A 60,948-nucleotide genomic window follows, 5' to 3' on the forward strand; every position below is an offset into this window, starting at 1 on the left:
AAATCACCCTACCGCACCTCTTTAGCTTCACACAAAAATATGTTTGGCTTCAGTGTCTACAATTATATAGTATGTTTCACCTCAGGCCACTGCCTTTATTCTCTAGAAGTACCTCCCCTGTAGGTCACTGTACCCGCAAATTTTATGCATTACTGGCTTGTGTTACAGTTTGGAAATCGTACCAGTCATATCCTAGCCAGTAAAGTTAAAAAAATAAATAAAATCAAATTACAGTGCACATATACACTGAGTGTACAAAACATTAGGAACACCTTCCTAATATTGAGTTGCAACCCCTTTTGCTCTCAGAACAGCCTCAATTCGTTGGGGCATGGACTCTATAAGGTGTTGAAAACGTTCTACAGAGATGCTGGCCCATGTTTACTCCAATGCTTCCCACAGTTGTGTCAAGTTGGCTGGTAGTGGATCTCTACTCTGAATAGCTTGTTCCATCTCATCCCACAGATGCTCAATTGGATTGAGATCTGGTGACTGGGCAGGCCACTGCAGTAAGCACTGTCATGTTCGTGGAACCATTCCTGGACAATCCTAGCCTTGTGGCATGGGGCATTATCCTGCTGAAAAAATCCATTAGCAGATGGATCCATCGCTGGCAATTGGCAATGATGTTCAGATATCCGGTGGCATTCAAATTTTTCTCCACTTTTATCAAGGGGCCCAATGTGTGCCATGAAAACACATCCCACACCATCACCCCACCACCACCAGCCTGCAATGTTGACACGCGGATGGTGGATTCATGTACTCATGTGGTTTTCTCCATACCCTAGTCCTTCCATCAGCATGAAACAGCAGGAACAGGGATTCATCAGACCAGGCAATGTTTTTCCAATCCTCCAGTGTCCAGTGTTTTTGTTCCTTAGCCCACTGCAACCGTAGTTTCTTGTGTTTTGCTGAAAGAAGTGGAACTCTGTTAAGTTGTCTGCTGCCATACCCCATTCGTGTCAAGGCACGAAGAGTTGTGCATTCTTTTATGGGTCTTTCGGCACCAATGTTGTACTGGACTGTCAGTTGACTAACTGTAGCCCATCTGTTGCTCTGCACAATTCGTATCAGCCTCTTTTGGCCTCTTTCATCAATGAGCCGTTTTGACCACTGCCTGCCGTTGGCTGGATGTCCTTTGGGTGGTGGACCATCCTCTTGATACACACGGGAAACTTTTGAGCGTGAAAAACCCAGCAGTGTTGCAGTTCTTGACACACTCAAACCGGCGCACCTGGCACCTACTACCATACCCCGTTCAAAGGCACTTAAATCTTTTGTCTTGCCCATTTACCCTCTGAATGGCACACATACACAATCCATGTCTCAATTGTGTCAAGGCTTAAAACTCCTTCTTTAACCTGTCTCTCCTTCATCTACACTGATTGAAATGGTTTTAACAGGTTACATCAATAAGGGATCATAGCTTTCACCTGGATTCATCTCGTCAGTCTATTTCATGGAAAGAGCAGGTGTTCCTAAGTTCCTAATGTTTTGTGCGCTCAGTGTATATTTTATAAATTAAAACAAGAATAACTGAATGACATAAATAATCATTCACCTATCTTAAATAGACACAAATGTTCAGACCCTAAGAAAATACGTCATTAACCCTGTAACATACCTATAGTGGGGACGTTTATATGCCCGTCTATATTAGGGTGACCAGACGTCCCGGTTTAATTGGGATAGTCCCAGTTTTCCATCAAAGGTTCCGGTGTCCTGACATTTTGCTCAAAATCTTTCAAAAGTCCCGGTTTTCAGTGCTACACAATGTAAATACCTTTTGTCAAAACAAAGTAAACAGTTTAACCTGAAGTGAAAACAAATAAAATAAAAAAACAAGGTACTAGGGTAATCAAGAACATTATTTTTATGAAGTGATAACACAGGCGTATGTGCTTATTCCTTAGTGTGCCTTGCGTTTTCATTATATTCAATAGGAATCTACAATTGTGTGTAATAAGGTAATATTGTAGCTCTTTAGTTCTGGCTGGATTTAGCCCAGACAGAGCAGTGAGAGGTTACAAAAATCCAAATCCACCAGGTTAAACCACATCAACAACGTCAATAAATAGAGCCTGACGCAGTGAGTACAAAATAAAAGGGAAAAAAAATGTGCACAGAAAAGAAAAAGTTTCCTGAGACGGAGCCGAGAGTCCTTATGGCTGAGGTCACTCAGAATGAAATAGAGTTGTTTGTTTCTTAAATCAAACTTGATTTAGTTTATTTCTAGTTTTGTAATGTTCTGAAACTTTAGTATTATGGTGTACAGGACTTTGGAAGAAAGGAATTTGTAATCTTGAGAGCTGGTAGGTATGTCTGTTACATACGTATCAGCACCGCTTTATAATAACCCACTTCAGGTATCAGTATATGTTTAAATGAACTGAAAGAGTATGTACTGTATATTAACAAAGTTGCCTAAATCTTTGCTTAAAGTACATAGGCGTTTGAACAGGAAAGCCTTGCATTAATACTTTATCTGTAAATCATTCCTGCCCATAAGTTATGTACTGTAGTGGGGTTTTGGTAAACAACGATGGTATCACAATATGTATTAAACAGACATCAATGACTTATAATGTTAAATTTAATAAAATAATAAGAAACTGCTGCTTTAAGCACCAAGACACAGAGGGTAATAAGCCATACAGACTGGTTTGGTATGTAGTGTAATTATGGAGTTGTTATTGTTAATTCAGTGTAGGATCAACATGTGATTTTACATACATCAAGTGAGTTTGATACATATTTTGAGTGTGGATCACTAAACTTTAACCCATGAGTTATTTAATATTTCTTGATGGATTAAATTACATTTTGCATGTATGAAACTTTATTGTGAAAACAAGAATTTATTAACTCATGGGCTAAAGGTTTCTTAATAGGGACTAATATAAGATTGATCCTGGAAAAACACATACAAACTGGATTAACGCTTCAGTAAGCTGTTTTTTGTTACATTGATTGATTGTCAAACTACATATTTTTGATTGTATTGGAAATTGAGTTTTCCTTTATTGGGGACTTGAGGTAAAGTGTGCCCTATTGCATTACTATTGTAGTGGACTATGCTTTGTTGTGGATTGGCAAGGATAGGGTTAAAATCTGTACCCCTGTGTAAAAATTGTTTCTGGCTCATGTGAAAATGTGGTTGGAATAAAGGAAACTGAGGCCTGGATTTGTTAGCCAATCAATTAGTTAATTAATTAATTACCTAACTAATTATCTTGCTTAGTAGTTAGTTATGTTTAAACCCTTTCGGGTCAGAGCAGTTTTCACCTGTTTTTCTACTGTTATTAGATTTGTGCCTGTAATTCTTTAACTATAAAGGGTACAGGTACATATTATACATGAAATGAATGAGCACACACCAAGCTTTCATTAAAAAAAAGTGAAATAGTCTGAAACTCACCGTGTTCAGTACAGATAACAAAAAACACAGAAAAATAGATGCTTTTTAGAAAAAAGAACTCACACAGTGTCTGAGTAAGAAGAGTTAAAGGGCCAGGTCACCAGCAGGATAGTTAACATTGGGAGGATCCTAAAGGTGGCAGCTAAAGAGGGGGTGGGGGGTGGACTGCACTCATGTCAGGGCAAGAACCAGAACACAAAGATTCACTTTTTGGTTTATCTTCGTCTTATTAAAAAAGAAATGTATTATCACGTAACAATTCATGTAATGGCCATAATGAACAACATTTACAAAAAAGCTCTTTGTGAAAGAAAGTGCAACAGTAAGAAAATGCCTAACCATTGTTGACCAACTGATAATGTAGAGTAAATAGTAGTTTAATTGAGCCAGGATTTTTACAGCTGGAATGGAAGATGACGTCAAGCTTATAAAACCAGGTAAATAGACCAAGAATATCAGAAATAGCAACTAGGATCCTGGTTATAGTAGCATAATATTTATTTCTCTATTTATTTCTCCAGATAACACAGAACCCTGCATTGATGGAGCTGCCCTTCTCAAACCTGGAAATAGTTTTCATTCTGATTGCCTTTGTTGTGTTTTCCATGATCACATTAGCGTCTATCTACAGTGAGCCAGAAGATGCAACAAAAGGTAAATGTCAGATCAGTCACTTGAAATACATTCATACACAAACTACAATGCTATAAACCTGCTGTGTGTGTGTGTGTGTGTGTGTGTGTGTCTATATATATATATATATATATATATATATATATATATATATATATATATATATATATATATATATATATATATATATATATATACAGTATTGTACCTGTCCACATTTATTGCATTTAAAGTATACATAGATCTACAATAACGATTTTGTAAAAAGGAATGTAGGGTTTATGAAGACAGTAACAAACCATGCCATCCCCAGCTATGGATATCAATACCGTTACATTACTGGTTTCAGTTGAAATACGTAGCTCATAGTTACTTGGTTCCCAATCAGGCGTCACTTGCAGTGAAAGAGTAGATCAGGAATCTCACTGAAAAGCCAGCCACTACTGTATTATTGAGAATATAAGTGTGAGCATCTACTTAAAGTACTAAAGACACATTACACTGTGTAACTGTGTAAATACAGTATAATCGTAAATCTCGAAAAACTACTCACTTCTAAATCTTTTGTAGTCATTTTTGTATTACTTTGATATAAATACATGTTAATTTGGATTCATATGCTGTTTTTTTCTGATTTTATGTGAACAAAAAGACACACATTTGCCCGTTTTCCCATTGGAAATAGTGATATTTTGAAATATCACTGTCCTGGTCACAAAAGCAAAGTTTGTGGGGAATAATAGCCATTTTCTATACTTTTGAGGCATAGGAAATAACACTTACTACCCAGGAACAAAAATTGTGTTACATAGTGTTATTCACAAAAACAAATTCTGCTTGTTTTTGTTTGTAGATAGGTGTATGCATTTATATTCATGCATAAGTGTATTATTTTTTTGATCCATCTTCTGCTTTAATTCTCCAGCACATAAATGAATCTGGCCTTATTTGAACATAAATACACCCTTGAATCTTGGTGCATAACCTTATATTGGTGATAATACGATACATCTTGTTGAGAAATAATGCATACAATGCATGTGTACCACGCATGAAGACCATAGAGTTAATTACATACAGTACAGTAGCTGACCTGGGATGAAGGAAGACTTGGATTACAAGTAATATGAAACAATATGCTTTTATGAAAAAGTCTATAATAGGAGGTGCTTCCCCTGCAACTGAACAAAACCACAGTCTGATTATTGGAGGACCGACACACATAACTGCCATACTGGTGTCCAGCATACCAGTTGTTTCCTCACAAAAACTCTCAAAAATGAACCTCTCATCATCTGTACATATTGTACGTCCTCTGACAACCACTTTTTAACATGCACAGCTAAGAAGCCATGATTTTTCACTGTTAATTGCAGAGAAAAACCACTTTTAACTTTAGACTGTACACAAACAGTGGCCCACAGTGGAGCCTCAATGGCAACAGGCAATTTTTCAGGCAGTCTAACATGGATTTATTCACATTGTATTTATTTTTTATTATTAAGCCATTCATGTTAGTGACTGGCCAAAATGACCGGTCCTCATGGGTAAGGCTCACCAAGTTATAACCCAAGCCTGTGGGACCCCAGAGCAAACCAGCTTTGTGCCTAGATATGCCAGCAGGAGACACCTAACAAATAAATATTTCATTTAATTAAAACTTCACTGAGTTAACAATTTTGGTCACACAGGCAGCTGAACTGTGAAGGTTATTAATAGTGAAACTCAATAAGCCGCAAAGACTCATTAACACTTTTCTAGTGAAGTCAATTATAAAGCTATAAAAAATATGTTTCATGGGCTACAGAGCAGTAAAATGTACAACCCTTTAAAAACACTGCATGAATGTTAAGACGTATTTCATTTTCTCTGCAGAAAAAGAAGACATATACCAGGAATACAAGAAGCTCAAACGCAATTCAAAGAAGAGCAAGGAGCTTTTTATTTCAAATGTGATTCACGTGGTATAGGAAATAACGGCACTCTAGAGCCTTGCTTACAACTTCTTTATGGCCTCCTTGCTTGAACTAGAGGCACAGTCATTGGTCTGCTGGAATTCAGACGTGACTGTAATGCTTAATGAGGTGTGGGTGAAGAACACCCTTTGGCACCTCTTCAGACTGCTAGATTTTGCCAAAATGTGTGCTTTGAACTGCAGCAGTGGATGCTAAAATGAAGTATATCTGCTTGACTGTGACCTTACTAACCAAATACTGTAGTCTTGATTGCACCAAGAGAAACATTTTTGTTTCACTTATTATTTTAACAAATATTTATTCTCAGAGCTCTAGTTTCTAAAACTTAACTATAGTATTTATGAGCACACTGTTCTGACTACAGCTAAAATAATATACACTGTACCACATTAATTTGTATGTATTATGTAACCTGTTTACTGTTTTATTTAAGGTATTTTAAATTAGTTGAGTAATACATGTGTTTTTCTGTGTGTTGGTAATCTGGATCTTGCATTTGAATTAAATGCAATAAAAATCATATTCACTTATATCAACACAATACTAAGTTCACGTTTTTTCAAGATGTTTGTCACTTAGGCAGCCATCTGTGAATATTAGCCTGATTAATATTATAGTGCTCTTCTTTTTATAACACTGTACTTATGAGCCATAGCGTAGTTATAAGACCATGTTATATGGGTTGGAGTATGAATGTATCTCTCTAATGACATTATGGAGAAAATGGGAGGCAGGACAATGGTGCCTTATAACCAATTATAAGGGCTGCCGTATAGAGGGAGGGCTGAAATGCTATCACAATGCCATGGCCTCTGGTTCCTTCTATTAAAATAATTTACAAAGCAACTGCTTAATTATTGGTATGAAAATACGTTATACAGAGTAGCATTTGTCATGTGATACATTCAATGTAAACTTAATAAAATAGATCCGATTTACTTCATAAATCCAAACGCTCTTTGTCTGTGGTCAGTTCAACAGGAATCTCCTCAATAGGTGCTGGCCCACCAGTTGTGAAACAGGAAAACCCTGCAGTTTTCAAACTGTTCTCTGCTGCCCATCTGCTGTTATGGTGAATGGCTTCCAAAGGAGGAGCGCTCTTCCAAGACAGGCATCCTGATGAAAATGTATTGCTAAACAGATGGTGTTTGTTTCTCAAAGGTATTTTACTCTGTCTGAAAAGAGCTGTGAGGCCATTTTGAAAGGAATGTGCAGCCTGTGCTATGCAATTGCAAATTAAGAGCTCATGTTGTAAGTTTCCATTTCCCAATTATATATTTCACAGCATGCAGGAGTCATGTTGCAGTACATGTAGAGCTTGTTATGACAAAGCCAATTAACCTCTTCCCAAACTCTGCATACTGAATTTCAGTAGTTTCTTCAGCAAATCAGAGGTTAATGGACACCATTCAGAATACGGTAATGTTTCTGCATAAACCCTGACACACTTTCACCATAAAAAGAGAAAAAAAGGAGGGCGGTTTTTTACATTTCAGCTGTGGTGCGTGTCGCCCCAGGTACATTTATTAATGGACTCTGTCTTGTTCCTTCCTGTTCCTAAGCAGGCCACCGCCCCACTGCCCATTTACGCAATATTGACTCTGGCAAAAAAAAGTAGAGTCTTATCCAGTAATCCGATACACTGCGTCCACAACAAACATTTCGATTTCTGAGAGAAAGGATCTGGTGCTTTTCTTAGTTAAAGGTTTAGTGCTCCTTATGGGTTCGAAATTAAACAAGGATTTTAATGTCATGGCTTTGTCAGCTTAACAAAAATAGCTTCCCTGTTTTTCATTTCTCTAAATGTTTGATTTTATTCCCAAAAGAGCAACTTTGTGTGTGCTTCAGAGTTTTCAAAAAAAAATGTTGTTTAGGTTTACTTTGTATCAATCGCTTTCCTTCCTCACACCCTGGTGACTTTAAAGCACACCTGTAGCCTCTGAGAATCATGTCTAACCTCCAAGATTTCCCAGTGTAAGCATTATTTCAATATGCCTGCAACGCTGCCCTCCAGTGGATTTTAGAAATACCACATTTATTCTGCATGATTTTTATTACTGGAGTATTTCTAATTACATGCGGAAGGGAACAGCAGGGTGCCAGTGTTTGCACTTTGGTGTACCATATGTACCTGCAGGTTGGGGTGCTTTAAACTTTAGAGTTTTAAAGACACCAGGATGTGTGTCAACAAACAGAACATAATTCAAAGTGAATCTAAACACATGTTTGCATATGAATTGCTAAGCAACCAACATTCCATTTCAAAAGCTTGGTTGATCATAAGATACTGTTGCTATAACAATGGCATTGTTATACAGAAGGTATTTTTATGCAGCCCATTTAAATATAAGTAATGTTTAAAAAGCATACTTAAGAAGGTTTGTACCGCCAAGTCCATATTGAAAATATTCTTGTCTCTGATAAAGCTGTATGCACAGAAGGATATATGAATATAAATGATCATATAGTGTACAATTTAACATGATTGTGGAACACTGCAGCTTCATACTGAGCAGACCACGTATGATAGTTACCATCTAAACAAAAAAAATATGATTTATTTGCTTTGTTTATTCTAAAATAAAAAAAACAAACATAAAAAAAAAACAATGCTTTGTAAAATTTATGGCATGTGCAGGTAGATGGCGCCCCAGGTCAACTTTAATGTTGGTGTTTAGATATGCCATGTGCGCCACAAATGATTCACAGTTTATTTACAATGAGATGCTGCACCTTCACTAGCTAGACTGCAGTGGGCAAGATACATAACCAGACGACTTGTGAAAAACTGACTATACATGTCAGAAAAACTCGAGGCAAAGATTGTCACTCAATCAAAGAATTTTGGATTATATTATAACGACTCAACACTTTTAAGTGAGCTTCCTTCCAGTATACCCCTACGATGCATGCCTCCTGACTAATCAACACCTGAAGATGAACTCAATATCTGGACAAACAACAGCTGGTTTTAAACTAGGCCTACTGTCAATCACCACAGCAAAGGGGAATAAACCTATAACAAAAACACAAAATAACAAAACACAATAAATCCAACTTCCAGCCACAGAAGGGTGTAAGATATTAAGGGTTTTGAAGCGTGTAAGATATTAAATTCAGTTACTGTGTGAAATGTCTTCTTTTAAAAGTATGTGATTATATCACAAGCAACAGATATCACTGGAGTTGTCGAAAAGAGTAGGCTATGTAACATTTTTTTTTTTTAGAAACTCATCGTTGTTATAGCACATATTGAATACTGTAAATATTCTAGCATGCACGGAGGTAGGGGTCAGGGCTGGTAGGTGACGCAATCTAAAAGACATAAGCCCGACATATGCTCCTGCAAAGGAGACATGTCATTTTGTACAGTGGAATTGGCGCTACGCTTCAGAACAGGAAACCCCTGCTTGCAGGAACTGCGGTTCGCCACATTGGGATATGGAGCGAACGCCACATGAAATAAAACAGGAGCAGGCAGAGAGGCCGGTTGCTTTGCCGCTGTAGAGACACAGCCTGAAGGGGAGGCCGGATGAGATGGCCACCGAGCTGAGAGTCTGGAGTGAGTCAGAGAGGGACTTCGCGGATGGCAGTCCGATGGCAGACTGATTTAGCAAGTTGTTTTTTTTTTTTATTTCAGTTTGAGTTAATTGTATAATTACAAGGAGGAGGAAGGGGAGAGCAACTGGACCCCTGGACGGGCTTGCCGAGGGTGGGGTGTGGGGGGGCGGAAGACTAGGACGAAGAGGAGAGGGCCCACAGCCAAGGCCCCTGCACAACAGGCCAGCGTTCATCCAAACAGCTTGGGGGACATAGAACTGGTTCATATTAATGAGCGTTCAGATTAAAGCAGTTTACAAAAAACAGCGATACACGTACATATATTATAGCCTAAAGGTTTATTTAAAAAATTGCATTTTTCTCATAGCCCCCAAACACTGTGTTCCCTGAGTGTTACACTACATTAAGCTGCAAAGCACACCTGATAGCGGTACTGAAGTGTTCTATAAAAGTACTATAAATGTAAAACAGATTCAAACAATATTGGAATTGAAGGCGAAAGCCATTTGTCTTTGACAGAAATAATCAATAAAATAAAATCATAAAGTAATGGAAGGGAAACTGGTAGTCGAAAATGAAAATAAAAATGATTACTGGTATTTGTCTTTCCTTACTCTACCCTTTTTCACTCTTTCTCTCTATCTCTCCTAAACCCACCCTTTTCTCCCACTCTTGTCTCACAAAATCAGTGTTGCCAGATCTGAAGAATGAAAATATTGTATTGAAGCCTCAACATTATTGTGTTTCATGAAAAAATATCACACATCACAAAAATTAAAGAACACGTAAATGTAAACGTTTTTTTTGTCCTCAATATATGATCATATTGCTATAAATAGATGTTAACCTTGAGTTTATGCATGATAAACTAATAGCAAAGTAATGCATGTATTAATCACATTTGTATAAGGCCTAAATATAATTAGCTAAAATTATTGTGGAGTGGTCTAGAAGTATTTTGAGATCTATATGATCTAGGCTATACATAATTAGAAATAAAATTATGCTCAATGGGCGTCCACTTGCAGCAATAGTATACATTAGGGAGACAATACAAGAAAGATTTGAGCCAAAGAGAATTTTGCTGCCCCTCTTTCTTACTTCCAGACAGAAAATCTCTTTGTAAACTCTTTATTTATTTTGCATTCAGTCAATCTTCGTGTCAATATAATAATATTTCTATCGCCTAAATACAACCTGGATAATCCACCTCACTCTCAGAGCTCTCCTCACTGATCATGATTCCACCCGATAAACTTCCAAATATGTCTTCAAATAATAATAATAATGTCCTACCATCACACCCAGCTATTAGAAGCAGAGTCACGCTCACATTTAAGCATGCATGCCTCCACCCACAAGCGATAACACAAAGACAACCAACAACTGACAGCCAATTACTGAGACAATACAAATGGTAAATTATTGTTGTCTCCTGTCTCCTCCCAATGACAGAGGATGAAAACAATGATCAAATATGAATTAATTTTTTCAAATACGAGTACTCTATGGACCTTCTTGGATTATCATACATTTTGGCAACTTTAACAATTATATAGCATACATCGTACAATGGTCCAAATTATTATAAAAAAATACAATAATTATTCATACATCTGGCAGCACTGCCCCCAATCTCCCGGTCTTTTCCATGCACCCCCTTCCGCCCCCACTTCTTTCATGCCAAACCTGCAATCCAATTCACCTACGAACACATCCACACTCAACATACAGCCCCTGCACGCATACACACACAACGCAATCCACTGCATGCACACACATACACACACACAACATGCGACCCCTGCACGCATACACACACAACATGCTTCCCTTGCATGCATACACACACAATGAAACCCCTGCATGCTCCACACACACCATATATCCTGATTCTTCCTCTTCCCCAGGATTGCTACAATATGTTATATATACATGTATATGGCTAGTGTTTCAAACATATATTAACTAAAAGATTGTCAATAATGTATTTAACAAACAAGCACATTGTTAAAGTGCTAAAGTGTACATACTATAACAGTTACATCCCTGCTATTTTTTATTTAGTTATTGTTAATAAATACAGTATTGTACACTTATATGGAAATATGAAATATGGAAATTTAACTTACTCATCAGAGTTGTTTTTAGAGAAGTAGGACAGTATCCTACTACAGTTTTTATCAGACATTACAGATATGTAGGTACAAATCAAAAGAGAAACACTGTCTTTTCCAATGAGCACGCAGAGAGGTTGATGGTTGACGTGTCAGTGACCACGCTCAGGCAGCGTTAGTTTGCTGTCGCAACATCCAGAACAAAGCAACGCTGATATTCTTTGATGATGCTGATATGTCTTCTTTGTCTGTGGTCAAATTCAAACATGTTTGCTGGAAAAAAATGTATATTTATTTCAAAAAGTTTCCAAAAAGTGCTGGAACCCTGTTACCAAAAAAAGTGCTGAAACATTGTGTGCTATAAAGTGCCTTTTTTTCCATTGTGCACGTTTGTTTGTTTTTTTGTCAAAAAGTGAAGGGGCATGGCCTATCCACTTTTAATACGCATGACCTGGAAATAAAAATAAATGGAAAACTACTTCATTATCAGGAACATGACAAGTAACAATTCCTCAATGCTCACTTTCCTGTACTCAACTAAGCTTTGAGTAAGGAACTGGTGATAAAGCTACTCAAGTGTTTGTATAGTTATCTGAAAATGGTTCTTTAAATTGATTACATTCAGACAGCTTTTAATGGGCCTTCAGGAGACAAGACCCCCCCTATAACAATCAAAGGAAGCAAACAGATCTTCCTGTACTAACTCTATCTGGACCTCAATTTGAGTTATTATTTATCAGAAAGATTGGTGATTCTATACTTTTTACACAGCCTCAAGGGATTTGTTTTAAACTGCAACATTTCTTCAAATTTAAAGCACTCTGTTAGCTAATGTGTTCAACAAACTAGCACATTTTAGCCTTTGTAATGCATATTATGTATTAAACTAGCAAGTTTTAATCATTCAAAAATAGGTGACATTGGTTAATGCTAAACTAACCACACTCCTGTGAAAAATATACCACTAGAAATTATTGCTAAAAAAGTTCCAACCAACATGAGCAAAAATGAGCAAAAATATGTGCTTCAGATTGTAAGGTTGGGTGTTGAGCCAAAAGTGCTTTAGGTAGCATTTTACCTGGAAAGAAAAATATTGGCACGGGTCCCAAATTAGCCAGTTATGAAGCTCAATAAAAAACACATTGCTACGAGCCTCTTTGTTGCTGGCTAATTTTAAGAAGAATGAAGGACCAGCTTGAAACAGACTGGAGAGGTTGGCTCTGGCTTTAAGTTCAGAGCTAGGCCTTAGAGTAGTCATAAAGCTTAAGGCTCAGCATTGAGGATTTGTTTTTGGGTTTGATATTCTGTTAACATGAAAAGACATGGAAAAGTAAAGGTTATGTATATGTTCCATACTAATTCAAAACCAAATCACTGCCGAGAGGTTGTTTTCCTTTCTTTTTTTTATTTAACAATGCAGTTTAGAGACGTACCTTAATGGTTTTATACTTGTCTGTTTGTCTGTAAAGGTCGGTCCTACATTAATTCCTGTTATTATGTTTTAGTTTCATTGTCCTCTGTACAATGTTTGAATAATAGCACAGGTTATCACATTTTTACATCTACCAATTCCAGTTTAGCAATATGAGGGCCAAAAATGCCACCATGTTTAGTCTTGCCCTGAAGCAAATTCCAGAAATGTTAATTACATCTGAAGATTTAAATTTCATGTACCCCAGAAAAGGAAAATTGTATCCTGTAACCCTACAGCCATGCTCACTCGTAGCTATGGAGAGGGCAGTCATGTGAAACTGGGTTGCACTGCACCATGAATGCTTTATTTTATACAGCTGGATTATAGCTGGATTTGGGAGAGAAGTGCTTGACAATAATACCTCAAAACTGTCTAAATATTTAATTTATAAATTACCAATCCTATACCATGTCTTCTCTGTATATAACCAGTGTCACATTTAACAAACCCGAAACCTTCCATGACTCTTCTTGATCCATGTTAATTAATAATAAGATAAACTAAGAAGTATCAAGTCAGGATTATCATATGCCAAGAACGTGTATGAGTATTACTAGTATCAAAGCATTAACACTGATTGTGTAATCTGAAACGTTAGTCTTCTAGTTTTACCTCTGGGTGTTTGTACATATTCCAAATTTTGTAATATTCATTAGCTCCAACATCCAAAGACAGTAATAGATTGTATTCTAATTTTTACAGCCATATACAATCCCTATCAATATAACAACAAGGTCAGCATACAGTACTACCAAACAGCTTTCTTATTGTACAGTTGTGTTCGATGAATCAAAGGTAGATCTGGCTGGCTTCATCACAGGACTGTTAGTCATCAAAGAAACATTTAACTATTGAAGCAGCAAAGCCTTTCTCACCAACGGTGGCCTCTTTTGTTAAGGTACTTGCTGATCAAAGCCTTTTAAGAATTACATGAACCTCTATGTTAATGACACTAACTTTCATGTTGTGTAGGTACACTGAAATTCAAATAGACTTTGTTAGACCATTGTGGCAAAGTGGTGAGTGAATACAGGTGAGTGCAGTGCAGAGCAGATTAATCACGCAGACAATTGCTTTCAGGTGCAAGGGTGTTTTATTTAATGAATGATAATGTCCAGAGCCCAAAGGCAAACACCAGTAAATAATAAATGTTGGAGTGATACAGCTGTATGTATCACTCATAATTGTAATCCCCGGGTTTGACCCGCAAACAAAAGTCCAGATTTTACATACACCAAGACTAAACACAAAACACAAAACAGTGAAGTGATATTACATGCAATTTACAGTTCTCTGTGAAAGGCTGGGGCGAAAGTGATGACTGGGTTGATGCTGGCTTTATCTGCAGCTCCGGACCGTGTTACTGGGAGTCTATAGAGACAAACAACAGCTACAGCCGACACTAACAAAGACAAAACAAACACTGACGGTTTTCAGTATTACACAGTATTCTTTCAAGGTCAAATCCAACCATTTGCAAAGAAACAGATTACTTTGCTACGCCCCTATTTTATACCCTCGCTCATGACCCCGTGATTAACGAGCGCATCCGCTTCTCCAATCCACTTATGCCACACCGTTTCCATTGCAATGCGTTCAAAGGGAGTGGAAATAATCAGCAGTGGGACCAAAGTGGCGGGGAACCATTTACCTAACGCTACTCGTTGGCAGTCTGGGCATGTGGCTACTTATTTCAACACATCTTTATGAAGTCCTACCCAATAAAATCGAGTCATTATTCGTTCACTTGTCTTGTCAGCTCTGAGGTGTCCTGCAAAAGGGATTAATGCGCCAGCCTCATGACCTCAAGCCAACAAGACGGGGGAACCAATAATTGTGTTACAGGATGTCCTGTGCCCGTAGTAAGGTTTACCCTGTACAGTGATAATAAAATGTAGAAATACTAGCGCCCCTGCGCCTTCAACATCCTTACCTTCAATAGACCGGAACAGTCCCCAAGTGTGCAAGGGTGAGGGGTTGTTATATCCACATTATGTCCATGTTTGAGTGCTACATGTCTGGTATATTGAGAGGAGTGGGAGTAAGATCTGCCCTTGATGGCCCAGTAAACTTACCCTCTCGGTCACGCTGCATTCCGACCCTCTTTGACTGGCGTTTGTCACCATTATAGCAGGCTCCCACCAGCCCCCAGCCTTGTCTCATTAGTGCTTCCTCCCATTTCCGCATACTTCTCTATTTGTTTTTCTCGGGCGGAACAGAGGAGAAAGCATTTCAGTTTGAAAGGGAAAAACATTACCAATCATTTCCCTTTCATTTTTATCTGCCACGTTTACGTGTGCGGTTGGGACGGCCATTAATTTCACCAAATTTTTATAGTTTGGCCAGACTTGACCCAGAATTACCGGGTGTGCTTTCCATTGTCCAAGGTACTCTGCTCCCTTTATCTAGTACCCTAAAGGTCAGGAGGGAGATCTACCACCAAGCGTCATTCAATCTCTGTCACAACCATACAGTAGAAGGCAGAAACGGATTATTATTGTATATACAGGATAAATTGCCCTAACATTATCTTTGAATTTACAAAAAGATTAAGTTGAACAAATAAAAACAAAACCAGTACCAGATCGTCCAAAATTGATTGCCTAACTAATGGAGCAAGCGTTAATATGAAGTTGCTTTTGAAGCATGTTTATTTCCATATCATGTTCATTAATTGATATGTTCTTTCTTATTTATAATTCCATTGGGAAGTTAAAAAGATATGACAAAAGTTACAAAATGGTTTTGTATCAATTTGCATTTTGCAGATTTGTAAGTTTAACAAAAAAAAAAAAAAACTTGTATTGTCTAGATTGCAAAATGCTTGTCCCACAATTCACCTAGATACAGTAGATTAAGTTCCACAATGTGTTTCAGAGCAGACAAAATGTGCCCGAATTCCTTTAACCTTTAAGTTCTAACACAGGTAATACAATTGCTGTACTGTGTTGCTGTATTTTAAAAGTTACAGGTTTTTCGACAAACAGAAATAACTTTCTAGTAGTCCAACAAATCCCCATAATAGTATAATAGTAGTACTACATGTTTAGCACAGATTGGAAGAAGAAAATGTCAGTCTTTACTCCAACATTTTAACATTTACACAAGACCCTGGTGTTGTGCTTTATGTATATTTTATGCAATAAAATAAAGTAGTTGTATATCATATTTTAACACAAATTAACTTAGGTTTCGAGATTTTAGGCTTTAAAAGAATGTTACTATTGGGCTTCAGAGTTTAACCAATTGTTTTGTTCTCATTCCACTACCCTTAAGCCCTTGTTGGCTAATGAGAGATTAGTGCTGCATGAGCAGCTAACCAGTGGGGAATGAAAAGGTTACTTTTTCTGCTCCTGTCTTTTGTTTCTAAGGCCAACGCAATACAAATAGGGTCCCTGTGGCAGGCTGGCGAGTGGATAGAGGCCCAGAGACAGTCTGCTTCCTCAGCTCCCTCCTCCCAAATGAGAAGCAGAGGCCTTCTTTTATGTCAGGTGGCTGGGCGCTGATTGATTGTTAATTAAGTTAATCATTTAATCAACTAATCAACCCCAGCCACCTGAACATAATAAACCCAGGCAGGTAGGGGAAATTAACCCCATCCCTGCCAATTTAAAAAGGGCAGAGCTTTGCTCTGCCACAGTCCCCAGCAAAGAGTTTCTGTCTGAAGCCCAAACATGGTCAGTGATACTGACAACACGGTTCCAGTTGCTCGCAGGACAACCAGGTCAAAAGTAATGGTTTTATATGTGTGTTTATAGTTGATGGAGCTTCAAAGCATTGGATCAGAAAGACCTAAAAGTAAGCATTTGTAAGATTGAAGGCAAGGCTTAAATGGATATCACAATGTATTCTATTACAAAGTACAGGGCCGTTGCCTCAACCATCCCAACACCTACATATTTAAAGCCTGACTTCTATTATAATTAAACTATAATAAGATCCAAAGTGTAAAATTATGTATATGGTAACAGTATCCTAGGAGACAGTCAGCACTGTTTTAGATACCGGAGATCAGATCTAACTAACCTGCTTGATTTTTTGGAGGTTGCATCATCGACAATGGATAATTGCAAAGCATACAAGATGGCTTATTTAGATTTCCAAAAAGCTTTTGACAAAGTCCCGCATAAATGTTTATTTCTCAAACTGAACAGAGTAGGGATTTAAGGAAATACATGCACATAGATTAGGGAGTGGTTAACATGTAGAAAACAGAAAGTACTAATTAGAGGAGAAACTGGAGAAAAATGGAGCAAGGTAGCCAGTGGAGCACCACAGTATTAGGTCCTCTACTATTCCTAATCTACATTAATGACTTAGATTCTGGTATAGTAACCAAACTTGTTAAATTTTTAGACAACACAAAAATAGGAGGAGTGGCAAACACTGTTGCAGCAGCAAAGGCCATTCAAAATGAGATTTTTAATATAGAAAAGTTTAAGGTACTGCACTCAGACAATAAAAATGTGCATTATAAATACCATATGGGAGATACTGAATTGAAGAAGGAATTTATGAAAATGATCTATGAGTTTATGTTGACTCATCTAGGCAATGTGGGGAAGCTATAAAAAAAGACCAAGCAAATGCTTGTATATATGGTGAAAATGTTTAATTCAAATCAAGGGAAGTAATGTTAAAACTTTACAATGCATTAGTAAGACCTCATCTAGAATACTGTGTTCAGTTCTGGTTACCTCGCTTCAAAAAGGATATTGCTGCTCTAGAAAGAGTAAAAAAGAAGAGCAACCATAATTATTCCGGGTTTAAAAGGCATGTCATATGCAGATAGGCTAAAAGAATTGAATCTATTCAGTCTTGAACAAAGAAGACTGATTCAAGCTTTCAAAATTCTAAAGGGCATCAACAGTGTTGACCCAAGGGACTTTTTTGACCTGAAAATAGAAAGAAGGACCAGGAGTCACAAATTGAGATTAGATAAAGGGGCATTCAGAACAGAAAATAGGAGGCACTTTTTCATAGAGAATTGTGGGAGTATGGAACCAACTCCCCAGTAATGTTGTTGATGCTGACATCCTGGGATCCTTCAAGAAGCTGCTTGATGAGGTTCTGGGAACAATAAGCTACTAACGACCAAACGAGCAAGATGGGCCGAATGGCCTCCTCTCATTTGTAAACTTTCTTATGTTCTTATGTTCTTAAGTTATTAAAGACAATGTTGAATTCTCTGAACTATCTTTTGTTGCCAAGGCCAAGGCAAATACAGAGATGTTTTTAAAGTGTCCCACAGTCACTCACCATTCCCATTAGAATAGAGGATCATGTTTTCCCTTAAAATAGTTTATCATGGTTGATTGACGCTAACGGAAACTTCCAATGGTTTACGCTTTACAGTAATTATCTGTGCTTTATTATGTTTTTAGTGAATTTAATCCATATTTTCTGTACAATCTTATAATTTAGTTATTTAGATCTAAACATTTACTGTTGAGCACTTTTCTAATTTTATACTTAATTTTCATACTGGGGATTAAAGACATTTTCATAGATTTATTTTTGAAGTTTTGTGATTTTTTTCAGTTTGAAAAAGAATTCTTAAAAAGAATAAAATAATGAAAATGGGGATTGGTGTCTTGAAGTGTTTTTTTTTTTCATTAGTACACCAAAAGATACTGAAATATATGCAATTATTTCCAATGGTACATTTATTCAAATAAAATTGTAAATTGGACATTGCAGTTATTTTGCAAGTACTGCAATGTGTATTGCAATTTGATAAAATATACAATTGTTCTTCAGCAACAAAGCACTGCATGGAGAAAGAGAGTAGATATTTGGAGTGGAACCAGCTGAAGAGATCGTAATGGATGAACAGTTTGGGATGCATCAGCAAGGAAATGAGCCCAACTATTCTGTAAATAAGATAAAGTACAGTGCAGACCTAGTGTTTAGTGTTTGCTGTTCCATCAAGTTAAAACATACTCTTTTAGTATCAATTATAGTGTAACGTAAATATATTATATATATATATATATATCTATATAATATATATATATATATATATTATATATATCTATATATACTATATATATTATATAAGGTATATAGTAATCATTACACAAATATCTTTAAAATGTAAATTACGGTCATACTAATTTTATTCCAGTAAACAACTAACCGATTCTACACTTGAATGATAGTCGACCTAATAGGGGTCTTGGGCCGCTGGATTCCCAGAACCCCTATGGCCTGGCTGGTTGCCAACTGCCACGCAGCCAGTTGCTAAGGTACAAAGTAGCTCAGGGACCTCTTTCTTAGCGGACACGTACATCCGCTCTAACAAGGACAATGGGGGACGTGTTTTGGTCACAGGCACTCACTCTTTTGTGTTTCTTTCAGCACACTGACAGAAAGCAAATATCAGCACTTTGAAAAGAAAATCCATACGTTTAAAAATGAATAAATAATATTTAAGGATTGTGCAATTTTTATTGTTTTTTTATTGAACTAGTTGTAAAAAAGGAAATAGTATTGCACTAGTTGATGTTTAATAGTCTGAGGCACTTTAATCCTCTTGCTAACGTGCCTCAGTATAAGGGCTGCAAGCACCTCAGTGGTTAAAGTGCGGGCATGGGAAGCACGGAAGGTTGTGAGCCCTTAACCTTTTAAAAATTATTTCAAGCTTAAATTCAGATGCTCCCTAATTACATCTAGCTGTGATTGATTATCATGATGTGAGAAACTCTTTCTTCCATATCCCTGCACTTCGATAGTTCTACCATCCCATAATATGATGTCTTGTGGTTATAGTAGCCACTATGTGTTTCCAAACTATTTAGTGTGTTGCAGAAGACATAACCCTAGAGGTCAAAGCTCCTTATTCTATAGTCTGAAACAGGAAACTTGCAAGAATTTGCTCCGTGATAATACATGTTCTTCCTAATAGGGAAGCCAACTATGGTTTCCAAATAGTTTATGGTGGAAGCATAAAATGTCCAACCTAGAGGTTCCTGTATTCTATAGTCTGAAACAGGAAACTTGCAAGAATTTGATGATCCCTTAGGATTTATTATTTAATGTTTTTTTTTTTTTTTTGGATAGTATGGTGGAGCCATTCATAATGTTTTGGTTTTGCCCAACAAATACATCCAAGAACAACAAAGTATTTTTTGTAGTATCATAGCATTGCTCTCTGAGACATGGTTGGCAACAGATCCTGAATGAACCACAGGGAAGCACTCAGTAACAGTCCATCACACTTTGAAACTTTTTAATGGAAACAAATGCATTCTGTGTGAGTGCAGACACATTATAGAATCAAACGGGTATGAAAATAAAGAGGTACTGTCCACATAACCCCCTTCTTTAATAAGGCATTGGGAAACTATTTTATTTGAATTTTACAATCACTGAAGCCAATGAAAAGCCTGTCAGGCTTGTCCAACTAACAGTTAATAAAAAAAAAAGAAAAAAAAACATAATCTATCTTTCTGAAACAATATTTGATTATATTATCAGTATTCACCAACATTCATGTCTTTCAGAAGTTACCTACCATTTACAGAGTGGTTCTAAATTCACCTGACTTGACCATCTCACAATTATGCTGAGTAAAACCATGCTGGGTAAATGTGGTGGAGAGCAGTTATTTGGCAGATAGCAAAACTAGTTTGTGCTGTCATAGCATGTTTCAGCTCCCTATGGAGTACAGTGTCAGCCATATCAACATCTTCCCCATGTTCTACCATTGCTGCTAGCCAGGTTTCATTGCTGGAGCATATTTTTTTTTCCTGGAATTCATGGTTTTTAACCACTCTGTACATCTGAGACTATAGTTTTAAAAAAAATTATTTTTTAGTGTATGCATGTGCTCCTGTTTATCTTCTAGGATTATTTTTAAACAAGATGCAATCATTAGGTATTTCAGGGCTAAATAATGTTACCTGCATTTACAAGTAACTTAAATGTTTACAGGTATATGGAGATTGCACACATGTGTTTAAAACTGAGCACAATAGCTCATTAGTTTTATGCAATGTTCTTCACTTGAGTCTTTGTTCAAATCTGGTTTAGAGAATGCCTTAAAGGAGGTTGGTGGTCTCAAATTAGCTATAGTAAAACAACTTCTCAAAAAACAGCACATAATTTGGCACATATGGCAAAAGAACGGGTCCAGATTGGATATAGAAACTGTAGTCCCTTCCAATTAGGACTGTGCCTCCAGAAAAGGCTTTAGGCATGCCCCAATTTATGTAGAAATAAAGAGAGGCTGCCAATCCAGTATATGGTACATGTTCATTTTTTTTACTTGGCAAATGGAAAGCACTGGTAATGTCTATAACTTGAAGCTCATGTTTTCTCAATTCTTATGCAGATGGTGATAACGACAGGTGCTTGTGTCCCTACGTTTAACATATCAATTGCTTTACAGGCGAAAGATTTGAAAAAAAAAACTCTTGTTTATATGTGTGAACCAGTGAAAGGTCCTCAGCTTGATTCTTCTCTTCATAATAAAGCACTGTAAGAAAGTTTTACATTGAATAGCTAAGTGATTATAAAGCAAGCACGACCAGCTCCTACACAGATGATTGAGATGTGCCTCTATGCTCAGCAGAACACTCAAGAGGTGAACAATGCGCAAGTACGGAAACAAAATAGATAATAAAACTATGTGTGCTTATATGGCAAAGAAAGCTTCAAATATGATGTTTAGACTTTTTTGATTATCTTCAGGAAACTCCAGTTCTGAAAACTAAATATTTTTAACAGGTATTTCCTGAACAGCCAAAACATTCATTATCACCATTCTCTTTCATTTCAGCAAATACCTTTAATACATTGTTTCATGCCACAATACTTGGCACAATGGTGTAGCCCCCATCACATTTTGTTACTGTGTCCTTTGAAGATAGTAATGCACTTCTTACAGAGCTATCTGTTCACGATTGTGTGTGTGTGTGTGTGTGTGTGTGTGTGTGTGTGTGTGTGTGTGTGTGTGTGTGTGTGCTTGACATGAGTATTTTTCATGTACAAAGTTCAATCTTGCATACCATATATCTACCCACAAGTTTCACTTATCAGTTAGTTAATACACTTACATGCATACAAATTTACACTTAAGCAGAAATTTATTTTGCAACAACTACAATTAAATGTACAGTTTTAATATACAGCTCTGGAAAAAATGAAGAGACCACTGCAAAATTATCAGTTTCTCTGGTTTTACTATTTGTAGGGTAAAATGAACATTTTTGTTTTATTCTATAAACTACTGACAACATTTCTTCCAAATTCCAAATAAAAATATTGTCATTTAGAGCATTTATTTGCAGAAAATGACAACTGGTCAAAATAACAAAAAAGATGCAGTGTTGTCAGACCTCGAATAATGCAAAGAAAATAAGTTCATATTCATTTTTAAACAACACAATACTAATGTTTTAACTTAGGAAGAGTTCAGAAATCAATATTTGGTGAAATAACCCTGATTTTCAAGGACAGCTTTCATGCGTCTTTGCATGCTCTCCACCAGTCTATCACATTGATGTTGGGTGACTTTATGCCACTCCTGGCGCAAAAATTCAAGCAGCTCAGCTTTGTTTGATGGCTTGTGACCATCCATCTTCCTCTTGATCACATTCCAGAGGTTTTCAATGGAGTTCAGGTCTGGAGATTGGGCTGACCATGACAGGGTCTTGATCTGGTGGTCCTCCATCCACACTTTGATTGACCTGGCTGTGTGGCATGGAGCATTGTCCTGCTGGAAAAAACAATCCTCAGAGTTGGGGAACATTGTTAGAGCAGAAGGAAGCAAGTTCTCTTCCAGGACAACCTTGTACTTGACTTGATTCACGCGCCCTTCACAAAGACAAATCTGCCCGATTCCAGCCTTGCTGAAGCACCCCCAGGTGAGTCCAATTTTCAGCTTTGCCCAACACCTGGTCGTCTAATGGTTAGACGGAGACCTGGAGAGGCCTACAAGCCACAGTGTCTCGCACCCACAGTGAAATGTGGTGGAGGATCGGTGATGATCTGGGGGTGCTTCAGCAAGGCTGGAATCTGGCAGCTTTGGCATGAATCAAGCCAAGTACAAGGTTGTCCTGGAAGAAAACTTGCTTCCTTCTGCTCTTAAGAGATATATATTAAAACTGTACATTTATATTGTGCTTTCCATACACATACACAACTAAAAACACTTTATAAAGTAAGTAGAGAATAGAGCACAATGCAGTGAATTACAAAAGCAAATGTGACAGTGAGAAATAGTCCTGCATATAGCTTTATGTTTCATTTCCGGCCTAGATTTGGTTTAGTGATCTGGCCCATTGCCTCCTCAGAGGCAAACTGAGACTACCAGAAATATTTACTTTATTCGCTGGCTAGATTCAAACCAGGCAAAGGCTAAAAAAGCCCTTTAACCATCCTCTCCTCAAATATAAAGATTAATACACTAACCATGCTCTCCTCAAATATAAAGACTACCACACTAACCATGCTCTCCTCAAATATAAAGACTACCACACTAACCATCCTCTCCTCAAATATACACCATCTGTAGCTAGAAATCCAAATTAAATACTGCCGCACTAAACAGTTTTTTTTTTTTTTTTCTGGTAAAATAAACAAATAAACATTTTAATTGATTGCTTGTTTTATTTACAGCAGCAATCTTGTTATATTTATGTTTTAAATTTCTAAATACAACATGAACCTTGTTTCCGGTCAAACCATTCAAAGTAAGATAAAGACCCATCAGTATTGCATAATTAACTAATGACTGGCTGATACCAAAATTTGATAGCAACATTTGCTTATGTTACTTCTCTCCTTGAGGAATTTTACCATTTGAAGCTACCAACTGGCATTGCATTTTCCTTAGGCTGCATGTGATCGCAGACTTGATGAGCTTCTTGGCATCAAACAATCTTGTTTCATTTCAGTTTCAGTACAGTCATTCATGTTATAAAATATTAAATTAAGCATTGACTACATGTAGGCCACTTTATCACTAAATAAAACAACACTTTTGGCAATATAGTGGTTGCAGCTAGTAATTGGGAAGCCACTGCCTTATTTGAAATATGAGTCAATGGCTATAGTAAATCAGAAACAGATATTTAATAAAACCACCTGTAACTGAATCCAAATTGATTAAAATGTGAATGTTTGCATTTGGATTAGGAAACCATGGATCAAAATCTGATCCTTCGCCAGGATCCAGGAGGATGACTGTCCAGAAACTACTTAGATGTTATTTAGATTTTCCCCAATGGGGACTACAGTTAGCTGCCTTCTGCATAGTTCCCACTTTTGGATGGATGAGCACTCCTGACCAGCAATAGAAACCCACTGCTCTGCTGTCTATACCTAACAGATTGTTAATCTTGAGAAAAATATTGCATTGATTCTGGGTCGTCTCAGACCAGTCAAGCCTTTTTTTTTTTCCATACAGGAATTATCACCTCAGTAAAGATCAATTAAAGAATTAAATCAAAAATAAGATTTGAAAAACTAAAACATTTTTGTCAACATTTGACAATGGTCATAGTCTGAAAAAAAGAACAATTTACCAGTTCCATTGTAAAAGTTATTTTATTTCCGTAGGTCAAGTGCAGAAGAAACAACACATCTGGAACAAATCCCATCTTATTACATGTACAATAACCTAAAAGATATCTGGTTTTAAACTGCCAGATGTACAAATCACTTAACACATTACAATACACCACACCTGTTCAGCAGGGTTAATTCTGTTACCAAATACCCTTCATGATAATCTGCATGCAATCTTGGGGTATTAAGTGCATTTATAGAACATAATTTTTTCACTCTAACTATAAAAACATTTACATTCCTTTTTCTTTTTTTATTGATTTTTATTACGTCATAAGTGATGATTGATAACTGAACTTTGAATTAATCACACACATTCCCCAGGGGTTTCTAAAGTAATGTGAAATACATGTAGGCTTTTCCCTTTTACAGAAATATTTGCAGCTGCAGAATTCTGCACAGCCAAGGCAAAAGGATCCAACATTTAATTAACATCCTTAAACATTCTAACAGCTTTCCAAGAAGACAGCCTGAACGAGTCAGCTTGGGAAAACTAGTGTGAATTTAATTTTATACACTATAAATATGATCGTATTAGTGGGAAAATTAATGCTGGTAAAAAAATACACTGTACTGCACAATATTACTACAGTATTTTGAAAGGTAGTTTTAAAGCATGATTAGTGTAAGTCAATGTTCTTCCAGACACCTTTTGTTGTCAACAAATATTTTAGTTAGACACTTCCCTGCCAAGATTGTAAATACAAAATTAGAGCTATCAGTAAATAAATAGAAGGAAAGGTTCCTCTATACATATCACCAACAAGGGATAATAATCTTTTTCAATTTCAGCAGCTACTGAATACAGCATCTCAAGAACTAAAGTGAGGCCAAGACTACTGTTGTTGTCTAAAATTTGATTATATTTGTATATGTTACAAGGCACCAACATGTGTGTTTAAACCTAGAAACGTTCTTAGTATTACAAATAGAAGACTTATTTGTGATTCTTAATGAGATTTTTGAGGACTACATCACACCTTATTTGAAATGTTTTAGTTTCCTTTAATAAATACAATATTTCTTAAAATTTCATTGAAGACAGATGTACTAATGTATTAATCTTCAGCCTCTGTAAAAAGTTTACAGTTTATTTTAAGCTTTGTTTAGTTTATTAACGGTTAAAATATAGTTTACAAATAAGTTAAAACATGCATAACTCCACACCCGATCAGATAACCTGGCCTACAAGTACGAAGGTTAATTCGTATAGTGATCGACAATCCCTGAAAAAAAAAACAAGCACACAGGGGACCTTCTCCTAACGTGAAGATATTGGATAATATTTCTAAAAAAAAATGTTGCTCATTCTAAATAAGGATTTTTAGTTCTACAAAACTTGTGAATAACCTGGCTCCTGGTTTACCATGACATTTTTTTCAAATTGAAATAGTTTACAAGTACACCCACTGTTGTAATGTGCATTTATTAACAGATCTAAATTCTGCAATTTAATTAAAAGAAACCTAAATGGTCAACTAAACAGCAGAGCTATATAGATCTGATAATATTTAGATGGCATTGATATCAGTATGTCCTAAGTGGAGTGCAGAGCAAGGATGTAACTGTTTAGCACTGTTGTTACAGGTCATATAATGAGTTGCATACAAAACAGTAGCTGGACCCTTAATATACCAAGCGGAAAATGAAACAATGAACATTGCTTTTTAATGAATGTGTTCACATACGTTATTTTAAAAACAATTATTTCAAATGTCAGATAACTCGGGATCAATGTAAAGGGGGTTTGTGGAGTTTTTACAGATAACCAAAGCAACGACAACTTTAGCACATTCTGCTTCTTTAAAAGTGTAAGCATTACCACAAGAAACGCTTGACCCAGTGTCGGCATTTCTGCAAACATAATAAAGTAATAAATTAACTTTGTAAGAAAACAGCTAATTGCCCAGATGAAAAACTAGTTTTGCCAATGGTAAAAAGCAGACAACAAGATGACCCAAGCCAGCAATTTCCCCCTACCCTCAAATAAGAAACAAACAAACAAAAAAATAATAAATTAGCTTCATGGTGAGTTGTAATCCTAATTGACCGAGACATTTCATCATAATGTGTTCATTCATTTGTTTTGGCCCTGGACTGTTTGGACATAAAAGGCCCAGTGTAATGATTAAACGGTTACCAATTATTTCAGCAACATAAAAATGATACTATGATATATCTATATATATAGTATATATATATATATATATATATATATATATATATCATATATATATATATATATATATATATATACGTGACAAATATTGCATAACGTATATATATGTATATATATAATATATATATATATATTATATATATATATATATATATATATATATATATATATATATATATATATATATATATATATATATATATATATATATATATATGGATAGGAATTGAAGAAATTTGTCCCGGGCGGGTGCTGTTACCAAAACATATCAATTAGCAAACATGCCTCATATATTTTTGTGACCTGCTAAATCACATGCATCCTGTATTGTATTGAAGTTCAATTTAAAAATCTAATTTATGGGTTTTTTTATTTTTTTATTTTTTTTATTTTTATTGCAAGGCATGAGAAAAATAATACACAAGCAATTGCATTTTATATTTTGTTTTCTAAAAATGAAATTCTCATCTATTAATAATCTACACATTTTTTCAATATAAACATATATTGGTAACACAACTACATTTTGTAATTAATTCCCTTTTAAACCAAAATATGTTAAAAGACTCAAAGATCTCAGATCATGTTTCCTTACTGAAAACTGTAAACAGACCCATATATTTAATAAACCATATTATATGTATTTGACCTATTACAAGTACCTGTGTTAAGCAAATTGTCTTTTTTATACCCAAACTCCTAATGTGTTAGTAGATAGTTTCCAAACCCAGGATGTTCTTAGCACCCAGGAAAATATCATGGCACAAAAGCAACTCATTAAGCTTAACAGCTTACAGATGCAGTTTGAATGGGTGCCACTTTGCAGTTAGTTTACGTACTATTCAGCCAAATAGTTGCAAGCAGAAGACCAGTGTTACCGGGGCCCTAAAGTATGTGCAAAAAGTGTGTTGGGAGGGGGGTCTTCCTGTCAGTTCCCTTACTTTCTACATGTGGGGGCAATATGTGCAATGCAAAGTGTATCAGTTTTTATATATTCCTCCCTCCCTCCCATGTATGAGGGGGGTAGCTACAGCTTTGTTCAGATTGTCTTCTTGCTCATCCAGATGGACAATCACTGTTTACATGGCTATTTTCTTCTAGGAGTTGTTTGTCTGTAGAAAGAAAAGGGGTGTGAGTTTACAGCTTTTAAGAGAGAGAGAGAGAGAGAGAGAGAGAGAGAGAGAGAGAGAGAGAGAGAGAGAGAGAGAGAGAGAGAGTCACAACAGCCAGTAACCAATAGCCTTGCCTATTGTGATCATTAGCCTTGTTAGCAAATGCAGCAAGCTAGCAATTCACTCTGAGACTCGCCAATGCGATTACAATTGGGACACTAGACTGCAGCTAACTTGGAAGGATTTTTCTTTTTGCTCCAACTGAAGAGTAACCAAGGAATCTGTTCTACATCAGCCTGACCAAAATGAAAATGAGACTACAGAACCTCTTCTACATCTTTTTTTTCATAGTGATGAGTCTTTTACTTGTAAATGGACAGAGGCCAGGTATGTGACAATTCAATAGAATAATGACTAAACTGCACACACTGATGGTAGACTGATACCTGTTTATTTTATATATTAGTATTTTTCTATTTTAATGTATTAATTTTATAGATATATAATAATTTTTATATCAGATTAAGGGTAAACTATAATGCTGAATCACTTTTTTGCATTAAATGAAAATGACACATGGTTTTATGCTGAATCAATTAAAAAGTTTTGTATACCAATTAAAATATTGGTAAATCTTCTGTTCCTAAGCCATTAAATTGCAGTTCAGGGGCGGACAAAAAATCAATGTGGCTAATTTAAAGTGACCCTTAAGAACACTGAAGTGGCTCATAGACCTGCTCAACAGCTAAGCCAAACTTTTCCAGCCCGGCAGCATACTGAGGACACCTGCTAATGGCACTATTATAAAATGGAGCTAGGATGCAGGGAACATATAACCCAAAAGCAAATAAATTTTAGTTTTAGAAACATTATGTATGTGTTTCTGTTGGTTGTGATGGTTTGATTCTTAGCTCACTTTGGCAGTTGGGAATGTGAACAGCATTTCAAGATCATAAATTGTGATTAATCATGGAATCCTCGATTTTTTTTTTTTTTTTTTTTGTCTAGACAAAACAAAAAAATTTATATCAGAAATTTAAAATGAAAATGTAAAATCTACAATTTCTTACTTAATTATCCACATAAGTTTATTTGTTGTCATTGTATTAATATAAAGTATATATTTCTGGAGGGAGAAGGACAGAACCAAAAAAGTTTAATTCTCCTGAACTAAGGATTCAGGTTTGTGCAAATGTGTTTTACAGTCTGCATATGTGGAATTATACATTTAAATAATGTTAACTGGCATTTACTGTAGTATTTATATAGAATAAAGAATGGCATGTTTTTATGATTAGCCAACTGTTTTCTATTTACTTCATATAATGTACTTTAGTTGCGGATAGGATAATTCACCACAGCGCTGCCAGTCTAGCTTTTGCATCTCATACATAAAAGAGGGTTTTTGAAGTGGTTTCACAGAGTGCCCGATGTTGGCTGCATTCCTGACTCCATGCCTTATTGTTGTCATGATGCTTTATCAATGACTAAGGACTGCCTAAGATGTTGACCACTGATTTCCAGTCTACCATGAAGGTGCAATTAACAGAGGATAACTTAAACAATTGAGTAAGAAGGATTGCCAAACCTACTTCTGAGCTTTAGCTGAAAATCCACATTTCAAAGAGTTATTTTGCTAGACAGAAATAATAAGAAGACAACATTTTAAAAATAAATAAATAAATGAATATTATTTATCTGTATTGCACTTCCCTTTCATTAATTAAGAGTTAGTGTTGTTAATATTTCCTTAGGCAAAAGTTTATTCAGCTTTATCTGCTGAAGACTTTAGTTTTATGCTGGTCACTCTTCAGTTTTGGGTCAATTTATTTATTTCATTTATATAGCACCTTACGTCATAGACTCCAAGGTGCTTTGTAGAAAACACAATACACACAGCATAATAAAACATAAAAATAGCATAGAAACATTATAATAAAAAGACTATTTTAAATAACAATAAATATATTTCTAATCATGAGAAAAAATTAAAAAAAACAGTAATAATAAACAGACTATAATAAAAAGGCCTGTGTACATAAATAAGTCTTCAATCTTGACTTAAAAACAGCAAGACTCCTAACTTCTCTGACAAAAAAGTGACATTCTGACACAGTGTTCCATAATGTAGGAGCCTTATTAGAAAAGGCCCTTCCTCCCATATTATTAGTATTTACTCTTGGAATAACCAAGAACCCTGCATCCTGAGATCTAAGATTCTGCTTAGGAATGTATGGGATCAACAGCTCTTGTAAATAACTGGATGCTAATCCATTAAGGGCTTCATAAGTTAAAAATAAAATCTTAAAATCAATTCAAAACTACACAGGAAGCCAGTGTAAGGAGGCCAAGACAGGAGTAATATGTTCACCTTTACTGGTTTTAGTTAGAATTCTTGCAGCAGCATTCTGAATAAGCTGCAAGCGAGACACCAAATACTTTGGAATCCCAGAAAAAAGTTAGTCGATTCTCAATTAAACAAAGGCATGCATAACCTCTCAGTATCAGATACAGAAATAACAGATCGAAGTTTAGATATATTTCTTAGAAATAATAGATCTAAGTTTAGCTATATTTCTCAAATGATGAAAAGATGCTTTAGTAATGTTCCTAATACAGGACTCAAATGATAGAACAGGATAAAAAATGACCCCCAAATTTCTTGCTTCAAGTTTTATCTCTGAGGAAAGGCTGCTAAGATCTATTTTATATAAATCAACATTTTTAATTGGTGCTGTGAACCCACAAGCATGACCTTTGTTTTATCAGAATTCAACATCAGAAAATTCTGTGACATCCAACACTTTTTGTCCACAAAGCAAGCAGCTAATAACGGCCCAGTAGAGGGATTGTCTGGCTTGAAAGATAAGTACAGCTGAGTATCATCTGCGTAACAATGGAAATTCACTCCATGCCTGCAGATAATATCACCTATCAGTTTAATTCCATCATTACAAATTATTACAGAAAATTTTCTATAACACGATATTTTGTGTCAAATGGGTTGCATTTATTTAGGACTGATTAAATACTCATGTTTCCCTGTCTTTTATTTTCAGGAAACTTCACCCAAAGAAGAAAAATCCATAGGCATCTCTGCCCACACAGAAGATGCCTGCCTCTTCATTCACGAGTCCCCTTCCCCTAAGGTATGTAGAGGCTGTAATCCACTTTCTTAAACATTTGCAGCAATGCAATGTCTCCACTTCAGTTTCTGATAATTAACAAAAAGTCACCAGAGATAATTAACATATTTCCTCCATGCATTTTTGGTGTATAGCAGCTATATTTGGCAACACTTAAATAATGTTGCATTCTTTCTCAACAAAGTATAAATTCAATTGTTTTAGGGGCCATGATTATCGTCAACATAATTGATAGTGTTTTGTATTTTTTCATCTTATTACCTTGAAAAAAAAATCATATATTTGACCTGACAACCAACATCAATGTCTTAATTATAGACTGCTATTGCTACCTAGCATTGTCGAAGGTTGTCCCTTCTATTGAAAAGTGATTCTGATACACTCAATACGATATAAGTTCTACTTGAGAACACAATTACATTTTGAACCTAACTTAACAGTAGCAGTTTGAATAATGTACAGGGATGAACCCCACCAGAAAAATATATATATACTGTTTTTAATAGATATAGGATCTTTAAAAAAAAATGTTTTAGGGTTTACCATGACCCTTCACTGGTCCTTCATATTTGACCTCCCAAAGTGATTTAGGCTTTTTATCTTATTTTAATTTTAAGCTGCTGACATATGTTTTTCCATTAAAGATGATCTTTGAAGAAACTGTGAGATAGCCTGATGATGTACAGTTCTTCCTTTTGAACAGGCATGAAAGAAATACTTCTTTTTCCATGTTTTTCTTTGTCAAAAGGAAGCTCTGGGTTCTTAAACAGCTACTAGTCATGTGTGCAATGTCAGTTACAAATTAGCACTTTTACCATTAGGTGTCAGTGGATGTCTTTGATATGGTCCAACTGCTATAAGAAGCTATTTGTCTGCTTGGACAAGGTCCAGAACTAAATGGTAGGAGTAGTCCTCCAGATTAGCCCTAACAGTTTTGTTGGGGAAGATTGAATTAAAAAGTATCTGTCCACGTCAAGTTTCATAATCACTCATGTTTACGAGCATTAAATTCACAATTTAAAAATAGCACAATGTAGTTGTTATATAGCAACATGTTGATCTAGAATACATTATTCAAAACTGTCTTGCTTGTTAAATAACCAGTGTACTTTTTTCACTAACTCCAAGGCAACTATGGAAATGTACTTTGAGAGCTTGACATAAGATTCCAAAACTAATTAACAGGAAGTTTGTTAAACTGCAGACTGGTGTTCCAAACTACTCTGTTCAATGTCTTTCCCACTGTACCATTATTATCCCTGCAGGTGGTCAAATAAGATTAATCAACAATGCCCTATTTTACCAGCTGTTGGGTCAATGAAACCCTTCTGCATACTGATTCAGTAAACTAAATTCCACACACCGGTGTGGCGTGGTAAATATCCTGGAAACTAATTAAAACAATTTCTAAAGCCTGTTTATACTGCACTCCAGTATTTGCATTTTTTGTTCTATGATCTATATAACTGCCAATGGGAAAAACTCAAGTAAGTCATAAACTCAGCGAGCCATAAACAAAGTAAATAGGGTACGAGTAGCCAGATGGGGTTTCTGACCAGGGCTTTGATAAAGTTGATTATTAGCTCTCTAACTCTTACTCTTTATTTATTTATTTATTTTTTGCTGTGAGAACATGAACAAATACATGATCAAAATAGTCAATAGCTGTGTCCTGGTCCCCATTGCTGAAAACCATGACTCAAGATAGCCTGGGTATCAATAAATTGTTTCATCTGATAACCATTCTTTTCAAATACTCAGTCACTTACAATAAAAATAAGCATACTAACGATGTATTAAGGATTTTCTTTGTGGACGTGACTTCATTCACAGTAGCATCTTCTTTCCCATTCACCCTCAGTAGATCCGCAGTTCCTGGTTTTAAAAAGTTAGCTCAGCCTATGTGGGTCACAGGGCACACTGACCCCACTCTGACAGTTTTTCTATGCCTTAAAAGAGTTAAAAGTACCATATTCTCACCGAACAGTGAAACTGAGTAGGAGGAGGACCCAACAAAAATACAGTAGTTCAGTTGGAGTTCATTTACATTTACAATAGCTGAATGAGTAGGATGAAACAACATTTCATTGTTTGCAGTAAAGGTGTTCTCTGAAACCCCCTCCCCCAATTCAAATATAAACCTCAATTACATGTTTTACCAGTTTACTGAAGTTAAATAAAAGCCAGCAAGGGCAAAGGGGGGAGTTATTTGCTGATGACTGCATCAAATGCAGCTAGCGGGAAGCTGACAGCTTAGTTGAAGGCCAATACTGGCAAACTCTCCGCCTTATTGAGCAAGCCTGATTGACCACTCGTTGGCTGTCACTTAATCATTGTTTCCAATTAAGGAAGCATGATATATGGAATGTGACATTTAAAACTGTTTACCAAAAAACAGGCTTAATGTACAATTTTTGCTTTTGTATTTTGCTTCCCAGTTCTATTACATTTTAAGCATTGGAGAGAAGGTAAAGGATTAAGATTTTCTTAATCTGTCTCATTTACAAGGGTGTCCCTGAAACTGTACCAGGAGCAAGATTTGCAACCTATCTATGCAACAATGGAACGATTATGTACCTTGCAACGTTAAGAACACAAGACCAACCTTTGGCATGTGCCAACAAACCATATGCTCTTAAGCTAGAGAAAATCAAACCAATGTTGTTATTGTAGCAGCAGCCCACAGACAAAATAGCCATCTTTCAGCCACCACAGAAGCAGGCAGATTTTTAGATGTGTCACAGAAGGTTAATTGTATGTTACACTTCACCAAAAATCTGCTACAGTAAAAAACATTTTTAGATGTTGTGGTGTGTGGTGCAACAGGTGTTAATAGTATGCAGCTGTTAGTTGTAGGGTGGTCCTCTTTTTTATTGCAGCAGGTTTTTAAGGAAATGCATTTTTAAGATACAAAGGTTATCAAAAATAAAAATAAGTGGGAAACCAAAATAAAAATTGAAATGATAAAAAACCATCACATTTTTACAATCTGACTTAATTTTCTCTCCTTCAGGTCTAAATTTCTGTGCCAAAACTGGGAAAAGATGAGGAAGAAATGGAGCCTACTGGTGCTGCCTGGACACAGACAGGTCTCAAAAGCACCTCTTCAGATTCAGTTTACCAAAGCAGTCGCCTTCAGACTGATGCCCATCACCGTTCGACACCAAGCTACCACAACCAAATTAAAACTCAAAAGCAAATAGACTTTCAAGAGATTAGAATTTATTTACCAAGTAAACTGCGGGATTGTGGTATAGAGTTGCCAGATAGTTCTGGAAGGGTACCCTGCTTGCAGTTTATTAGATATTAACATAGCAATCATTTAACCAGTAAAGCCTGTAGGATATGTTAATATCAATTACATGCTTTATTAATGGGGGTTATTTAGAGCCATTGCCATTGCTGGGTCAGGCCTGTGACATTAAAGTCAATAACTGTATGCTTAACACAGGAATTCCCAGGGTGTTTAAAAATACCAGATTCCCTTGGCTCAGACCAATTGGGTAATACCAAGACAGAGACACTGAACCATTGCAAAATGCTTGTGACATTGGAAATCATATTGTATATATTTTATTATTAATTCATATTTTGTTTGTAGTCGCGATACTTTAACGAGTGTAAAGGAACTTCATTGTAAGTAGACATCTAGGCAGCATAATAATGTATTTGTTTGCCTGATGAAGTAAACCATATCTTAAAACATTTTCACTACTCTTTCAATAAACTTTGTGCTATCTGGTGTACATAAAATGTCACACTGCTTTTCAGTTAGTAGTTATGTGTATTAAATATGTATTAGTATATAAGAAGTTTATTATGTAAGTTATGCACTTCATATATTTTATTAATGTCATGCTAATAAAATTTGTATAGTTTTCAATATTGACTTTTTGATTTATTTCACCTTTGTAACAGCTGAAACCTGCTACGTTACTATACTTAGATGTGTGTGTAACATTTCTGTTTTCAATATAAAGAGCTACCAACTGGTATATTTTGTTTGGCAATCCTCAGGGTTCAACTACGAAGTAAAAGGAACCGCGTATCTATCCACTACGCTGGAGTTATTGACCCTTTACCCAACTTTCTTCCTTTTGCTACTTAAGTGGTGCTTGACAAAACTAAATCAGTATTAACTATATCGGAACCCTTTTTGCTAACATCATCATATTAAACTAAATGTTGGGAGGCAGCACGTGACATTTTTCTATATATCTGGAAACCGCTTATACAACTGTGATGGCTCTTGGTATTAAACATTATTTAGCATATTACATAAGAGTATTAAATTAATGGAGGTGTCTGTCTGTCTGTCCATACATTTTTCCAACTGAATGTCACATTTGCATATGTCTGTGATGAAACTTGGTATTAATATTATTCGCCATAAATTGAGCATATCAGATTGTGGGGATATATGGCAGTCTGTATATCTGTACAATAAATGTTTTTATGTATCTTGAGAACAGAAGTGATTCCACATAGTCAGTCATAAGAGAACACAATAATTTATTCTGCATTCTCACAATCACTTTTTTAAATATATGTTTTACTTCAAATATTACAAATAGTCCTCTGTTGTTAAATATATATATATATATATATATATATATATATATATATATATATATATATATATATATATATATATATATATATGAAAACACATGTTACAATATACAAAACAAAACAGGAGTATCAAAGCAATGTTCAAGAAAATTGAAAATTGTCTTTAAATCTTGGATTCCTCAAAATAGCCACCCTTTGCCTCAATAACAGCCTCACAAACACGAGGCATTCGGTTAACAAGTTTCAGCAGGAAATCGCCTGACATGTCTTCCCAGCTCTTTTGCAGCAATTCCAAGAGATGTATGGTAATTGTGGGTAGCTTTGCTTATACTCTTCTGTCCAGTTCGTCCCATACAAGTTCTATGGGATTGAGGTCTGGAGACTGGACAGGCCAGGTCATTAGATTGAGTTGTCCTTCACTTTCCTTCTTCGACAGATAGTTCTTGCACAACTTTGAGGTGTGTTTCGGGTCATTATCTTGCTGAAGAATGAAGGACTGCCCAACTAGCCGTAATCCTGATGGAATGGCATGCCTCTGAAGTATGCTATGATAGCCATGCTGGTTGAGCTTGCCATGGACCTAGTAAAGATCACCAACTCTGTCACCAGCAAAGCAACCCCAGACCATGACAATGCCTCCTCCATGCTTGACAGTGGGAACCACACATGCAGAACTCATGCACTCACCATTTCTGCGTCTTACAAATACTCAGCGGTTGGACCCAAATATTTCAAATTCTGACTCATCGGTCCATAAGATCGACTTCCACTCCTCAAACGTCCAGTTTCTATGTTTTTTGGCCCAGGCAAGTCTCTTCCTCTTATTCTGCAGTCTTAACAATGGTTTATTTGCAGCAATTCTTCCAGTTAGGCCAGCTTCATGCAATGTCCTCTGAACAGTTGATGTTGAAACATCTGTACTTCTAGTAGCATTTAGCTGAGCTTGTATTTCAGGGGCAATTACTTGCCGGTTTCGCAGACTTGTGACTCGAATGAACTTGTTCTATGAATCTGAGGTCACCCTTGGCCTGCCTGACCTTGTTCGGTCCTCATGAGTGCCAGTTTCTTCAAATCGTTTAATGGTCTTGGCCACAGCAGTTACAGACACTTGCAAAGTTCTTGCGATTTGTCTTAAAGATTGACCTTCATTTCTTAAAGTAATTACAGACAGTCTGCTTAACTGTAACATATTTTGTCATTTTCTGCTCCCTTACATTCAGGAATGACAAACTTGTGCCTATGCTACCTATATTTATGGTAATCATGGACCCTCACCTGTTAACAATAATTGGTGATAAAAGGTTAATTAGGTAACATGATAGTTAACTCAGAGAACATCTAACACCGTGTTATACACATTTCAGACTTTTAACTGACTTTGGCTTCAGCCTGAAATCCCCTTGCTTTGGGTGACCATTTCGTTGAAATTGACAATATTTACATTTTCATTTAAAAATTTAATTTTTGAATGCAATTCACTTATGATTATCAGTTTATATAAGTATGCACATCATATAATGAAATATTAAGTGTTTATAGACAAGTTTATACAGTTAAAAGCATAGATTATCATGAAAAACCTGGTTTCAAGCAGGTGTACTGCAACTTTTGACTGGTACTAAGACACACACACTCCAGGACAAAGTTATTGAAAGGCCCAGATCAGGGGATGGGTTTAAAAAGAATATCAAAGACCTTGAATATACCTCGACGCATGGTCAAGACAATTATTAATAAGTGGAAGGTTTATGGCACCACCAAGACCCTGCCTAGATCAGACCGTCCCTCCGAACTGGATGACCGAGCAAGGAGGCTAATCAGAGAGGCTACCAAGAGGCCAATGGCAACTGGTCAAAGTGTGCATGTGACATTGTCCAAAGCACTCCATAAATCTGGCCTGTATGGTAGGGTTGCAAGAAGAAAGCCCACCTTGAATCCAGATTGAGGTATGCAAAAAAAAAAACACTCAGGAGACTCTGTAGCCATATGGCAAAACTTTTGTGGTCTGACAAAACTAAAATGGAACTTTTTGGCCTAATGCAAAGCGTTATGTTTGGCGCAAACCCAGCACAGCACATCACCCAAAGAACACCATCCCTACTGTGAAGCATGGTGGTGGCAACATCATCTCATGGGGCTGTTTCTCATCGGCAGGGACTGGGGCACTTGTCAGGATAGAAGGGAAAATGAATGGAGCAAAGTACAGAGAAGTCCTTGAGGAAAACCTGCTGCCCTCTGCAAGAAAGCTGAACCTGAGATGGATTTTTCAGCATGACAACGACCCAAAGCACACAGCCAAAGCTACAATGGAGTACCTAAGGAACAAAAAGGTAAATGTCCTCAAGTGGCTCAGTCAGAGCCCCAAACTAAATCCAATCGAAAATTTGTGGCATGAATTGAAGATTTTTGTCCATCAACGCTCCCCAAGAAACTTGACAGAGCTTGAACAGTTTTTTAAAGAACGGTCAAATATTGCCAAATCTAGTACGCAAAGTTGATAGAGACCTATCCCAACAGACTCCCAGCTGAAACCGCTGCCAAAGGTACTTCCACCAAGTATTAACTCAGGCGGGGTGGAGACTTATCCAATTATGATCTTTCAGTTTTGTATTTTATAATATAAAACTTTTTTCCCCCTTAACAGTGTGGAGTATGGTGTGTAGATAAGTGGAAAAAAAATCCTCATTTAAATGCATGAAACTCTGAGGCACTGACACAACAAAATGTGAAAAAAGTTCAAGGGGGTGTAGACTGTATATATATATATATATATATATATATATATATATATATATATATATATATATATATATATATATATATATATATATATATTTTTTTTTTTTTTTTTTCATGTTAGTTCAACTGAGTCATCCAGATGTCTAATACAACTGCAGCGTTCTCCAGCCAGACTGGCGTTGAACAAGTTTACTGTTGTTACATTTTGTTTCATTCAATGTGTTTAGCTCTTCCCATTATACAATGGCCTGCCTGCGAGTGTAATCCACAGCCTTGCTGCATGAAGTATAAAACAGCACATTACTATCGACATGAAATTCGTCCTTCCCAAACTCGTTGATCCGATCTTTAGGGATGATTGTTATTGTTTTTGGCATTTTTGAACAGCTCTGGATACTGACTGAAGTAAATTGAAGTCTCATTCAACACTGAACTAGAATACAGGAAGCAGTTTTATTGCAGCTATGTTTATGTAAATGTAATGTTTATATATGGTACGTATATTGATGTGGTTATTATCAAATGACCAAAAAAAGCCTTGAAAATAGAAAATCCACATTTTTCCGTGTTATCATAGAAAATCAAATTGGTAATATGATACAAAAAGGCGGCCTAAGTCTACTTTGCGGTCATACATATGTAAAAGTCGACCCTGGTCCCGGATTGCAGGCCCTGTGCCACATCAAAACGGTGGCCTAAATTTAGGTCCGTCCTGGGCTGCCTTTTCTTTTTCGGCACATTCACATATGAGAAAGGGCGTCCCTGGTCCACTTTAAATCACAAGTGTGAATAGGGGTCATAGATGTGTGATAGTATAGTTTCTAAGAAAACTAAACTCTTAAAGAGATATACCATCAGTCATTTTGTTAATTAGAAACTGTGCTGATAAGAAAAATTGAGTCCCAGTTTCAATGCTGACATTAAGACCTTTCTATGAAAATACAATAGCTGAAAAGGTTAGCAGAATTAGCAAATACTCCACTACCAAAAAGCTTAGGCCAAAATGTCATCTCTCCACAAAATAAGAAAGTATGTAAAATTAAAAGCAGAACACATCAACATTAGTGCAAGAACAGAACACCGCAAATCTTCATAGCATTTTTATAACATCATATTAAACTACAAGACTGCATGTAAACCGTTTTTGTAAATGATCGTCTCGTTCTTCGTTTTGTTTTTGTAAAAGGATTGTGAATACATATTTTACACTGCCCCCAAACAAGAATACAATTAGTGAAATAGAAGTAGATTTGTAAACTTCAAAAGATCTTTCATTACTTGTATGCAATTTATCTGATGTGACCCTATATGTACTAGCTTTTGTTCATTGTCATAAGTCTTGAACATTTATTGTAGAAGTATAATAAGTTGTAAAATCAAGAAAAAATGTGGTACTTTTAAAGTTACATTTTTACTATGGTTAACTTGTCGCGGGGTGGAGCTGTAATTACAACAAACCAGCTTTTTCAATTCATGTTACACACCCCTAAACAATCACATAATGCATCGGCTGAAGAGAAGAGCCATGAGACTGAATTTCCAAAACAGAGAGGGTGGGGGGTGGTGGGGGGGTTGGAAAGATGTTTGCCTTAATTTGCATTAGTAGGGACAGGGTGGGGTTAAGGGGAAAGCCACAAAGTAGTTGCATTGTCTTTGTGGGGATCATCTTACACAAGCCAAAAACTTTATCACAAATAAATTAAGGGAAAAGATATCTAAATAAGGGTTTTTTTCTTTCAAAAGGGAAATACTGATAAGTTTATAATGAGCCTTATCAGAACCTCTGTGTCTTTGATAGTATTAGTAGTTGTACACACAGTTGTTACAAAGTAAATGTTTTTGTAAAATACAGTATTTAATCAGTATACATTACTGAAAATACTGTACATTCATCTCAAATCACAGATTTGGATTCCAAATATTTGAGGGAACCCTTACCACTGTACTTTATTTTTACACATCCTGTAATGCACTGGACTATAATTTAAAATAAATAAATAAATAAATAAAAGACATTCAATAATTAATTAAAGAGAACACAGGTTTGTAAATGTATATTTTACTATTTGTTTGGTTACAAATACCTTTATTTTATATTGATCTAAAAAAAAGTCAGTATTTGGCAGATATTCTTTACAGTAAAACACTGTACAAAAATAACAACTGTAACATAACATAACTGTAACCCCCTCCCCCAATACCTCTCCCCCTACCATTGGTGTTCTCTTGCAATGCCTTCCCAGCAAAACCTTAAATAATAACAATGGCAGTAGAAATCCCCAAAGAAAATCTGAAAATACAAATTAATATTACAATATCTATGTTCTTTTCTTTGAAAACCACACAAACGTATACACTTTTCACATTAAACCCAAGTAATGAGTGCACTCTTTGAGTATTATAAACTGTCATATAATTTTCATAAGTTTCATTTTCAACAGTCGACCATTTGTCATTTTAGTGCTGCAATGCTTAAATAACAAAATATCAAAATACTAAACCACACATGATATAAAACTGAAAATACAAATACTACACTACTACTACTAACACCATGTAACACAATTTTTATTCCTGGGTAGTAAGTGTTATTTCCCAATTGCTTATGTCTCAAAAGTATAGAAAATGGTTATTATTCCCCACAAACTTTGCTTTTGTGACTAGGACAGTGATATTTCAAAATATCACTATTTCCAATGGGAAAATGCGCAAATGTGTGTCTTTTCGTTCACATAAAGTCAGAAAAAGGTTTTTACTTATTTATTGATTTAGAATCCCCTTTATTTTACATTACAAAAAATAATTGTGATTTTTTTTTTTTTTTAATTACCATAGATTTGTTTTACTACTAAGATTATTTTGTAGTGTAAATTTAAAACACAAGCAACATAAATCTGTTCACATTAATCAAAACGTATTTTCCTAGTTAACACTAAACAAGGCTTCCTTACTTGTCAAATGTGTATTCATCTGTATGATCACCATTTTATTTTAAGCTTCGTCATTCCTGGATCTGCTGTGACGTCAAGGACAGAAGTCGTTTACTAAGTAATGTATTGTGTTGCTTCAGATACTCTATTAAATCTGCTTGTTTCTCCACAACTTCTTCCACACTTGAGCTATCCCTGCAAACAAAAGAAAGAAAGAAAGAAAGAAAGAAAGAAAGAAAGAAAGAAAGAAAGAAAGAAAGAAAGAAAGAAAAAGAAAATAAATACTAAATCTCTAAAATCACAATCCTTGGGGAGATTTATATTTATCAAATTATTAACTGATTTTCTTTCTTACATCTGTTGAAAGAATTATGAATACACTGATAAATGAGATGATCTCCACTAAGTCAGGTCAGTATTTCAAACATGCAATACAGTCGCACCTATTACTAAGTTTTAGGAACACTTGTCAATCGTTTACACAAAAAGGTATACAAATAACATCCATATCCCCTACAAAGCTTACAAATAACACATTACAAGAGTTAGTATCATAAAAAGTAAACAGCATCTAGAGACATAGCCTTTAATACAATGTAGATTCACAGGGAGGAAAAACAACAAAGAAAAACTATTGATTTTTTTATTTAATGTAATCAATTAATGGAAATGGCTCCCAAAATATTTCCTTCAAATACACAGACAATAAGGCCTCTAAATACCCCAGGTTCTGGGTTAACTGTACACTTGTGGTTAGTTCCTTGTTTCCAGTTTGCATAAGCAAAATAATTTAACTAGCCTTCAAATCTGACTTACATAATAGAAAAAACAAAACACAAACTTTAAATGTTTACAGAATAAATAGAAATATAGTATCACCCTATGGCTTCCAAAGTTGCAGTAGTTACTAACGTGAGGCTCCATTTCAGTTATACTTTCAGTAGCAGTGTTAATGTTCACACCACTCATAGGGTATCAGGGGTATAATCTATCAACACCCCGCCATGGTATGTTTGTGGAGGTATTCTGCTGCTAGATGGTATCCTTTAAATGAAAACCTAGGTCCTTCTTTGTAGATGTTAATCATCCCATGGCGCTTATCAATGAAGAGCAGGGGAACTGACCCCAGATTCCCCTCAAGCACCACATCTACATCCTGCAAAATGGACGTGGCTCCATTGGAAAGGAGCAAATAATGTATTGCTACAGAGGGAAACCAGAAACCTACGCAATTATATGGTCAAATAGCATTGGTTAACATAAAGCCATAGGCCAAAAGGTTTGCTTTTGTGTTTATTTTAATGAAAAAAAAAAAAAGTATTACAAAAACTAAGGAGTGTTTTTTTTAAAGAAAAATTAAAGAAGCTAAATAATTGAGAGTTAACTGCAACACTGCTATTCATCTAAATGGATTTAATAGAGCTGAGATATATATAGGAAGCTATTGAAAAGGTCTTACCGAATACTGTATTTCAAATGTACAGTAGCACATTTTACATCAATCTGATTACTGTATACAAATATGTATATTATACTTTTTTCAAAACAGAATGTAACCTATACTCTTCCTGACTATACTGCACCTTTAGTTCATTGAGTACATGTGTCAAATATAGTGAGAAGGAATTCCATGGAGGTGTCAGAGGTGAAACAATAGTGATTATAAATACAATTGGGAACTTTTAATGAGGTGTCAGCGGGCTGATTAAACGTGTGATTTTTACAAGGAAAGAGCATTACAATAAGAGAAGAACGGATACAAAGAAAGGAAGTCTGCAGAAGAAAAACTTATTTTGACCAGGAAATAGGAACTCATTAAAAGATTCTGTGTGGATAAACCAAGATCAAATGACTCTACCTATAAACCAGTCTATTTCCTACACCTTCAGGTTATTTTCTCAGGTGTTTTACAACTTTAAAGTGCATGTGTTAATCAGCCAATCATATGCCGTCTAATATGCGTGTAGTCTCCCATGACCTAGCTGAAATATCAAAGTATCCATATCAACCAACATGTTTATATGCCTTAAAGTAATTGGATTAGAAATAATCAGATTAGGCAATCTAAATACGTATTTACTTGGTGCTTGGATTTCATGATCTCACTACAATTCTGCAACCTATCTATGCAAAGTACTGTGTTCCTGAATTGTATTCATGTACAGTAGGTCTGAAAATCCTTGTTTGCTGTATTTCTTTTACTTCTGTGGTTGATTTATACTAGTTCAGTAGCAGTGGGGTGTGATGGAAAATGCATAGAATTATAATTCAAATGGTTATATACACATCAAGTTCCTATCTGTTTTTCAAACATTACTTTACATTCACTGGAAGTTAACATAGTAAATGCACTGTGTTGTGGTTTTTGTGTAGTTTAGGTTTTTATATAGTATGGTTAATAAACCACATTACAAGTAGAAAGAAATTTGCAGTTTGCTTCAAAAATACTATACCTGAAGCCGATCTCTGTGTTAATGAGGCTTCTGATACTTGAATAAGCATTTGAGCGCTCTTCCTGATTGATGTCTGGTGCTGGTTTCTCTGTATTGAACTGCATTACCTTCACTGCAGGGAAAAAAAAAAAAAAAAAAAAAAAAAGATATTTAGGGCTTTTTTTAAACTTTTTTTTTTTAAATTAAGGGTGGGACTTTATGTACGCCTGTGCTTTGTTGTAATCTTCGCTGTATTAAAAAAAAAAAAAAAAAAAAAAACATGCAGGCGACAGTAAATGCATCCCACCACTTGAACATCAAATGTTCATGTTGGGGGTTAAGGAGACGATCAAACGCCAATACCATATACAGCACTCACAGGACTGCAGAATAGATGTGGCAGAGTCTCAGAAAGTATTTGTGCTGCAGTGTATTTATAGGCTAGTACAAACACAAGACCTTGGAATGAAAGCTACAGTACATTACTATATTTCAACATGCACTGGTCCTTTTAAGTACACCTAAAACACAAACAAACAATCAAACAAACTCTTAATGGGAATTGATTCTACCACTCTAGAGAGTACTATTAAGAGTGATGTACATAGTACAAGTGTTTGCGTCTGCCTTATGTCTGAATGGAAAATTGACCTTGTCTCTGCACATCAAACAGGCAGATTAAAGAGCTGTGCTATGTCAAAGTATGTTTGGCCTATTTTAATACTGTGACCCTCTGTCTCATGGTCAAGTAATCAGAACGTTAACATCTGACTTTTTTTTGTGTGGCCATTGGCTCTATGCATTAATGCAGCATAATTATATAACTCTGACCCCCTGAACATCACTCTGCTTTGGTAGCCCATGAAGGTTTCTTATGTAATATGTTGCCAGTACAACACCACCTTCATATGTAAAATAAAGCTCATCAATTTAACGTATTCATTTTAGTTTGGTTTGGTTGGCTTAAGATGTCCCAGCATACTATACAGTGTTTAGTTAAATAGCAGAAGCATGCCTACTTGTCTCAAGAAGCATCATCTGTCCCAAAAGTATACAAATTATTTCAGGGAAAGTAAATCTAGACTGCCAACAAGATCCGCTTTTCTTGTACAAAAGTGTGTCGGAAAGCTGAACTACATTATGGAAGGATGAGTAAACATATAATAAGCAATTATCCAAGTATTATTGTGGGACACTACAATTTAAATTTATATGCAGGGTTCAACATTAACCATGGCCCGGTGGCCCAGGGCCGGTAGACAGCGCAGTTTGGCCAGTAATTATGAAGCACCACAGGCCCGACTGGGCCGGTTACATTCAACTATGCCATTCACAATCTTTGGACTCGTTGGTATCACTCAGCAAGACTGTCGCTGACTTGGGAAAGGCTACAAAAGCGACAACGCTCTAAGTAGGATTGTTATTATTTTGTATTATGAATATTGCTTTAATAGTGTTTATTTTTAGGATTAGGGACCGGAATTTTGAATAGTTTCTTACTTGAATACACAGGGTGCAACATTTGTATGTATTCGATTACCCGAACTCTGGTCCCTTACGCTACCAAGAGTAAACGGCAAATGCGTGTGCACAAGCAGACAGCATAACAGTGTAAGCCAGTAAAGTTTAGCCAGGTTCACAAAGTGTTCAAACAATGACCAAGACGAGAGTTCTTCGCTCTGTACCCTATTTCCTTAGGCACTGGTTTTTCCTTTTGTTTTCTGAATTAAAAAGCAGAACTCAATGAGCAGCAACGTCTCAGCGCGTCTCTCGTCCAATTAAAGCAACAGTAGCATAATATTGCGCAAACCATCAAATAATAATTTTTGCTGTAGTGTACTCAGAATAAAATAGCACCTATCATATACCAACCTAAACATTCTACATCTGTTAAATTCTAACAAATAATATTGATAAAATAACCTTTAGTGCAAATATTGTAACCTGACCAAAACAACAGAAAATACATTCCAACAGTACAATAGTTTAACATTACTAATAACAACTAGCCATCAAGTACTGAAGTCAGATGAATCTAAGTTGAGTTACTTTTATTCAATAACCTGTAAATAATTCAAAACAAGGATACCTGGTTGTACTTTTAATGGTCAGTGCAAATGTTGCTGTTATTACATCCATTCACAGAAAGACAACAGTAGATATTTTACATTGAACTACAGTCCAGAGTTAAAAAATGACTCCTTTCCAACTCCAAGTATCTTGCCTTTTCTTATAGTTACTGCGTTGTTGTGCTTAACATTTAGTATGTCTTTATATTCATCATAATGTTAAATTGTCTTTCTAATTTCAATGTTATCCAAGTTTCGATTACTTCTTATATATACGTTTAATGGCTAAAGTAACATATATTGAAAGGCTTCTTTTAGCCACTTTCTTTTGAGATGTGTGCTCTCTTTGGTTACCATACACAGTTAGAAACAGTGAATAAAAACCATCATGAAAAAATATATAAATATATTGGGTCAGATAAAATTGCATCTGGGCCAGTAAAAACACTAGCTCAGTGGCCCAAGGGGCCAGTAGTTAACAATCTAAACGTAGAGTCCTGATATGTATTTATTTAAATCAGTACAAGGTGCACATAAAAATGCTGTGTTGCACTTGAAAGTGAAGCCTTCAATGAGCACCAAAGTGAACGGTCATTCACTTTCCAGCTCCACTTTCTTACAAATTGTTTTTATCACAGACCACCTGCCTCTCTAGTGTACAATCGCATGACTGATTAAAGGGAAGCAATTACACAGTTCTGATACTGACTTGCTACTGTCAAACAGGAGGATGTAAAGCAATCAAAAGACCACCTCTGAATTTAGGCATGGTGGTCTGCTCCGCCTGTGCTCAAGCAGTACGTCTTAGAACAGAGCTTGTGAAATACAGCATTTGAGTAATTTAGGACAAACAATGCTAGCACATCCCTTACAAATGACAGTGTGCTAATCTATATGACACCTGTATTAGGTTATGGGATCTGAAATCCGTCTTCCCCTGAAACTGCTCTGTGTGTGCATGGGCAGGCATTACTATCAATGTGCATTTAAAGGCTTGCATATCTGTGCCAGATTTACTTGATTCAATTTTACAAGGTCAAAAAGAGTAAAAAAATTAAAGAAAGACATAGCAAGTATGGTAGTGCTCTCTATCATCACTTATTACTGAAGCCTAGACAGCATACATAAGCAAGAGGAAATTAAAACTGAGTGTATATAAGTTTTTAGACATGTTTTGGAGGTTGTTTCACTCATTAAAACTGGCTACAATCTTATAAATGAATGTACACGCTATATAAAAATGAAGTTAATTATTAATTTACTCAGTTAAAATTACTGGACAACATTCCAAGCACGATATTAAATTTTTTTTTTTTTTTGGAAAGGCGATGGGGGTTGTCTCAACTCGTTGTTTGTTAATGGTTGCACTCCAGGGGAGTGAAACCCTTTAAAGAAATATTCACAGACCCTCTGGCTACTAACTGTGTGCCTGGCTGATCTTCAGGAGTGGGCCATCAGTGGCACCAGCTCCAGTAGCCCGTGGCTACTTCTACCCTATCTGTCACAGTGGGGATCACTGTAGAGTTAAGCAAGGCTCTGCCCAGTAGATTACAAAATGCCTGTAGGCATCTATGTTGTAGAGTTCTAGAACGCCCATATCATTTTCTACCTCCTGTAGTGATTATTAGCATATCAACAGGCTCATCATTAGTGTACATGCACTTAGAATTGGACTATAACCTGAAACAGACAATTATGCATGTTTACATTTTAACTTTGAGATCTCTCAGCTTGATGCAACAGCAGTTCTGTACTGTTCTAGAAATCTGTAGAAAATGTAGTAATAGTGAGCATTTTACTACTGTTTTTCTAACCTTTACCAACAAATGTTAAAAGAATTATGTCCTGTAAAAAAAAAAAAGAAAAAAAAAAAAAGAGTTTTACATGTACATTTATTTTAAAAAATAAAATACTACCTGTAGGAATGTTTAAACAAAAATCCTAGTTGTAAGGAGTAAAAATACAATCTAAATTTAAGCAGTCTGAAGTATTTATGAAAAGGCAGATGCTTTGCAGTTTTGAGACATATATTCTTCTGATTAAGTTACAGGGAGAAAACTGGCAACTTATATATATATATAAAAAAAAAAAAAAAAAAAACATCTGTCTCACAGTGTAATCACTTTCTGATTAATGTCTGATCATATGCTGTAAAAGCCTGAAATCTTAAAAAAAAAAAAAAAAAAAAAAAGCAACACAACTTTAGACAAACTCTCAGAAAAATAACTCAGAGGGTATTAAAGGTTGACTGTAACTTGAATCAGATCAGGAAGATCTTAGAGAAACCCATCTTTGTCATCCAATCCAGATAAGACAAGTTAACTACATTCAAGGGCAACTTGTTAGCATATTGGGCACAGCACTATTTAAAAGAAGAAAAAAAGACTGAAGCCATGTGCTTTGAACCCCTTTGATCTGGTTGTGCCACAAGCCCTTGCAATGAAAAAAAATACTTAGAATGAGAATGTAACCAGCTTCAAGAATCAGCTTGAGGGCCATCTAGATTAGGAGGCAGGGAGGAAATACAGAACTTGTTATGTCCTACACACTTTTACATGAGTTAGTGAGCACTTCAGTGACGATTTGCCTAAGACGGTGGCTCTTGATGAGGACAAACAATTATTTATCCCTACTTCAAGGACATTGAACCACCCCCTTGGATTTTTTTAATTTTTTTTTTAAATAAACAAAGGCTGATTCAGTGGGTTAAAGACACTATTATGGTCAAAACAACCCCTTTCTTGCATCCAAGTGTGTATCTATCCAATTGCTGAGTACAGACTAAATAATGGCCCTAGTTTAAATAAATCTATAAAGGACATTTTTTTAAAAAACTGTGTAGTGAAAACCTAGTGTTTTTCACTGTTGTTACAACTTTCCTGAAGAGTAAGTAGTGAGGTTACAAAAAAATATACTGTTCTACGTCCCCACATGATGCTACAACTCTTTAAATAATGTACCTGTAATTTCTCTTTCTCAATGGGGTTTGAGATCTACCCTCTAAATCACTGCAGCAAGATTGATAAAAAATTAAAATAAATAAAAATTATTTTATATATATATATAAGTCCTCTGGCTTTTCCGTACCACACCATGGATTGTTATTGGGTTACGTGTTTGACAATGTCGCTAACAATCATTACACTATCGGTGGGTTAGAGCAGCCATTTTGAAATTGCCTTTGAAACAGACTTTAAAGTTTTAAGTCTACCAAGTTGTCATGGTGTTAACAACGAAAAGAATAATTACAGGTACGTTATTTAAAATGTTGTAGCAAAACCTATGTAACGCTTTTTTTTTTTTCAGAATCCCACTACTTACACTAAGATAATTGTAAGGACTGAAAAACTGCAGTCAAATACAAATAACCCTAGTTCGTATTAACTGAAGTATATAAAGTTTAAATACACTTCATTTACTTTTATGAAATGCTTGTATTGCATAAAATTCCAGTATAACAGCTGGACAGAAGCAAGTTACCTTAACTATGAATTGATTTTTTTTTTTTTTTACAAATATTAACTGATCCCAAACAAATAGTATTTCTACATATTTTTTTTAGTAAGTTAAAAAGACAAAAGATAAGGAGAAGAACCCAAAAGTAGAATGCCAAATTACGTGTACCCCCGGTTGAAAACTCCTGCCCTATACCACTACATTTCAATTGTGAAAAAGTACCTTACCTCTTCATTCATTTTTAGGACCTGTCATTAAACCATGGCTAAGGAAAAGAGCAGTGCTTGGTGAATTCATGTTACTTTCACATACAGTACTGTACAAACGTTTTAGGCAGGTGTGAAAAAATGCTGTAAAGTACAGTATGAATGCTTTCAAAAATAGACATGTTAATAGTTATTTATTTATCAATTAACTAAATGTAAAGTTAACAGAAAAAATATCTAAATCAAATCCATATATGTTGTGACCACCCTTTGCCTTCAAAACAGTATCAATTCTTCTAGGTACACTTGCACAAAGTCAGGGATTTTGTATATAGTCAGGTGTATGATTAAACAATTATACCAAACAGGTGCTAATGATCATCAATTCAATATGTAGGTTGAAACACAATCATTAACTGAAACAGAAACAGCTGTGTATTAGGAATAAAACTGGGTGAGGAACAGCCAAACTCAGCTAACAAGGTGAGGCTGCTGAAGACAGTTTACTGTCAAAAATCATACACCATGGCAAGACTGAGCACAGTAACAAGACACAAGGTAGTTATAATGCATCAGCAAGGTCTCTCCCAGGCAGAAATTTCAAGGCAGACAGGGGTTTCCAGATGTGCTGTCCAAGCTCTTTTGAAAAAGCACAAAGAAACGGGCAACATTGAGGACCGTAGACGCAGTGGTCGGCCAAGGAAACTTACTGCAGCAGATGAAAGACACATCATGCTTACTTCCCTTCTCAATCGGAAGATGTCCAGCAATGCCATCAGCTCAGAACGGGCATAAAACAGTGGGACCCTGGTACACCCACCTACTGTCCGGAGAAGTCTGGTCAGAAGTGGCCTTCATGGAAGACTTGCGGCCAAAAAGCCATACCTCTGACGTGGAAACAAGGCCAAGCGACACAACTGTGCAAGAAAACACAGGAACTGGGGTGCAGAAAAATGGCAGCAGGTGCTCTGGACTGATGAGTCAAAATTTGAAATATTTGGCTGTAGCAGAAGGCAGTTTGTTCGCCAAAGGGCTAGAGAGCAGTACACAAATGAGTGTCTGCAGGCAACAGTGAAGCATGGTCGAGGTTCCTTACAAGTTTGGGGCTGCATTTCTGCAAATGGAGTTGGGGATTCGGTCAGAATTAATGGTCTCCTCAATGTTGAGAAGTACAGGCAGATACTTATCCATCATGCAATACCAACAGGGAGGCATCTGATTGGTCCAAAATTTATTCTGCAGCATGACAACGACCCCAAACATACAATGAAAGTCATTAAGAACTACTTTCAGCATAAAGAAGAACAAGGAGTCCTGAAAGTGATGGTATGGCCCCCACAGAGCCCTGATCTCAACATCATCGAGTCTGTCTGGGACTACATGAAGAGAGAGAAGCAACTGAGGCTGCCTAAATCCACAGAAGAACTGTGGTTAGTTCTCCAAGAAGTTTGGGCAACCTACCTCCCGAGTTCCTTCAAACTGTGTGCAAGTGTACCTAGAAGAATTGATGCTGTTTTGAAGGCAAAGGGTGGTCACACCAAATATTGATTTGATGTAGATTTTTCTTCTGTTCACTCAGTTTGCATTTTGTTAATTGATAAATATAAACTATTAACATGTCTTTTTTTGAAAGCATTCTTACTTTACAGCATTTTTTCACACCTGCCTAAAACTTTTGCACAGTACTGTACTTATTGGAACCTCTTCAATTTGGTATGACCTTTACCAGGATTTAAAAACAATGTTAAAAAGAGAACTATAACAGTGCCCCTGTAAAAGGATATCCCAAGACAAACAGTGGTATGTCTATACAGACAATTGCTGCAAAGACCCCATCCCCAACACAACATCAAAAATGATGTTACTCCATACTACCTAACATTTTAAAGCACATATTGTTCACTTCCGGCACATGTTACTGTACAACATTTAGGTAGACAGATTTAAAGAAATGTTAACGTTTTCTGTTTCATTTTAGGCCAGAAGAATGGGACAAACTTTGTAAAGCTCAAAAAAAAAAAAAAAAAAGACATTAATGCGTCAAACAAAGTCAATCATTGATTAAAAGCAAATATCCTGCTTTGAGGTTTCACAATTAATGACCTGGCCTTCCTACGGTCAAGTGTTTATGTGTTTGTGTATCTGTGTTAGTACTACATCTCTGGCTCTCAATCTGTCAGTACTCTGGACCTCCACAGTCATTGTAACATTATACATGGATTAAAACCAGACACTACAGAGACACTACCTTGTATGGCATTAGGTATCATATACATATTAATCTGCTTTCTTCCAAAATGTATTTAAAAATAAAAAACTAAACCTGTAAGGTGGTAAGCATGTGATTTCCTTAAGTGTAAATGGGTGTGACATTTTCTTCACACTGTATCTCACACAGAATCTGGAATGTGCTTGTTGTTAACCGATTCACCAAAGCAGTTCCTGGCTGAATATTGTGTTTCACGATTAAGGGCCTCCATCTACTGTATAGGCAAAAATGACTATTTTACTGTCTGCTTCGTTATTTCTTTAACTCTTTGAAGACCAAAGGAAAACAAAAAACAGTAAAATACTTTGATGTGATGTATCTGAACATTGCCCAACACAGTTGGTATTCATGTTTAAATGAAGAGAAAACATAAATAGAGTAGTTCAACTCTGACCATTAAAAGTATCCTCAAAAAGACTTCAAAAGCGTCAAGAGTCAAGCAATATATTTTTGTCATAAGGACAACACCTCAGAATACCACACATAAACACAAATACAATGCTGTAATGCTGAGGCGTTACTGGGTGGGGTATATCCAAGAATTGCCCAAGGAAAGACTGAGCACATGACCTTCTAGCCCAGGAGGCAAGCTTGCTACCTGCTGAGGCACAAATCCTTATCTGTAATGCATTGTAAGTTTTAGATACAGCAATTATACCTACTCAGTAATGAGCAAGATAAACACATTTAGCTTTGTAACATTTCTTACTCTTTTCTGAGTACAATTACATGTGTAGCAATTACTACAACTGAAAAGCATTGAATTTACTTGAAAATAAAAATGACAAAAAACAAAACTGTTCTTTTTTTAGTTTTTACTGGTACAACAGGAATCCAACGATGTGCTCAAAAACTCTCTATTACATACACCTTAGCTTGAGCCTACAGTATAAGCTGGAAACTCAGTGTTTTGTTACAGTACATTATATTGTATATTACTCTACATGATCACACCACATTGGAAACAGCAGTAAAACATATTAAGAAAAGAGAACATGAACATGTCACTCCATAATAAACAAGAGGGAAAAGGGCATTAAAACCATAAATTCTAAAAACAGGTGCACCCCACTTATAAGTGGTTAATGTGCTTCTGGTTAAAATAGCCTATTGTAAATAAACTGTGCTATAGGCATTATAATGTGCAGAGAGCCCTGCCAGATGGTCCAGCAGAGCTTGTCCTTACCTGTATAAAAGAGAAGGCATGGGACTGAAAAGCAGAGCTCCAGCACTAGGACACCCAGGATGAGGTACATGTACATTAACGACTGTTCATTACTTTTAAATGACAGCCTTGCTGACAAAATGAGCAGAAAGGCTGCATTACCTGAAAGAAAACAGTACAAAAAAATGGTTTACTTCAGCGTTTCCAAAAATCCCTAAACAAAAACAAAACAAAAAACAGGTTTTAGCAGGGCATCTTACACCTAAAACATCTCCACTCTTTAAAAACAAATTCATCATGTATAATTATGAACTTACAAATGCAGTTTGTACATTAACTGCACTACAGCTTTAATGCTGCAGTTTAAAAGTCTGTAGTTAAAGGCTTCACTGTTGGGCATAATAATTTAAAATTACTGTTGCTCATGTTTAACTAATATATTTAAAAAAATTAAGGGTCCCTTGTTAAATGGGTGGTGGTGGGTATACAGTTCAACACAATTGACTTCATTTATTTAAAAAAAATTACATCTGTAAAGGGTGCCTCCTAGTGGCTAGCACCTGAAATAAACAACTCCCTTCAATACTAGTAAAAGGACCGTAAATCTAGTGAGATGCTTTACAATATATTTGTTAAACTGTACCTAGTAACTACAATAAGCACAGGTGTTATACAGTACATGTAATTTTATATTTTACGCAACACCACATTAGTTCATCCAGAATTTCAAATTTCTTGGCTTGCAGCATGCAGAGCTGCTAGCCTAAAACATCTTTCAGCTCATGAACTACTGGAGGCACGCGAGTCAAGGGACTGAATTTATTAACTACTTCTCTATTTTTGTTTTTTTATAGTCAATAATAATTATTATTTCCCTATTTGACATACAGGTAAACAGAGGTAAAGGTGCTATTTAAATACAATGTATCATGGTAAGTTGCAATATGTTGTTGTATACTACATTTTCATTAAATATCTTGATTGCTTGTACATCTGACTTCTGGGATACATTATTATTCGTCACAATGTCAAAGGGACCAAATTGGGGATAAACAGGAGGATACATGATGGTTCAATATTAGTAACACAAAAATGATAAATGAGCAAGTTTATTATGTCTTTCCTAACACATTTACTATTTTTGCTTTACCCAGTCAGAACTAATGACTTGAAACAGCTAGCTTTTTTCTTCTTAAACTTGAGCAGCTATGCCAAAAGATACTGGCAGACACACTGTAATGTTTCAATTGAAATTGCCCATTTAAACTATTAAACTATAACCTGACATCAATGAAAATGCAGCAAACTGATTCTGTGGAAAACAAGGCAGCAGACAAGTTTTTAGGGCTGATATTAGATACCTAACAGTAATTAGTATTGATAATATTAGATGAATTGAAGGCTCTCAAACAGACAATTAGCAAATGGCTGAAGAGAGTGCACTGAACAGGCAGTTAGTGAAAGCCTTGTTAGAACAGTATTACTTAAGCAAAGACTGAAATGACGAGTGGTGGCTAAAACACTGCTAATACTATTTTGCTTAATTCACCTTTCATAACAGTTTTTTTACCTACCACTGCTCCTTCCAACCTTTGCTTAGATAACCCTATCCCAACATGCTCAGTGGATTTTCCTGGGCCATTTGCTAATTGTCTATTTGAGTGTTCAATTTATTACATTTATTAATGGCAGGCGCTAACATCAGTCCAAAAAACTGCTGTTGTCTACGGTTTACTTGTTTTCTACAGAATCAGTTTGCTTAATTTTCTTTAATAACCTGCAGTCAGCACTTGGTGATTTTTATATATATATATATATATATATAGACAGACACAAGCTGGTGGGCTCACATTTCTTAGTTTATTGGGGCTGAAAGTGTTAAAAGAATATTTTTTCATAAAAAAATATATTCTTTAAATAACTAGTTAAAAAGGAATTGTTTGAAATCAGTAGTTTGCACTGCAAGTAAGGCCTAGAATGTTTTAATATAGTACATTTGAGAGGTAAAACATCTCAGTTGTAAAAGCACATATACTATATATACATTAATTTTGTATTCCAGTAAAGTATTGTTGCTAATATTTTACTAATGAACTACACCTGTACCTATGTTATTGCAGGTTGCTAGGCCACTACTCAAATGCATTTATAGAGGAAAGGCTACTGTGTTTTCTACTGCTGTAAGAGTACAAAGCAAACTAAGCATTACAACAAAACTGTCAAAGATGCTTTTGTAGGTTATCTTGCGGAGCTGTCTGAAAACATAAATGTACACTGATCTACATGGTCTAAAGCTGCTTGTGAGCAGAATCAAAATGAACCAATAAAGTTTTTAAAGGGATATGCTGACCAGCTCTGTAAATGGTTTAGTAGTTTGCAATGAGCAAATACTTCTGGCACTGTCTCTTATATGTTTGTATTACCTGCACTGTGTATGACGAATGGAAGACGTTTGAGGTTCCTTGTGGATCGGTAAAACTGCAGGTAGCCTCTGTTTCTGGTCCTGCTGTGATGGTGCTGAACATAACGTTCAAAAACAGCTATTAGGAGCCACAGAGCCACCTTGGCAATAGCAATTATAGTTTGAGTCTCAAAATCATGAATGTATTGCTGGCAATTAACTACATTCTCCTTAATCGAACAAAAAACAGCAAGAGCAACAGAGAGACCAAAGAAGGCTGCCTAAAAAACAAAGAGAAGAAACAGATTGTTAAACACAAATTAAACAGTTGCTGCTATTGATGGTTTAAAGTGGTTTGCAAAGCATGTTATAGACGGTAGTAAATAACATGGCAAAATTAAAAAGCAACTTATTTGCATGATTCCAACAATATATTATCTAACACAGTAGGGTCAATCTATATAATCAAAGCAGTAGTGGATCTTAATCCAAGTAACAAAGTACCACCACTGTTAACTTTTTTATAATCTACACTGTAATTTCAGCCACCCCAGGAATTGTGGCAACTGTGAATTAGTAAATGGCATGATAGAGAAAACACATACAGGTAATAGGATCATACGTATATTTAGCTTAAAATGCAGTACAGCCCTTTGTATAGCCTGCCAAGATTACAATTTAATAGCTTGCGTTTGTGGGTCTATTTGGTGTATTTCTGTAGATTAAAAAAAGAATAGGGTCCACTTTTAATTATTTACAAGATGGCACCATTTAGATTGGTAGTTTTTTAGATCAATCATGGCGCAGTTGTGGAAACATACAGCACATGCAACATGAAAGTAGTGTGATTCATGCAAGCTCATGACACCACCACGCTGCTTTCCTGCAGCTTCAACTGTCTTCACTGTACTTTCACGCTACACTACTCACATTACATTGAATAATTCTGAACAGCCTGTCAGGGATGTGTACTGTAGAAGGTTATTTATTTTGCTCTGGGACATAGAGGTGCGAATATGCAGGTTTTCAATTGTTTCAAAAAGATGAAGAGAAAATAATTACTGCTGAAGTGACACTTTGTCTTAATTTTGTAAATGACAATGCTGACAAATAAACATGAAAGCAGGGAACGTACAATATTTCTGAGCAATATGAGGATTATTTTTCCGATTCTTATTTGATTGCTGGGTTGAGATACTATGTAATGATTTCATGGTATTTCTTTTCTTTAATAAATAATTTGCAAATTAACTGTAATTAACAAAAATTGGGCCAATTAATGAAAGAAGTCAAATTGTTCTAAAAGAATCTTTCCAAATTCAACAGGACTACATTTCCAAGAGACTGGTGGTACTTCTTCATTCCACTTGATATCAGAGTTTTAGAGATGAGCATTGCTATTTATTCTTAAACTAATTTGTAGTGTTAATTATGTTTTAAAATATATTTGCAGAATGTTCTACTCTTGGAAAAGTATATCCTAGTATGGAAAGACTCTCCTCCATGTCTGCCCCTATTATTTGTGAGTTCAGTCTTCATAATATGTGCCAATTTTCATTATTCACAGTCTTCTCTCAAGCAAAGATGCACAATTTTACCAACATGTGTGTTGGGTTTGTGATGTTGACTAATGTCACCAGAAGGTTAGGTTGACTGAACATCAAACTCGTTTCAATTGTTACCCGAGACAGGCCTGAACTCAGGCCGAAAAATGCATAAGCACAGCAAGCTGTAAACTATGCAACCTTTTCAGTCAGTTCTTCACTTGGCATGCAAACCTTTCATGTTCAAAAAGAAAACTGAACTCAAGAGTCTCCACTGGAAGACAGTGTTGACAAATAGCAGGACATATAACCTGTTTGGCATTTAAAAGATAAGAGATCTCTACAGTAATATAAAAGGTATAACATATATATATATATATATATATATATATATATATATATATATATATATATATATATATATATATATATATATATATATATATATATATATATGTGTGTGTGTGTGTGTGTGTGTGTGTGTGTATATATATATATATGTGTGTGTGTGTGTGTGTGTGTATATATATATATATATATATATATATATATATATATATATATATATATATAAAAATTGGTATATATGACTGAAAACACACCTAAACTAGTAAATAAAGATTTTCTGTAAAAAGGAGAATTAATATATACAGCTCGTACATGTATGCAGGTGAGGAAAATTGCCAGCCATGAAGTAGGTAAAGACTGAAACTGTGGTCTTATTGCAGAGTTCAGGACATCAGGGGTAATGAGAGGACCATCAACAAGAGGGTCTTCTTCCAAACTCTGGGTAATCTCCAAGGAAGAATTCTGTGGAATAAAGAAATGCTGTAATTACACTATTTAGCCACAAGATGGTAATAAGTAGAAGAAAAAAAAACAGACAAATGAACAGTCAAAGTGTTAATGCAGATCTGAATTTTGTGGTTATTAAAAAGGACAATTCAAGGACAATTGTATTTCATTTTCTGGATAAATTTTCCATTAAATGTCACATTTTTAATCTCCAGCAAGTTTTAAACTGTAGGAGAGAATGAGAAAATGTATTTAATAAAAATAATAATATAAGGTGTGATGATTAAGCCCAATGTGTGCAAGGTTTACTGCACAGTACACATACTCTGCAACCCTCCAGTGAAGCACTGGGGATAAATGTTACTTCCCTTTTCTATAAATGTCTACTTTTGTGGTTACACTTTCAGACAGCTGTACAGAAATGTGACATTAGCAGCCGTTTACAAATGCAGAACAAACATAAGACACTTTCTCACTGCTTTGTAAATTCAGGCAAATGTCTACATTTTCTGACAATATTGAACTGTTATACTGTATAACTGCAGGTTCAGTTACCTATTTTAGAACCTGCGTGGAGTAAAAACCTGGACAACTGGATCTCGAGCGCAATTTGTTCCATATTTTGCCTAGGGCATTTAACCCTGTTGGCTTTCATGGCTTTAGTCCAGACTTCACTTCACATTTTACTTGTTACACCACTGAGATGTGAACCCGTGCCGCAGATTAATATTTGTGAGATATTCAACATGAAAACCAAAGATCTGCTTCCTGCCCATAATGCCAGCATCACACCTCCCACGCCACATTCAATGTGAATCAAGCCTGATGATAAAAATATAAAAAAATACACTTTTTTTAAAAAAGGAATGAAGGGACAACATCAGCATGATGTCATTGTGCTCCTCTACTCAAAAAAAAAAAAATGCAGACAAATGCAAAGATACTGGGAAGAATGGGGGGGGGGGGGGGGGGGGATCCTGGTTGTGTAAAACTGAAGATTTGTTTAAAGCTCGCTCTGGCCCTATAACAGATATTTTCAACTTTGCACTGAGAAAACTTACGTGAAACAACATATCTGGAGAGATGCATATTGAAAATATTAACCCAGATATGCCTAAATTGTAATTTCAAGTGACTTATACGTAGAACTACAGGATCTGGGTTAAATTTTCATAGCGTCAAAAGCTATTTAACTTTTGATCTATTTGTAAAAACAAATGTAATACACAAATGGTAATACAATTAATTAATATTATAAAATTAGATAAACTACACACTGGATAGATCTAGTCGTGACTGTACTAGAAATAAGTTAACTTCCAGCCCCTGCCCCAAATCGGAGATAGTTAATGACATGTAGAGGCACTGTTTTTAAATTCTGTTATAACAATTTGAGCTTGCCTATTAGTCTAATGCTAATGCAGCCTCACATTTTTTCAAAGAAAGGCATTAGTAGTTATATAAATCATACTATTAAAAAGAAATAAAGTGTTACAAAATATGCAAAGCACTAATTTCCACAATGCCAACTTCATTTTCAATTGAGCACTGGGTATGAGAATAATTCAGGGCATAACAAATCCCATGCCATTTATTTTTAAATTATTTTATTTTGTCACAAAATAACATGAATAAAGACTTCAGAAAGGAACACCACCATTTAGTGCATGGGACATTACTGTATACAACACACATACTAGTCAACAGACAAGGTACTACTTTTATATTTAGTTTCTTTGCTGACTTCATATTTGAGATTTGTGGGCTACCATTGATGGTTCTCTGGCTACCAGTTTCCTGCTCGATGGTAGCCCACTGGGCTTTACCAGACTGTTAAAAAATGTGTTAAGCCCTGATGTGTTTGCAGCATGTAGCAGGATTTTATATATAGCATGTTATGTTCTAAATTTGCCCCATTTTGTCCTAAACAAGCTGCAATGCAGAAATGCTGGAAGTGTGTTCAACTATGTCTTTTGTGTAATCTAACTAGCAATTGTGAGGCTACTACCATTCTATTTAGTGCTTAAGAACAAAAAGAAACTATTTACTCAACACGTGTTTCTTCACTGAATTCAGCGTTAACTAGAGAATACACATGTAGGAATAATTAACCTAAAATGTATTTAGTTTCCTTTTGGTTGTATACGTTATCAAATTTAGACCCACCGTGTTTAACCCTTTTCTGCTATGAAAACATTCTTTATTCTGAATCGTAAATGGTTCATTCCCAACAATACAAAACAATTTTGCAGCTGTACAGGTGCCAACCTCAATCTCAACAAGAATTAGATATTTTAATAAAAGGTTATTTATTATCAATATTTAAAAACATGGTAACATTTAAATCTCAGTTGAATATGGTATTGTAGTTTACATATTAAAAAATAAATAAAACTGCAAGGAGAAATACAGCAATTTCCGCGGTTAAATACATCGTGAACTTTGATAAAGTACTGTTTATTAAACCACGACCTGAGTCATTTTTACGTCAGATGACTCCAGCGTTGTGTACATAATTATTATGATAATAACTTTGTAACCATATCTTGGCAGAGTAAATAGTTTCAGTACATACTTGTTTTGCCGTGGTTCTTTCTGTATCCATTCTCCAGTTTATTTATGTTTTGTATTATTGTTTTACCTTTAAACTGAAAAAAGAAAGCTAAAGAAATAATTGCACACAGGCCAACATCTTCCTCTGTTTATCCGTAACCAGCCAAAAGCTGTTGTTGAGGGGGAGCACTTAACTTCCGGGTTCCTAAACCCTTCACCATGGTTTCACTGGCACAGAAGGATCTTGCCTTGGTGGGGAGTGGCTTTGTCATGTGTTTTCTAACAGTCACTGTCGGCTGCAGGCTTATCCAACGTTGGATGTGTTGTTAAATTCACCGCTGCATGCACCGATGTAAAGCGGATTCACCAAACCGTTGTAAATTCACCGGGGTTGAGAGTCGGTGAACTGCAGCAAAACCAAAATGGCCGATCCCACTGTGGAAGTTTGTCATGCACGGAGATACTATTATCAATGTAATTGTAGACTCAGATACGCCAAATCTTTTGAAAATGGGTAGGAGCTGTGTATTTTTAATACATATACAATAATGCTAATAATCATATTGATAAACAATATCACATTTGCCAACTTATCCAGAGTAGCCGACTGAGCTGGTCACGTAC

General features: G+C 35.8%; 2 protein-coding genes across 4 annotated transcripts; one reads left to right on the plus strand and one right to left on the minus strand.

Moving 5' to 3' along the window:
• Positions 1-27,499: 27,499 nt before the first annotated feature.
• On the minus strand, positions 27,500-60,723 carry LOC121295334 (transmembrane protein 192-like). Of its 3 annotated transcripts, none has more exons than XR_005946903.1 (7): positions 60,347-60,723; positions 57,637-57,786; positions 55,455-55,713; positions 53,053-53,193; positions 43,888-43,999; positions 41,456-41,629; positions 27,500-28,047 (listed from the first exon to the last, which is right to left on the minus strand). XR_005946903.1 is itself a non-coding variant. In XM_041219831.1 (6 exons), the coding sequence occupies exons 1-6, from the start codon at positions 60,374-60,376 to the stop codon at positions 41,506-41,508; spliced, it is 816 nt and encodes a 271-aa protein (XP_041075765.1). In that variant the 5' UTR covers positions 60,377-60,722; the 3' UTR covers positions 41,269-41,505. The 3 variants fall into 3 exon arrangements, 1 of the variants encoding a protein (XP_041075765.1); XR_005946902.1 differs by lacking the exon at positions 27,500-28,047 and adding an exon at positions 40,616-40,794; XM_041219831.1 differs by lacking the exon at positions 27,500-28,047 and having other exon boundaries at positions 41,269-41,629; positions 60,347-60,722.
• Positions 28,078-35,031, plus strand: LOC121295347 (apelin receptor early endogenous ligand-like). Its single transcript, XM_041219851.1, has 3 exons — positions 28,078-28,434; positions 31,107-31,196; positions 34,207-35,031. The coding sequence occupies exons 1-2, from the start codon at positions 28,353-28,355 to the stop codon at positions 31,193-31,195; spliced, it is 171 nt and encodes a 56-aa protein (XP_041075785.1). The 5' UTR covers positions 28,078-28,352; the 3' UTR covers position 31,196; positions 34,207-35,031.
• Positions 60,724-60,948: the final 225 nt, after the last annotated feature.

The sequence above is a fragment of the Polyodon spathula genome, chromosome 2 (genome assembly GCF_017654505.1).
Source record: "Polyodon spathula isolate WHYD16114869_AA chromosome 2, ASM1765450v1, whole genome shotgun sequence".
Lineage (NCBI taxonomy): Eukaryota > Metazoa > Chordata > Actinopteri > Acipenseriformes > Polyodontidae > Polyodon > Polyodon spathula.

Excerpts from the sequence above, each read along its gene's own strand:
- LOC121295334 (XM_041219831.1), bottom strand. The coding sequence starts at position 60,376 with ATGGATACAGAAAGAACCACGGCAAAACAA. Across the intron at positions 57,787-60,346 it reads AAAGAACCACGGCAAAACAA|AATTCTTCCTTGGAGATTAC; the intron begins GTATGTACTGAA and ends TTTATTCCACAG. Across the intron at positions 53,194-55,454 it reads ATTCGTCATACACAGTGCAG|GTAATGCAGCCTTTCTGCTC; the intron begins GTAATACAAACA and ends GTTTTCTTTCAG.
- LOC121295347 (XM_041219851.1), top strand. The coding sequence starts at position 28,353 with ATGAAAATGAGACTACAGAACCTCTTCTACATCTTTTTTTTCATAGTG. Across the intron at positions 28,435-31,106 it reads TGTAAATGGACAGAGGCCAG|GAAACTTCACCCAAAGAAGA; the intron begins GTATGTGACAAT and ends TTTTATTTTCAG.